At 45.8% G+C, this 72,089-nt stretch overlaps 3 protein-coding genes across 6 annotated transcripts in view; 1 reads left to right on the plus strand and 2 right to left on the minus strand.

Moving 5' to 3' along the window:
• The window catches only part of USP5 (ubiquitin specific peptidase 5), a 26,706-nt gene extending 18,868 nt beyond the window's left edge, over positions 1–7,838 (minus strand). For all 4 annotated transcript variants that reach the window (XM_066601259.1, XM_066601257.1, XM_066601258.1 and 1 more), the window contains exons 1-6: positions 7,684–7,838; positions 5,688–5,813; positions 5,219–5,285; positions 3,675–3,808; positions 3,377–3,522; positions 983–1,167 (exon numbers count right to left, since the gene is read on the minus strand). In XM_066601259.1, the coding sequence (XP_066457356.1) occupies positions 983–1,167; positions 3,377–3,522; positions 3,675–3,808; positions 5,219–5,285; positions 5,688–5,813; positions 7,684–7,791 (766 nt within the window). In that variant the 5' untranslated portion in view covers positions 7,792–7,838. The remainder of the gene's footprint in view (positions 1–982; positions 1,168–3,376; positions 3,523–3,674; positions 3,809–5,218; positions 5,286–5,687; positions 5,814–7,683) is intronic.
• Positions 7,839–18,152: 10,314 nt separating this feature from the next.
• On the plus strand, positions 18,153–23,325 carry CDCA3 (cell division cycle associated 3). Its single transcript, XM_066601260.1, has 6 exons — positions 18,153–18,233; positions 20,233–20,386; positions 20,472–20,601; positions 20,779–21,039; positions 21,140–21,258; positions 23,076–23,325. Exons 2-6 carry the CDS (start codon positions 20,264–20,266, stop codon positions 23,193–23,195), a joined length of 753 nt encoding a protein of 250 aa, XP_066457357.1. The 5' UTR covers positions 18,153–18,233; positions 20,233–20,263; the 3' UTR covers positions 23,196–23,325.
• Positions 23,326–24,042: 717 nt separating this feature from the next.
• GNB3 (G protein subunit beta 3) lies at positions 24,043–56,548 on the minus strand. The gene is made up of 10 exons (XM_066601261.1): positions 56,087–56,548; positions 37,043–37,109; positions 35,939–35,977; positions 35,750–35,856; positions 35,252–35,315; positions 32,452–32,614; positions 30,790–30,856; positions 29,979–30,180; positions 29,658–29,874; positions 24,043–24,739 (listed from the first exon to the last, which is right to left on the minus strand). The coding sequence occupies exons 2-10, from the start codon at positions 37,097–37,099 to the stop codon at positions 24,633–24,635; spliced, it is 1,023 nt and encodes a 340-aa protein (XP_066457358.1). The 5' UTR covers positions 37,100–37,109; positions 56,087–56,548; the 3' UTR covers positions 24,043–24,632.
• Positions 56,549–72,089: the final 15,541 nt, after the last annotated feature.

Consider the following 72,089-nt stretch of genomic DNA (forward strand, 5'->3'; position numbering starts at 1 on the left):
TGAAATGAATGGAGCACTGATTGTGCATGTGCTGTCAGAGATCCATTAATAGTCATGTCCCTGTGGGAGGAGAATAGACCCCCAGAGACAGGAGTGTGCAACACAGGAGCCCCATTTTTCGAGATCGGTGGGGGCTCTCAGCAGTGAAAACCCCACTCAGCAAGTTATAGATCAACAAAATATCAATGTTGTAATTTTAGGTATATTCATATTTTGTCTGAAAGGATATGAATACATTTGCAATCTATATTTCTTTTAATTGCTCCAATGCATATAAAATAAAAATGAAGCAACTTTGCAAAATAGGTCTTAATTGCAGCCATGATGGGGGAAGCAATACATGACTACAGGATCAGACTTCACACAGGGCTTGTTTGTAGTCTGTAACCAAGGAGAAACAAGTAGGAGATACTTAAAGAGTTCTTCCAGAACTTCAGGATAGGTCATCAATACCGATGGGTGGAGTCCTCTGTTCGGGGCTCCCGAGATCAGCTGTTTGAAGAGACTGCAGCACTCCAGTGAACACTGTGGCTTCTTCCTATGCCAGTGACATTACGCTCATTGGTCACATGGCTAAAAAGCAGTTCAGTCCCATTCAAGTGAATAGTACCGAGCTGCTATACCAGGCAGAGCCAATATGAAATGTACGACACTGGCATGCACTGAAGAGGACATGGTGCTCACCCAAGTACCGCAGCTCCTCAAACAGCTTATCGGCAAATGTCTCGAGCGGTGATCCTCCAGAGACTGAATATTGGGGACATGCCCCGAGGACAAGTCATCAATTATTACGTTCCAGAAAACCCCCTAAATAACGGCTTCATTTTTAAGGCCGCCCCACTCCCATTTCAGGAGATCTAGGTCATGCTCAGGATGTTTATGTGATGACCTGGGACATCCCTCATGAAAAGCTGTACCAAAACAACATTGTGAGAGCCTGGCCAAAGTCCTGTGATTGGAAGACCAAGAGGAAGAGACTCACCGGCTCCATCTGGAGTGATTGTACCCAGCTTGACGGCCAGCGGGTAGCCGGTCTCCCTGTAATGCTGCACAGCGTGGTTGTTCCCTCCACTGCCATCAAAGTATCGTCTTCCGCAAAAGATGGCTCCATCGGTCATATTGAGCCACAGATTCTCCCGCAGATCGCACACGCTGCACTTCCACCCGCTGGAGGAGACAAGGAAACAAGGAAAGGGAGATGAAATGTAAATCAGAAATACCAAGATGGATAATATCCAAAAGGGACTAAAATAGTTAAAAAACGATGCCCATCATCTTGGCGCTCATTCGCGACGGGTCATGTGACGCATCGTCACGACATGTAAAATAGGTCCTGTTCCACTGAACTGCGGAGAGGCGAGCAGACCACCAGGAAGGAAGAAGAATTGGTACTCTTGGAGTCAATGAATGGCCGAGCGCTGTGACCAATCACAGGCAGTGCTCAGCTGTCATTCATTGAATGGCTGAGCGCTGCCTGTGATTGGCTGAGGGCTCAGCCAATCAGATACAGCTCTTTCAGCAGGTGAGGATTTTAAATCTCCGCCTGATGAAAGAACATCAGAGCAGTGCAGGGAGAAGACACAGCTACACGCGGCTGAGCCCCGACAGCGACAGAGAAGTGAGTATATATTTTTTACTACAGCTAAGGATGATTTTTCAGGGTAGGGCTTATTTTTAAAGCCCTTCCCCGAAAAAAATCACTGCAGGGGTGCCGGCATCCTATTGCCTTCAATGGGCTGCCGGCAGCAGCAGCCCCATTGAAATCAATAGAAGAACTGCATGATCCTCTGCCACAGCTGTGACAGGGGATTCTTTACTCCGTGCGGGGAGTCCCCTTGTCACTGAACACTGAAAGTGCTACCACAGTGTTCACTGATGAGGGGACTCCCCACGTGGAATGCGGAGCAGGATTATAACCAGAGTTTTTGCTCTTAAACCTGATAACATCCTCCCTGACCTACTGAATGCAATCCTTGCCAGCCACCATCAACTGCCCCTGCAGTCATACCGATTCTGCCGTCACATGGCTGAATGTCTGACCATTGTCTATGTGTATAACATCGCTCTCTTTCCCCCAAAAATACCGTGCACATCCCCAGCCCCTTTACCTTCTGTATTACCCCATTACTTGTAGTATGTAAGCTCGTTGGAGCATGACCCTCACCCCTACTGTTTCCATCAACTGATTACTATGTAACCGTGGTTCTGTAATTTTTGTACTTTTGTCTCTGCATCCCGTCTTTGTAAGCGCTGCGGAATATGTTGGCGCTATACAAATAAAGATTATTATATGGCACTTTACTGGCACCACTGAAAAATACAACTCGTTCCGCAAAAAACAAGCCCTCATACAGCGACGTCAATGAATAAAGGAGTTATGATTTTTTTTAAAAGGGGGGGGAGGAAAACACGAAAGGGAGGGAGGGGTCCACGTTATTAGGGGTTAAATGATGTACTAACTTCCTTCTCTGGGTCATTACGAATGCAGGGATACCACATGAGTAATTTTGTTTTTAATGTTTTATTTTTTACAAAGTAAAGGGAGAATTTTTTAAAATTAAAATAAAAACCTAACTTTTTTTTTTTTTACTTTTTTAAAATTTTTGTCCCTTTAGGGGACTTCCACAGAGACCTATCAGGACCCCCTAATCACATTCTGGGGGTCCGATAGTAACAGCCCTTTACATGCTGCAGTCGAAAGGCCGCAGCATGTAAAGGGTTAACAGCAGAGATCTGAGGTTTTCTCCATTCTCTGCTGTGTAAGAGCCAATCACTAGCTCTCCCTGCCACAGGGACCATGGGCTGGCTCAGTGCAGGAGTTTAAAAGAAGAAGCGAGAAGTTGCCAGCAGATTGGTTTTATCTTCCTGCTTCTTTTTTTAAAGTCCTGCACTGCTCTGTGTGGGACTGTGCAGGCAGAGCACACTGCCACAGCTTATGGCCTGGAAATCTTAAGTGCTATATTACTATGGGCAGTGGAGCTCATCCTGGAAAATTTCCGGGCGTGCCACTGAAGGGGTTAAGGGGCACAGTTCTACTAAAAAGTTCTGGATCCAACTTTTCTAGTAGAACACATGTAAGAAAACACATTCTGAGCAACTTTCCCTAGATGGCTCACCTATGTGCAGGTCCACCCACTACCACATATAAAAGAGCACAGCTTCTACCTGACTGCTACCTCTCTGGGGGCTGCAGGAACACTGCGAGCAGGGCAGAATCAGCTAAAAAGTGTAAATCAACAAGTTGCATCCCTCCTCGATGGCTGGCTGTGTGTCAACATGATAGCCAAGTACTGAACTTCTCAGGTAAGTGACAAGCACATCGGTACGAGGTGATACAGCAGGACAAGCTATGAAGATGGTATTTTAAATCACTTACCAAGGAGGGATGCGGGGAGCACCCTCAAGCTGCTGCAGGTTGAATGCATGCTTAGAGACCTGTCTCACCTCCCCATCCCATGCCTGAACCTCCTGCTTGCGGGAAGCAGAGTCAGCAGCTAAGATGGCATCAATGGCAGAAGACACCTGAGGGATGCAGGAAAATGGAGTGAGATGCACAAGAAGGGGGGCAGCAAGGAAGAACAGAACACGACAACACCTTGCAACATCCCATTGTAAGTAGTAGAATACGTTCACAAGTATGTCCCCCCACCCCACACACACCTCAGATTACCCACCCGGTCCCTGACCATCTCTGGAAGTCCCAACAGTCCATCTCGCTGAATCTCCAGAAACTCGGGCAGAATGATCAACTTCACCTCTTCCTCGTACTCGCACTGCTCGTCGCACATGTCAAATCCACCTTCCATCCCTAGAAGAAGAGGGAGCGAGACAGAGGGTGAGAGAACAGAGGCGGCGATCGGGACACAGTCGTCTGATCTAGTCTGTGTTGTATACACAGGAACCTATGTTGCTTGGAGCTCAGGTCAGGATTTTTTTTGTGAGTTATGACTCTGCGACCGCACGCGCAAATTCATGCATTGAATGGCTGTGATTGGTTCATCGTGCACTGACTCACTGAGCCCTGTCGCTCATAAACCAATCACAGCCAGCCCTTCCTGGAGGCAGGGGTTTTGATCCTCCAATCCAGGAAGGGGTGGCAGAAGACTGAAGAGGAGTGCCAGACATGAAGAGACCTGCGCGGGAGCCAGACAGCGCCTCTTAGGGGATGTATTATTTTTTACTGCAGCTAGGGCTTTTACAGTAGGACCTCCTACTGTAAAAGTTGCATCGCATCACATAAAAATTGCGTTTTTTCGTGCGATGCAACAAAAAGGAAGGCTTAATAGGGAAACACGGGCTTAAAAAGAAAAGAAAAATCGCGGCTGTATAGGGCATGCTGCGATTTTGTAGCCTCGTAATGTCACAGGCTACAAATCATCGCTTGCGTGAAAGAACCCATAGGAAAGTATGGGCTCTACATACATGCGATTTGTAGCACTGTCGCACTGCGAGAGAATCGCCCGTGTGGATGCGGCCTAAATCATGAAACCTAACTTCAGTACCTTTTTTTCCGACCCGCACCACCGCTGCTTTCCAACCAGCTCCAGATTTCCACAGTGTTATTTAAAATGGCCACCGGGGAGTGCAAAAACTACATTTCCCACAATGCCCCACTGCCAGTACACACTTGTGACTGTACAGGCTGTATCGTCATTACATTATGTGAAGGCACTGAGCATGCCTGACCAGTAAAACAGCGGAGCCTACAGGACGTAACCATTGGATACCAGTGGAGAACTGAGCGAGAGGGGGAATCACAGTTAAACAATATCTCTGCAGCTCAGTTCTAGCATTATATTGTAAAGCTACAGGTCATCGCCATATGAAGAATCTAACTTTTACTGCGAATCACCGGAACACTCCTTTAACCCTTTCCAATCCAATTTTGGATTCAGGGTTTCCTAAAAGGCTCTCTCTTTTTGCTATTATACAACAGTGCCATCTGCTGGCTAAAGCCAGTGTGTGTGCGTCAGAGAGGGTCTACGACAGCGGAGTGGTTTGCAATAGACGGTAAGAATACCCTGTGGGACGTCCTCTGACATTGGCGCCGTACAAGCTTCAATCGGAATGTAGGACGACGTAAGAGAGTGGATTGGAAAGGGTTAATTTCTCAGTAAAGTGCAAAGGACCTGCATCATCAGCAGTGTTCTTAGCCGCATCGCTACACGGGCCCAATGCAGTCGTGATGGGCGGAGTCATTAACCTGAGTGTTTCTTACCTATAGCGAGACGGGTGGGCTTCTTCCGTGGGGGGTCTCCTGTATTAGAGCTGGAGTCATCGGTTTTCTGTGGAGTACAAATATACTACGTGGTCAGATGAGAAGTCCAGGAGCCTCTAGTATAAAGCGTAGTGCGAGAAAAGGCGGAGCCGCTGCCGACACCAACCAGACGTACGGGGTGTATAGAATGACTAAAGGCTGGAGCGGGCATGAGAGTCCTATGTGCAGCCAGATTGGTAATGCAGGCGCAGCTCCCACTTAATTGAGTGCAATACCACCCTGCGCCGCTTCCAGGTCTGTCTGCCGTAACATCGGACCCTGTAAACAGCTGATTGGTGGGGACTACGAGTAGCAGACCCCCTTCTGATTGGCTACTGTTGACTTATCCTGAGGATAGGCCATCAGTAGTGCAGTCCCAGAAAACTCCCTGCACCCAGCCCCCCCCCCCTCCACCCAAGCAGCTCCATACCGGTTTGGGGGTCCTCTTCAGGTGCAGGAATGCTCTCTGGCCAGTCTTGTTGTAGTGCTTTTCTACATACGGTCTACCAAACCCCAGGAAGGTGTTCATGCAGATAAATAATCCGCCATCAGACTCCTGAAACACAAGATCCAGTCAGTTAATGATGATTACGGGGGCTCCTGTGTCGTTACATGGGATAGCCATCGGTAAATCTCCACTGTATTTAAAGGGGCTGTCCCAGTTCTAGCTGATTTGCTGTAGGAAGCAGACAGCTCCGTACATAGTGCAGTGGACCGGATTAGTACAGCAGGCTGAATCCCATCCACTTCAATAGGACACAGCCTGCAATATGTGTGGGATACGTTTTCATACGCTTTGAACCGTTTTTCACTATAAGGTTTTTTTTTGTTAAAGAGACCGCACCTACTTTTGTCATTATGAGCTGAGCTTATGGGCTGAAAGTCGGTGACCCGCTGAGTCTGGGGATGTAAGTGTTATACTTACCTTTCCCGTCGTTCCTCCGATGTCAGCCGACACAACTGCAGGGCATTGAGCGGCGCTGCTATGTAGTCCTTCCACTATAAAATCAGTACAAGTGGCCTACATAGCAGCGCCGGTGAATGCTCTGCAGCAGCTATGTCGGCTTCCAGCGCTCACACCGAGGGAGGCAAGTACAATGGCCCCTTTACACGGGCCAACAGTCAGGTAAACGACTGCACGAGCGCTGACGGCACCGCTCAGGGTCGCCCACTTTCAGCCCCGAGCTACAAGTAGGTGACACTCCCTTTAAGAGTCCGGAGCCGTACAGCCGGGCGCGCTCCACTGACTGGGACGTCAAAAAATAAAAAGTATAAAAAAGTTTCCATTTCTTGTGGGACAGAAAAGTGTAACGGAGCGAAAAACCCGGAAACTGAACCGTCCGGCGCTAAACAGTCAGACGTGTGCGCTGAGCGACTGCATGTAACGCCCTGCAGCCTGTTGGTACGGTAAACGCTACGCCTTCATACGATGACCGGCGGACGAGCCCCAAGTGGGAGGGCAGAATGTCCAGAACAGGCGGGAACCAATCAGCGCTGGTGGGAGGCGCTCGGCTCCCCGCGGTTATTGGCCGGCTGTTGCGATTACCTGCTGATAGTTACTCAGAGACTATTTTTAGGGGAGCCAAAATGAAGCAAATCGGGAACAAATTCTCACTCGTCACCCAGTTGTGGCCGCAATTCCGTGGAGCGGCCGGCGCGCCCGTCTACAGAGCGGCTCCTCGGATGATAGTTGTTGCGTGTAAACACCATTACATACATGTGAAGTTTAGAAAAGCGCAATGCGTTTTTTTAACTATGGAGCAACATGCTATTTTTTTTTCACGTACCGGAAAAACACGCCTGAAACTCGCGCGGCCGTGCTCACAAAAATGTGCTTTTTTTGCAAGCGCGATATTTGGGTTTCTCACACGGATGTCGCGATCACCGCGTAAGCGCCGTCACGTTGGGTAGTTTACCTCCACCCGTAGAGCAGGGCAACTGAAAAAACGGAAGTGGCAGATGACCCCCACTAGTTATAAAGCAGTCCGTTCTGCGTCGGGAACGCCCTCCCTGCGCCATTTTTTCATCATTCCGCACCTGATGTGAATATAGCGTAACATTTCACAGCATCGCCCGTAATAGCGCCATTACGTTATACGAAGGCGGTGACATGACGCTTGCCGCGCTCGCGGTACATACGGTGTAGTAGCTGGTGGCACTTTTTATGCAAACAAGTCTACAAGAAGAATCGAAACATCACCATTATCCCCTCCTCAAGCGGCGGCGGCCTCTCGTCGCACTGGGCGGGTCCTGGCAGACTCATTTGCATATATGGTGGATAATACCTGGGTTTGGGCGACATTTAAAGACTCATCTGCCGACTTTAATAGAAGCATCTGTCTGGGGATGGGGCCCTTTAAGAGGTGTCAGTGGACAATAATTCCAGCAGTGCTAGAGGGCTAATGACAGGGATGACAATATAATACCGGCGTGTGGAAGGAGAAGGCACACTCGTCCTTGTGTACTCGGTCCCCGGCCCTGGGTAGCCGGATAGTCGGCAGCACAGACAGCAGAGCCTCCTTAACGTCCACCATGACTCCGGTTCCTGGAGGAGAGTGACACAGCTCCGTTTCCGCTTCCGGCGACGGTTTGTCCTTAGCTTCGCAGTCTCACTGGTGAGGGGACGTCAGGGAGGATAAAACACGCATGCGCGGTGGCCAATGACTGAGCAGCAGGGCTCCGGCTGAGTAATGCGCATGCGCCGCCATTCTGCGACAAGTTCTCACGTGACGTTAACTCGGCGGCCATGGTTGATAAGGGCAAAAAGAAAATAGAGAAAGGAGACTGTTGATAGCTCCTTCACTAAATCATTGCTGGAGAAGAGGTTTATGTATAAAATCAGAAACACAGGGGTAGATTGATGAAAGTAGCTAAAAGGCCAATATGTCGTTGTTGCCCATAGCAACCAATCACAATGCAGGTTTAAAGGAAGTCTGTCACTTATTTTTTGTGTTAGAAATGGAATGTCCTGTACAATGTGCGATGTTAAGTGGAATCCATAGATCCCTTTATTTATTACTCCACCGTACAGATATTAGTCTTTCTGTAATAGAGGGCTTCTATTCATCCGTCTTCAGCTGCCAGGGAGAGCCAACAAGGAACGATGCCAATTGGAGGGTCACAGTTCTTAAGTGAGCATTTCCGCCCCTTCATTTCAGCGACCAGTGGGGATCTCAGCACTCGGATCCAACTGATCAAAACTTTTCTCATTGCTCTGACATGTCAAAAGATTTTTTTTTTTTTTTTTTTAGAAAAGCAGTAACTCTTTAACCCCTTAAGGACCAAGGACTGTAAATTTATGGCACTTGGTCCTGGGCTTTAATCTTGAGCAACAGTAAAAGAAAAAATACAGCGCAGGAATAAAGCTCTTGCAATGTAGCAGCAGCAGGTCAGGTCCTCAGATGTCAGACACAGCCAAGGACCCAGAGGAGAAGGCAGAAGCGGTTTTTAACTGCTTCTGTCTTCTCTCTTGCAGGCTACATAGCTCTCAATTACTATGTAATGAATGGAAAAAGTGGATGCGCTATTTCCACTATTTGACCCAGCAATCATGTGACCGCCGGGTGTTCCCTGCCACAGCAGAGCTGCAGGATCCTAGCAGACCATGATCAGCTCTATTAGTGACTATTGTCACTAGAGGGGGATGTTTTGGGACTCCTATGGATGCTTCAGCTACAGTGGAAAAGTGTGAAATGAAAAAAAAAGACAATGTGAATGGCCCACAGAGGTCTTATATGATGTAAAAAAAATAGTAACCAAAATAAGTTAAAAAACTACAGAAGCAAATAAAATTATATATCAAAAACAAAAAGGAACCAAAGCCAACGCCAACTTAAGCTGCCTGTCCACGGGCGTTTTTGCATTGCATTTCTCGCGGCGATAATCCGGATAAGGATATATAAAAAATAGAGATGAGCGAGCATACTCGCTAAGGACAATTACTCGAGCGAGCATTGTCCTTAGCGAGTACCTGCCCACTCGGAAGAAAAGATTCGGGTGCCGGCGAGGGGTGGGGAGCTGCGGGGGAGAACGGAGGGGAGATCTCTCTCTCTCTCCCTCTCTCCCCCCTGCTCACTCCCGCAACTCACCTCTCACCCGCGCCGGCACCCGAATCTTTTCTTCCGAGCGGGCAGGTACTCGCTAAGGGCAATGCTCGCTCGAGTAATTGTCCTTAGCGAGTATGCTCGCTCATCTCTAATAAAAAACATAGCCCTATATGTAACGGGAAAAAGCACAGCAAAAAAATTTTTGGTAGCTGAAGAAAAACAAAAATAGACCGTAAAACAGCCACATGGAAAAAATCCCTAAAAAGTGTCTGGTCCTTTTGCACTAAAACACCCTGGTCCGTAAGAGGTTAAAGGAAATGTGCCAGTAGTACTCTTTTCCTCATAAACCCATGACTCTTAGATCGGGGTTATGAATACAAGTGTAATCATGCATATTTTTCAATTCACAGTGCTGCCTGGACCCCCGAAACAACAGTTTTATGGCACGCAAATGATGTGTGAGCCGTTCAATGGGAGGTTCACATGCTAGGACTGGTCCAGCCTCTTGCCCCCTTGTCTGACCCAATTCCCACCTCTTGCCTAGTGACTGACACCTCTAATTCCCCTGGAATGCATGGAACATTTAGCTGAAGGGACCCGGAGATGTCGATCACCAGGCAAGGGACAGAGTTTGGGCCGAATGAATACCACTATGGGTTGAAAACATAATGCAATGAATAGTGTACTATACAGGAAACCAGGCCCTCAGTGTACCCAAAGAATTGGGACCCCCTAACGTGAATATTTCTACATATTCCTGCCAGTATTACTAATGGAGTATACATATATACAGTAGTGCCTTGGCATACGAGTGTAATTTGTTCCGTGATTGAGCTCTTAACCCACAACACTCGTAAGTCCAATCACTTTCCCCGTTGGAATGCCATAAATGCGTTCCAAATTAATGATGTTTCAATTCATTTCAATGGGGAAACTAACTACACTTCATGTAAAAAAAAACAAACATCAATACTCACCTATTGCCGGCGTTCCGGTCCTCACAATGGTCTGCGGCACTGCCTTAGGCTGCCGCGTCCTCCTCCATGAAAACAGAGTATTTCTTCCTGGAAGCAGAACTTAAATACCCCGCCTCCAGCAAGCTAATGTTCCGATTGGTTAATCTATTGCAGCATCAGCCAATGAAAGCCAGCGCTGGGTTAACCAATCACAGCCATTTAATGACATCAACCAATGGAGCGAAGCACACTGAGGAGGAGTTTGTTGTCAACAGAGTCAAATGCTGCAGAGAGGTCGAGGAGGATCAGTAAGGAGTAGTTGGCCCTCGATTTGGCCGTCAGGAGACTATTTGACACTTTAGTCAAGGCGGTTTCTGTCGAGTGTAGGGGGCGGAAGCCGGACTGAAGGGGGTCAAGAAGAGAGTTTTCTGAGAGATAACGTATAAGGTGAGAGTAAACCAGGCGTTTGGAGATGGAGGAGAGATTTGAGATCAATTTGTAGTTGGCAGCATCGATCAAGTCAAGAGTTGGCTTCTTTAGCAGTGGGGATATGATGGCGTGTTTGAATGAGGAGGGGAAGATGCCAGAAAGAGGTTGAATATAGTGGTGAGGTGGGAGATAACCACCCGGGAGAGGGACCGGAGGAGGTGTGAGGGGAGAGGGTCGCTAGCGCAGGTGGTGGGGCGAGCAGAGGAAAGCAATTTGAAGGCTTCTTTCTTCAGTCGTTGGTCTGAGTACAGAGAGTGAGCAGAAGCTAGATGCAGTACTGATGAGACTAGGGTCATAACCTAAAGAGAGGAGGTCATGGTCCAAGAGCGGGAGAGGGGAGTTAGTGAAGTTGGAAGCAGAGACGGAGGAAGACCAGATCCAGAGTATTGCCATCCCTGTGAGTGGGAGAGGCTGTGAGTTGTTAGAGACCAAGGGAGAAGGTGAGTGATAGAAGCTGAGAGGCAGATGGGGTCATTAGTGGGGATGTTAAAGTCCACTAGAATGAGGGTTGGGATTTCACAGGAGAGGAAGTGGGGGAGCCAGTCGGCAAAGTGGTCCAGAAACAGGTGAGGAGCACCTGGGGGGCGGTAGATAACTGCTACTCGCATGGACAGTGGGCGGAAAAGTTGTAGGGCATGTATCTCGAATGAGTGGAAAGTTAGTGAGGGTACCGGGGGGTATGACCTGGAAGGTGCACTGTGGATTGAGAAGAGCACCCACTCCTCCCTCTTGCCTGTCTTCCGGTCTTGGGGTATGGGAGAACTGCAGGCCATTGTTTATGGTGTTCATTAGCCCTTTAGTCTACTTAGACCCATTAATGCCTCAACAACAAAAGACGTTTATCTTAGATTCTATTGACTTAATTTTATGTAATAATTATTTTAGATTTAATAAACACTATGCAGATTAGAGGAGCGGCCACGGGGACTAAATTTGCCTCCAGTTACGCTAATTTATTCATGGGAGTTTTTGAGGAGTCTGTGACCCTCTGGTAATATTCTACAAGCCATTTATTGACAATATTCTAATAATCTGGGATGGCAATATGACTGAACTTGATCCCTACATGAATCCCTACGTGATAATAAATGGTGTCTAGAAGACTATGACTCAAAACAATTCACTTTTTTTAGATTTGGAACTCTATGTCATGGATGGCAGAGTACAGACCAGAACATCCTTCAAACCAGTAGATCAAATAGTTACCTGGACTTTTCCAGTAGTCAGACAAAGCATTGGAAGACCAACATTCCCCATGGGCAGTTCAATCATATTAGGACAAATCGCTCCTCAACCAGAGTTTTCCAAAGATCAGTCTAAAGTATAAAAAAAACACATTTTTTTTAGAGAAAGGTCACCCACCCCCTCCCCTTCCCGAAACTGGTTGAGTCCTCTTTTAAAAAAGCGCTGCAGGGTGATCATTTCACTACAAACATGAAAAATTCTAAAGAAACCCCGTCTATTAATACTTCCTTTATTACTCGCTTCCACTCTGAGCGCAGCTCCCTGAAGCCAACTCTACGAGGCATCGGAGGATCTTAGAAGATGACCCACTTCTCTGTAAAGAGATTTCGGAAAACCCTGAGGTCATTTATGATAGAAATAAGGATCTTAAAAACCTTCTAGCTCCATCTTGTCCTCGGCTTATGCCAACTATAAGACCCAGCATCCCATCAGACCATGAGGGATCCTTTATAGGTGATTTAAGAAGGTGTAAAGGTTAGAATATTACACAACACGAGGGAAGAGGAATATCTGCGGTCAATGAGATGGAGAAATGTAATCATTCCTTGAATTGTGGATCCTCCTATGTTGTCTATAGGATCGAATGTCCATGTGACCGTAGATACAGGGGAAGAACCTCACTATTTATACAGGCCATCACTCCAGGTATGTTCTGCGTGAAAAATGGTGTTTTAACCCAAGAAACACGTTGCATGCTACCCTCATCTATGTGTGTATGCAAACCACGTGTAATAAAGGACCTTCTGTGAAATTGGTTTTCTACTTCTGGCTTCGGCACTGCGGAGGGGGGGGGGGGGGTCTGTGTTTCCATCAGATCCCTCCTTCAAGTAAGTGTCTCCTTAATGTTCAGCTGAAGCTACATTTATTTGATAGACCTGAGAGCAGGAGTTTTATTTATCCTATTGCTTCTTCCAATAATAACAGCGTTACCAGAAGTGGCCCCAATAGTAACAGTACCCCCAGTAGTAATAGTGGCCCCAGAAGTGGCCCCAATAGTAATAGTGCCCCGAGAAGTGGCACCAATAGTAACAGTACTGCCAGTGGTAATAGTGCCCCCACAAGTGGCCCGATAGTAACAGTAACCCAAAAATGGCCCCCATAGCAACAGTGCCTCCAGTAGTAATAGTGCCCCCAGAAGTTGCCTCAAAAGTAACAGTAGCCCCAGTAGTAATAGTGCCCCCAGAAGTGGCTCTAATATTAACAGTACCCCCAGTAGTGGCCCTGATAGTAACAGTGCCCCCAGTACCCATAGTGCCCCCAGAAGTGTCACTAATAGTAACAGTACCCCCAGTAATGGCCCCAATAGCAACAGTGCCTCCAGTAGTAATAGTGCCCCCACTAGTAGCCCCAATAGTAATAGTACCCCCAGTAGTGGCCCTGATAGCAACACTGCCGCCAGTAGTAATAGTGTCCCTAGGAGTGTCCCCAATAGTAACAGTACCCCCATAATGCCCCAATAGTAACAGTACCCCCAGTAGTAATAGCGCCCTCAGAAGTGGCCCCAATAGTAACAGAACCGCAATAATGCCCACCATAGCAACAGTGCCTCCAGCAGTAATAGTGCCCCCAGAAGTGGCCCCAATAGTAACAGTACCCCCAGTAGTAATAGTGCCCTGAAAAGTGGCCCCAATAGTAATAGTACCCCGAGAAGTGGTCCCAATAGTAATAGCACCCCCAGTAGTAATAGTGTCCCCAGAAGTGTCTCCAATAGTAATAGTACCCCCAGTAATGGCCCCAATTGTAACAGTACACCAAGTAATGGCCCCAATAGTAACAGTACCCCCAGTAGTAATAGTGCCCCTAGAAGTGGCCCCAATAGTAACAGTACCCCCAGTAGTAGTCCTGATAGTAACAGTGCCCCCAGTATCAATAGTGCCCCCAGAAGTGGCCCCAATAGTAACAGTACCCCCAGTAATGGCCCTAATAGCAACAGTGCCTCCAGTAGTAATAGTGCCCCCACTAGTAGTCCCAATAGTAACAGTACCCCCAGTAGTGAGAGTGCCCCCAGAAGTGGCCCCAATATTAACAGTACCCCCATTAGTAATAGTGCCCTCAGAAGTGGCCCCAATAGTAACAGTACCCCCAGTAATGGCCCTGATAGTAACAGTACCCTTCTGACGTGATTACCGACCAGGTGGCAGCACTAGGTGTGACCATTTTTTGACTTCAAAAGAGCATTACTTCTTCTAGGTACACTTGCACACAATTTTTGAAGGCACTGGGTAGGGAGGTTGTTCCAGACATCTTGGAGAACTGAGTACAGATCTTCCCTCCTTCAAGTAAGTGTCTCCTTAATGTTCAGCTGAAGCTACATTTATTTGAGAGACCTGAGAGCAGGAGTTTTATTTATCCTATTGCTTCCAATAATAACAGTGTTACTAGAAGTGGCCCCAATAGTAACAGTACCCCGAGAAGTGGCCCCAATAGTAACAGTACCCCCAGAAGTGGCTCCAATAGTAACAGTACCCCCAGTAGTAATAGTGCCCCCAGAAGTGGCCCCAATAGTAACAGTACCCCCAGTAATGGCCCTGATAGTAACAGTACCCCCAGTAGTAATAGTGCCCCAATAATGGCCTTCATAGCAACAGTGCCTCCAGTAGTAATCGTGCTCCCAGAAGTGGCCCCAATAGTAACAGTTCCCCCAGCAGTAACAGTACCGAAATAATGGCCCCAATAGCAACAGTGCCTCCAGTAGTAATAGTGACCCCAGTATTATCCCCAAGAGTAATAGTATCACCAGAGTGACCCCAGTAGTAACAGTACTCCCAGTAGTGACCCTAACACATACTACTGGAAATACTGAGAGGGGTTAATATTACTACTGGGGCAGCTAAGAGGGGTTAATATTACTACTGGGCTACTGTGGGGAATAATATTATTACTGAGGGGGTTAATATTACTGGGGCTACTGAGAGGGGGTAATATTACTACTGGGGCTACTGAGAGGGGGTAATATTACTACTGGGGCTACTGTGTGGGGTTAATATTACTACTGGGGCTGCTAAAGGGGTTAATATTACTACTGGGGCTGCTGAAGGGGTTAATATTACTACTGCAGCTACTGTGGGGAATATTACTACTGGGGCTACTGTGTGGGGTTAATATTACTACTGGGGCTACTGTGTGGGGTTAATATTACTACTGGGGCTGCTAAAGGGGTTAATATTACTACTGGGGCTGCTGAAGGGGTTAATATTACTACTGGGCAGATTAATATTATTACTGGGGCTGCTAAGGCGGTTCCTATTACTAAGGAGGCCACTATGGGGGTCACTGTTACTACTGAGGCCACTGTGTGGGACATTATTACTACTGGGAGTGATCTAGGGGACAGTATTACTACTGAGCTCTCTGTGGGGTTCACTATTACTACTGGAGCTACTATATGGGACACTATTACTGCTGGGGCCACTGTTACTACTGACACCACTATGTGGGACACTATTTGTATTGGGACTCATATAGGGGACACTATTACTACTGAGGCCACTGTGGGGGTCACTATTACTAATGGGATCATTGTGGAGGATCACTATTACTACTGAGACTGCTGTGGGGGTCACTATTACTACTGGAGCTATTATATGGGACACTATTAATACTGGGGCATTGTTACTACTGAGGCCACTATTTCTATTGGGACTGATATAGGGGACACTGTTACTACTGTGGGGGTCACTATTACTACGGAGGCTACTATGGGGATCACTATTACTACTGAGACCACTGTGGGGGACAGTATTTCTACTGAGGTTAATCTGCACATGGCAGCGTACTTCAGGCTGACTTAGGGTATGTTTACACATGGCGGAATATCCACAGCGGAAATTTTTGTGGCAATTTCTGCATTAAAAAAACTGTCAAAATCCGCACCATTGCTATGGACTCTGACAAGAAATCATTTGAGCACCCGCAGCTGATGTCATACTATGCGGCGCTCCCCCTCACCTCCTCCAAGGGCTTCCGGTTCCCAGCGGCCTGGTCAGGTGATGCTGGTCAGGTGAGGCCACTACAGGCCGTGGGAACCGGAAGCCATGGAGCGCTGACAGCGGGAAGCCTACGCAGCAGGTGAGGGGGAGCGCCACATAGTATGACATCAGCTGAAGATACGCAACTGATTTCCAGTCAAAATCTGCACCAGGGGTACTCCAGGGCTCCAGGTGGGAAAAGCATGCGGTGTTCCTCCCTATTTTGAAACGGCCCTGTCCTTTTTATATGGACGGATGTAAAAATCATACGTTGCGATAAGCCCCGCCCCCTGACGCGTTGGCACTTTACTATAAATAAGTGGGTTTCGGTGGCAGTTTGGGCACTCGGTCTCTTAAAGGTTCGCCATCACTGCTACAGGCAAAAGTTTCTCCGTTAACCCCTTAACACCACAGGATGTAAGTTTACGTCCTGGGCGCATGATATTTAACACAACGGGACGTAAACTCACTTTTGAGCCTCCGAATTGCGTTCCGGGAGCCAGTTGTGGCTGATAGCTGGCCTTCTGCTGTAACAGCGTGGATCGATGAGAACACCGATCCCCACTCTTAACCCCTTACATACCGTGATCAATGTACATCACAGCATGTAAGGCTTCATGTCCACGGGGTTAAAATCCACAGCGTTTCTCCCGCACGCGGATCCGCGCCCCATAGGGATGCATTGGACACCCGCAGGTAGTTAAATACCTGCAGATGTCATTTTTCCCTTCAGGCGCGGATCCACGTGCGGGGAAAAAAATGGACATGCTCCATTTTCGTGTGGGTGGCCCGCAGGCTTCTATTGAAGCCTATGGAAGCCGTCCGAATCCGCGGGAAACCTGTACCAGGAGTAAACTCACCTGTCCTGGACGCTGCGGATCTTCCTTCCTTCGCGGCCGGATCTTCTGTCTTCGGCCCGGCGGATGTGCCCGGCGCATTCGCACGGCACGCGAGCACATCCGCCGGGCCGAAGAAAGAAGATCCGGTCGCGAAGGAAGGAAGATCCGCAGCGTCCGGAGCAGGTCAGTTTATTCTGATTTTTGAGCCTCATGTCTGTGGGAAAGGAGGGACCCGCTGCGGATTCTACATGAAGAATCCACGGCGGGCCTGATTTTCCCCGTGGACATGAGGCCTAAAGGGTTCAGAGAGGGAACGTGTTCCCTCATGACATCATCGCATTCCGCTCAGTGATTGCGATGGGCCGATGGGTAGCCATGGCAACTGGACGCCATACATAGTGTGTGGGCCTGCCATGGCCTGTGATCGCTATTGTGAGCGATAAGGTTATGCAGTACAGAAGTATAGCAATGCATTATTATAGCGATTAGAGATTTTATGGTTCAAATCCCCTGCAGGAATATAAAAATGTAAAAAAAAAAATAGTGTGAAAAAAGAAAAAAAATCTAAAAAAATTTTTTTTTGTGTGCACTTTCCCGTTTGTATAAAAACCCCTTTTTTTTTATAACACACATATTTGGTATCCATAACAACACATACATTTCACTATTTATCCTCCATGGCAAAAAAAAAACCAATAAAAAATTGATGCGTTTTCTTTTCCTGCCATTCCCCCAAAAATTACCCCAAAATTGTACCAATAAAAACTACAGTTCGCCACGTATAAAACAAGCCCTCATACCGCCATTCCGATGGAAAAATAAAAAAGTTATGGCTTTTGAAATGTGGGGATGAAAAGCCTCAAAAATCATTGCATCCTTATGGCAAAAATAAGCCATGTCCTTAAGGGGTTAAACCTGTCCCCCAGGCTCTTTGTTCAGTCCTGCATGCTTCTCCCCTCTACACCCCATCCCCACAATAAACAACACCCTCCTTTCCTGGTCGCCATCAGCACATTTAGCCTACTAAATTACATTGTCCGCATATCAGCCGCCATTTTGTTGACTATCGTCTTAAAACTCCCTTAATTTTAGTATCTACCAAAATGGCGACGACAGGGCAGCAGCACGCTCTACAGAAACGCCGCAACGATCCAGCTGTGAGGAGGCGGGATTTTGCCTGAATTGACCAATCATACGTCGGAGCTATTACTTTGGCATCCCAAGCAGCCAATCATCGACCTAATGTTGATAAAATCTTTAGATTGCTATTGGTGGAAGTAAAAAGGCGTTGCGCTTTGCAGCCAATCGGCGCTGGCGGCGTTTGTGATTGGCTGCGGCGCTCAGTTTGAATGTTGCGGGTAGGAAGTTGGTTCAGTAGATGTTGTTGCTGCAGCTGCTGCACGGAGCCGGGGAGGACTAGTGGACGCTGCGCGGTAAGTGCGGGGTGGCGGCGGCGGCTCTTCTATATGGCAGCTGCTGCTCATCGTGGGGGCGGCCGGGGATGATGACACCACGCTTGTGTATGAAGGAGGTTTAAAGGGGTTTTACATTGGAGACTACAATGGTGGTCTAGGGGTCTGATGGGCGGGGCTGCAGCTGCTGGGACCCCACAATCCTGAGAATGGTGCACATGGAATATGGCAGCATGCTGTATCTTATTGCCCGGAAGAGCGCCATCGTCCTGTGCCGCTGTGCCAACGGGTTAACTGAGGGGTTAACCGCGGGTGTGGGGGTTATATTATCCTGCGGCGTGGGGGGTGGTGGGGTGTTATATTATCTGGGGCCGGACTCTCTTCCTGGGGTCTCTTCATCCTTTCACAAAGGCGGCGGTAGCGCGACTCCTAACATACTATGTGCTGCTCGTGTTGGAATAATGAAGAGGGGTGTGAGGAAGGGCGGCACCAGCTGTAGTAGGGCGCCCCGCTCCACCCTGGTCAGGGGGTCTGTGGGGTCACCATAACTCTGGGAGATGGAAGAGTTCCTGGCAGCCCCCGGGGGCCACTGATGACTCCTCCGGCCCGTTGGCCCCTGGATTCAGCGCCGCTCTCTTGAACATAAAGGCCTCATGTCCACGGGGGAAAGAAGATTTTAAATCCGCAGCGGATCACCCGCACTCGGATCCGCACCCCATAGGGATGCACTGACCACCCGCGGGTAGATAAATACCCGCGGGTGGTCAATAAAAGTGAATTTAAAAAATCCTGGAGTATCAAAAAAAGGACATGCTCCATTTAGGTGCGGGTCTCCCGCAGGGACGGCTCCTGCAGGCTTCTATGGAAGCCGCCCGGATCCGCAGAAGACCCGTGCCTGAATTAAACTCACCTGCTCCGGGCGATGCAGATCTTCCCTTCTTCGCGGCCGGATCTTTTTTCTTCGGCCTGGCGGATGTGCCCGGCGCATGCACGCGGCCGGCGTGCCGAGAACATCCGCCGGGCCAAAGAAAGAAGATCCGGCCGCGAAGAAGGGAAGACCTGCACGGTCCGCAGCAGGTGAGTTTATTCTTATTTTCAGCCCTCATGTCCGCGGGGCAGGAGGGACCCGCTGCGGATTCTCCATGGAGAATCTGTAGCGGGCCTGATTTTTTTTCCCCGTGGACATGAGGCCTAAAGGGGCTTCCCATGTTGGCTTGTCATAGCTGAGATGGGAAGCAGCTGCTCTGCTACTGGCCACCCGGCAGCTAACTGCGCAGACAGCTCTTGGCTGTTTCTGACAGGGCCAGGTTTTCCCATCTTGATCATGGAAAGCAAAGATGGGCACACCACTCTTTAACCCCGTAAGGAGGCGCACAGCAACCCGCAATCTCATTGTGGGGGGCTGTACAAGACCCCAGAACATCGGTCAGGGCATTTAAATAGCTTACAGCTCTGATGTGCGGCTGATCAAAGCTGTTGGGGGCTGTTAGAAAGAGTCGGCACCCGCATTGTATGGAGTGGGATCAAACCGTGATCCCCTGAACTGTAAATCCTGTCGTTAAGGGGTTAAACATTGCTGGTCTATCGGGTTGTCCAACCTATGGTCCCATTCGGCTGTTTGGGGGTCTGTACTGAAGCTCGTCTTCCCCCCCCCCCCCTCTCGATCTCCTAGTCTGGTCATAAGGCACACTAGATGACGGTCATCCGAAAACACTGGTTCTTCCAGGACTGGCGGGCTCTTGTATGTACAGGGGGCCCAAAAGGGGATCTTGTGAGGGGGAACCCTGAACTTCAGCACCCAATCCTACTGCCGCTTCCTCCGCTGTCCCCATGACCAACACATTGATGTCCGGTTCAGTGGTGCAGTCATGTGTATAGAGGGTCGGGGTATATAGCTGTTAACTGGATGAGCTATGGAAGGTGTACGGGCAGCTATCAGCTGAGCAGGGGGGTCGTGGAGTCCTGCCTAGACTAGGATGTTGGGGGTTGTACTCCGCTCAGTAACTATCTCTCTCCTCAGGTCAGAGATCCTGCATTGTGACCTTTACACCATGGGAGGAACGGATTCCAGAGTGGAGCAGGTGACCCCGTCTCGCCCTCTACTAAACCGCCACCTGGCACGGGTGGTTGACCCCCGCTCTCCGACAGTGGGCATTCCCAGGACGCCTATTGAGGTTGGTACGGCGAGTCCCATAAACATGGCGTCAGGTTATCTCTGTTCAACTTTTCCGGATCTCTAAAACACGTCCCTGTCTGCAGGTCGCCGGGTCTCCACAATGTTCCCCTGTAGTCGCACAAGAGGAAGAAATGACTGAGCCGGCAGGAGTGGATGACCCGCGCTCCCCCACACAGGGCATCGTGCGCACCCCGCTGCGCCCTTCGTTACACAGTGAGTGCAGCCCAAACACAAGGAAGGGGTTTCAGCCTTGGAAAGCTGGCTTGTCGGCAGCCATATTGGTTGTCACCCAGCTTTGCCGGAAGCCGATCACTAAGACGCGGCTGAGCTGACAAGATCTTGTATTTTGAGGCCGTAAGCCTCTATTGACCCTCTAATTGTCTTTTCCAGCTTCCTTGAACCTTCTGGTTAAGCAGCTCAGCGATGTGTTTGTCACCGAGGATTCTGGGATTGCGGACGGCTCCGACCCCAATAAAGAAGCTCCAGTTGAGACCCCCGAAGAGCAGACGGCGAGCGACGCAGTCATTGCACCTGCCGAGGAAGAAGAGAAGGAGGTGGAGTTTGCAGAAGAAGCTCTAACTTCCCTAGCAGAGCCAACTCCACCCTCCGTGCAACCGCAGAGACCCCGGTGCAAATCCCCGCGTGCAGCAGGTGACGCACTGAGCAAAGCTTTATTTATAATGTCCACGTGGACGTTGTGTAGGTGTGTTGCACAAACTGCAGTCGTTGAGCGATGTCCTCACTCTTGTAGGTGCAAAGAATATTCGCCAGCGACCCAGGAAAGCGTTGGTCTCCTCTGCCCATGGCCGGTCTCCACTCAAGATTCTGCAGGAAGACAACTCGCCCAACACAGCTATGCAGAACAGACAGGTAAGACTGCGCCCGAGAAAGTTGTATGTAACTTATGGGGGCGCTCACACAGCGGGGGTCCTTATTGCCACTGGCATCTAAAGCTGACAGTTCTCTGTTAAGAGGGGAAACTGCATTTTGATTGTGGGGGTTGAGATTTGGCATCCTGGTTGATTGGCGGAGGTCCGACCCCCAATGATCGCCTATCTGGTGCAGTCAAGTGGTGGTAGAGAACTCCTGTATTGATGATCTATCCCCAGGATGGTTAACTGGTGGGGATCCTGAGCGTCGGACCTCACCAATCAGTGGATCCTCCGGCGCGACAGTGGGTCAGACGCCCACATTTCTGGTCAGGTCCAGAAGTGTAATACATGGTTTCACTCCCAAGAAGTGATGCCTTTTTATTACACTCCCAGCTCCTCGTTGTGGTCTGAGCTGGAAGCGTAGTAGAAGGCACCACTCCCATTGTTTTCAGTGGGAGCAAAGCCTTCTACTACACTTCTGTCTCTGACTACTAATACGGACATCAGATTTCGCTGCACTGATGGCGGGCGGGAGGATGAGCTGACTGGCAAAGCTTTGTTGCTTGGGATCCCTGCCCATCAACTGTTACTGACTATCCTTAGGATAGTATCAGCCTGTAGTATCCCTCTAATGACCTATGATGGATACATCTGACATGGGTTGTGAGGGGAGGTATGAAGCTGGCTCGAGCGGTGCTCTCTTCATACCCGGCGACTATCAGCTGTTAGGGACAGTTACCAGCTAACTCCCATTGCAGCCATTGAGCTATTTAGATGCCATTATCCATGGTGACCGCTGCATTTAAGCAGCTGGTTGGAGGGCAGCCCACCCGCATCCTTTCTGATGTGTTACCACAGCATCTTGGGGTTTTGGGAAGATTTCCAGGCCTGTCAAGGATCAGAGCCTATTAAGTCTGTCTGGCAGGGCTTAATAGACTGCTAGTGAAAATACAGTATACTGCAATGCTGAAGTACTGCAGTATATTGTACGAGCAATCGTATGACTGCAAGCTCAAGTCCCTTATGAGGTGACGACTGGTGGAAAGGAGGTGGTGGTGGGGGGAAGCGATTAAAAAAAAAAAAAAACCCACTCTTATAGATCACCATCTGCAGGTCAGTATGATTACAGCAATACTTATGTTTTTTACTGTTTTTAGAAAACATTAAACTTTTTCTAGAAATGTTAAATTTTTTTTTTCTAAAAGTTGTACCACCGTAAGCGTGCTGACCTGCAGAATAAGATTACCCTGTCGTTGCTGAAAGAGCCAGGACCCCCACCTTCCCAAAAAATGACCTAATTGCTTTCCTGCTTGCCCTACTTAGACATTTGTAACAATTACAAGCCTTCATACAGCTGCATCGAGGGGGAAAAGTTTTTTTGAAGTAGGGATGAATCACAGAATAGAAAAGTGACTGGCTCTCAAGGGGTTAAAGAGTAAATTGCTTAAAGAAGGGTGAGGGTGCTTTCACATGGGGTGTAATGTTCTGCTGTGAAGCAAAATCTGTATGTCGAACGAGCGAAATTCTAGCAAAATTCCGCCTCAAACTCTGCTTAGACTTTTGGATTACTCGGCGTCCTGCGCCATGCCCTGTGGCGTCCTGCGCCATGCCCTGTGGCGTCCTGCGCCATGCCCTGTGGCGTCCTGCGCCATGCCCTGTGGCGTCCTGCGCCATGCCCTGTGGCGTCCTGCGCCATGCCCTGTGGCGTCCTGCGCCATGCCCTGTGGCGTCCTGCGCCATGCCCTGTGGCGTCCTGCGCCATGCCCTGGGCTTCTACCATTTGGGATGATGTTGAATCCTTTCTCCTGTTTGTAGGTGAAGATCCCCTTCCAGTCTGAGCAGCCGGCGTCCCTCAGGAACATGAAGATGTCTCACTGCAGCTGGGAGATATCCCAGAATAAGGAGAACGCACAATACACCCAGAGCGACGGCTGACCCCCGCCCCATAGGGGTGTATATATATATATCTGTGCTGCTGCCTCTACTTCTACACTACTTGTGTAAATATTTCTTTGTGAATTTCAATGTTGGACCAAAATAAATATGATTTTATAGATGTTTAAAACTGTTGTGTGCATAAAGCTGGTCTGGTGGGACCCGTCCCCGTGTTCAGGAGCGCCGCGCCGGCAGATGTGAGGAAACGCTCAGCGTTTGACTTCTCCACAGAAAGCAAATAACCCAACTGAATACACAGAGTGCGGCTGAATAACCCCGGATTGTCATCAGTAGTGACTAGAGTACCTCTCCTCCTCAACATCAGTAAGGGGCGCGGGGCGGCCCTGGTGGCGGCGGCGCTCCCCCGGCTGGGCGCGGGGCGGCCCTGGTGGCGGCGGCGCTCCCCCGGCTGGGCGCGGGGCGGCCCTGGTGGCGGCGGCGCTCCCCCGGCTGGGCGCGGGGCGGCCCTGGTGGCGGCGGCGCTCCCCCGGCTGGGCGCGGGGCGGCCCTGGTGGCGGCGGCGCTCCCCCGGCTGGGCGCGGGGCGGCCCTGGTGGCGGCGGCGCTCCCCCGGCTGGGCGCGGGGCGGCCCTGGTGGCGGCGGCGCTCCCCCGGCTGGGCGCGGGGCGGCCCTGGTGGCGGCGGCGCTCCCCCGGCTGGGCGCGGGGCGGCCCTGGTGGCGGCGGCGCTCCCCCGGCTGGGCGCGGGGCGGCCCTGGTGGCGGCGGCGCTCCCCCGGCTGGGCGCGGGGCGGCCCTGGTGGCGGCGGCGCTCTCTGACTACAATCTAATACCCCACCTCGCCAACGTACCGCTGGTCCTACGAAGAGATCTCTACAAACAGTCAAAAGCGGCTGCAAACCTGAGATTTAATACAACCAGTAAGGTAACATGTCATTCTGAAAGATGCCAATATTTTGGCTGCCTTGACCTAAAATAGATTTTATTTCCTCTTTCTATAAAACACAAACCTGTTTGAAAAAAGTGACAGAAAAATGGGGAGGAGGCGTCAGCAAAATAAATTAAATAGATTTGCACACAGATGTCAACAGTTGTTTGCAGCAGGAGTAGAGAAGAAGTGGGGGAGGGGTTCGAACAGGAAGCATACATTCGGGAAGGAGGGGTAGTGCCTATGGACCGGTTCCAATGATCAGGGGTGATCGTCAGCACTGATATCTGGGCGCAGTGTGTACAGCAGCCACTAGGTGGCAGTGTTAGGCTTTGTATTCTTGCACATGGAGTTTCTTCTGCGGTTCTGCCAAAGCTAACAAGTGTCACACAGCAAATCCAAGCAGGTGCCTGGCATGAGGGGGCGCTGGTGCAGCTCTGCATTGGTGGGGTAAGACACTAACTGGGGTATATTCAGGGGCATTGATAAATGGATGGTGGGGGGAGGTGAGGGGCCCCTGTCTCTGCTGCATGACGCATCTTGCAAAAAATTCAGTTCCAGATTTTGAGGAAACTATCCCACGATCCTGTGGCGACCGCCATCCCGTCCGAGGTGACGCCGAGGCAGCTGACACGGTTGTCGTGCCCAGAAAGAACACCTGCAAGATGAGAGAAGAATGATAAAATGCTGCAGATTTACAGTTTGCTTAAAGTGACCTTTTTGGTTTTGGAACAGAATACTATTGAGGGTGAGGGGGTGAGGGGGGGGGGGGGGGTGTTTTACCTGCAGTTGTACTTCTGCTGGTTTCGGGGCCTGTTGTTGGCTAGCCAAGATGGCCATAGTAATTTTCTGACTACCTGATGTGAACTGCTCTCTGATTGGCCAGTGTGGATCATGTGAGCAGCTCTGGCCAATCAGGCAGGTGTAATGCATTAGTGGTCTAACACTTGGGTAGTCTGAAGATTGCATTGGCCATATTTGACAGCCGAAAATGGAATCGGTGGATTGAAGGATGGCAGAGAAAATCAGTTGCAGGTATTATTTCCCCCCCCCTCCCTCCCTCCCCTCCAGTCCTGGGGCAGAATTTTGTCTAGAAACCCAATGGTTAGTTAATTCCATGCAGCTATTTCTTAGCTATATCTGGGACTGCTGGGTGACATCCAACATGGCTGCCATGTCAGCACCCTATGATTAATGGCACTTCTTGTGTCGCTGTTAAAAGTATTCAGCAACCTCTTAGGAGAGTTAGGTGCTGACCGCCATGATGGCTTCTCCTGCAGCAAGGACTCGCTGACAAGAGGCTCAGGCACTTTTTAAAAATTCCATTCAGTGGTTTCTTAGTTATTTCTGCTTTTGGAAAACCTTGGGTGATGGCCATCGTGGTTTGGCTGGAGCTACAAGGCAACTTTGGTTGCGCAACACTAACACTGCAGTGTAGTATTGTGACATTGTATCTAATGATTCTTAATGAGATGTTGCTGACAGCTACAACCTCACGCAGCCGGTAAATCTAAAACTAGAATGTTTGGTCGCAAGTTGCACACGACTTTGCCATATCATAGACTGCAACACAAGTCGAAGCCGCAACTTACCGGTGATCCGTCAGTGATTTGGCCCGCAACTGGAGGGGAACTGCCTGCACTTGTTGTTCTCTACCATCCATCCAATTTTACGGGTCTCCTTTTTGACTGTCCAAGATGGTGGTGCCATCCTTAGAGTAATCCCTGTAGTGTTAGGTCCACATCACGCAAGCGTATGCTCATTTGCATGTGCCTCAACGCAACTTTCTTGCGCACTGAACAAAGCTTTTTTGCATGTGACTGAGACTACCAATGCGCTATACCTTTTCTCCAATTGTGAACCGCTGCTCACATGATCAGCATAGGCCAATCCGAGAGCAGTTCCCAGTGTTTATTAGCTAGATCGAAGTTTTCGGTGGCCATCTTGAATGGGTGGGAACTGCCCGATCGCAAGGACAACAGTGAAGAAAAGTGCATTAAACATGACATGGCTGGCGTACAATATCTTTTACTGTCCTGGTGAAAACAAGGGGCGATAGGTTCTGAGGAATTCGAAAAGATAAGAGATTAATGGTTGTCACCCAACATTTCCCGAAATAGGATATAACTAAAGGTGGTCTTCACTGGAGAACGATCGGCGGTCTCCATATTAACAATTGCTCCATATTCTTCTATGGGGCAATGGAGACCACGGCTCCCTCCTCATGGAGGACTTGGGCCACGCAACTTGGCATCCCTGGGTTGGAGTAGGGTATAAATGCCATAGCGGGAACCCCCCCTTTAATGACCGCCAATATAAACGCGTCTTTAGGGACGGCTGAATGGAACGGGTGTGACAACATCTTGCTGCCAGCCTCTTAAGAACAAAGAAACCTCGTCACGACTTGCTGATGAACACGATCCATTAATCACCAGTTGAGAAACCGGTTTATGAAGGAATAGGAGACTTTGGCGTCTTTGGACGTTCCTGTTGACCACAATGGAGCGAGGATAAAGTACAAGACGTGCTTCATATCAAAGCTGGCTGACAGAGAACGCGTCCGTGTTGTCCCCAGCAACCTCCAAGCGCTTTTTGAAAATGAAAGCTGGTCTTTGATTGGTTGTCACGGGCAAGAAGAACGTATCAGTTTTATCCCATTCTTGACATCTAGCATGTATGGTTCGGGTGTCATTACATACAGTGTGCTCTGGAGTTGAGCTCGCTCCATACATGGCGGGTGTGGGCTGTCTAACAACTGAAATATGTCCACAGCTGCCAGAATTAGCAATAAAGGCGGCGTGACACGGGTGTATTTGCGTGCGCAATACGCAGTAAACACAACCCATTGATGTCAATGGGATCGTACACATTACTGTGTTTTGCACGCGCCAAAAAAAAGCAGCATGCCTTACTTTTGTGCGCAAATGGGATGGGGGGAGCAAATGCGTGCGCAAGGTGTAACTGGATGTGCAAAACTGTGGGGAAAAGAACACATCTGGGTGCATAAAAAAGTACCGTAAAATACGCCAATATGCGTGCAAAAGCACCTCGTTCACGGTGCAAATGCATTGTGCTGAGGTGCGTGCAAAAACGCATACGCCTGTATAAAGCCGCTCTTAGGCCGATTTCACACAGCTGAGAAAACTGTACAAGAATAAGAACCCCATTCTTTTTCATCACGATGCGGAAAAGAAATTACGGCATGCGCTATCTTTGGGCATGCCCTCACTTCGCATCGCCAATTGTTTTCAATGTGGCTGGGAAAACGTCGCACCACATGCTAGGTGCATGCGAGCGTGATGTGAGGTTTCTGTTGAAAACCATAGGAAAAACGCTGCAATTCTCCGTCGTAGCTTAAAGGATCGCTACTTCCCCAAAGTGATGCGAGGGGGGTTTTAACAAAAAAATGCCTTGTATCCACAGAGAAATCACATGTTGGCGAGCGTGATATCGCACTCACCTGTGTGAAATTAAACCAAGTTTCATTCTAAAGGAAGCAGCGGAGGTAATTGCTGGACCAGAGAACAGGAGAAGTCCCAGAAGATTGGATAAGGGCAAATGTTATCCCTTTCTTCAAAGAAAGGAAGAAGGTGGATCCAGGAAAGTACAGACCTGTGAGCCTGACTTTTATACCGGGAAAGATCTTTGAACAAATTATTACACAGCATGTATGCAAGTACTTGGATAAAAATTGAGTAATTAACCAGAGCCAGCATGGGTTTGTAACAAATAAGTCATGCCAGATGAATCTAATTTCCTTCTATGACAGAATCACCGACTGGGTTGATCAGGTATATACGTTATATATAGTATATCTTGACTTTAGTAAAGCATTTGACAAAGTATCTCATACCATACTTATTGAAAAAATGACCAAATATGAGATTGACAAGGCAACTGTTAGGTGGATTCAGAACTGGCTGACTGATCATACTCAAAGAGTGGTCATAAATGGCTGCACATCCAAGTGGAAGAATGTATCAAGTGGGGTACCACAAGGCTCTGTCCTAGGCCCAGCGTTCAACATTTTTATAAATGATCTGGAGGAGGAAATTAATGGGAAAATGATCAAATTTGCAGACGACACAAAACGAGGAGGGATAGCTAACGCTAGGGAAGAAAGAGAGAGTATTCAAAAAGATCTAGAAAAGCTTGCACAGTGGGCAGTGACTAACAGAATGGTATTTAACAAGGAGCAATGCAAAGTCCTACATCTGGGCGAGAAAAATGAAAAAAGCACATACAGAATGGGAGGAATTGGGCTAAGCAGCAGCACATGTGAAAAAGACTTGGGTATACTAATCGATCATAGACTGAACATGAGTCAACAGTGTGATGCAGCAGCCAAAAAGGCAAACACAGTTCTGGGATGTATTAAGAGAAGCATAGAGTCTAGATCACGTGAGGTAATTATCCCCCACTACTCTTCCTTAGTCAGGCTTCATCAGGAATACTGTGTCCAGTTCTGGGCACCCCACTTTAAAAAAGACCTAGAGAAATTGGAGCAAGTTCAGAGAAGAGTTACCAAGATGGTGAGCGGTCTGCAAATCATGTCCTATAAAGAACGGTTAAAGGATCTAGAAATGTTTAGCTTCCAAAAAAGAAGTCTGAGAGGAGACTTAATAGCTGTCTACAAATATCTGAGGGGCTGTCACAGTGCAGAGGGATCAGCCCTATTCTCATTTTCACAGGGAAAGAGTAGAAGCAATGGGATGAAACTGAAAGGGAGGAAACACAAATTAGATAATAGACATTGAGGGGGATCAATGAGTGGAACAGGTTGCCACCGGAGGTGGTGAGTTCTCCTTCAATGGAAGTGTTCAAACAGAGGCTGGACAGACATCTGTCTGGGATGATTTAATGAATCCTGCCCTGAGCAGGGGGTTGGACCCGATGACCCTGGAGGTCTCTTCCAACTCTACCATTCTAAGATTCTTAACAGATGATCACAGTTTAAGTGAACCTGGATCAACAGTATGGTTGGTGTAGCTTGCCCAAAGATGGGAGAAGTCATCTCACCTCAATGGTCATGGTGGTAAGTAAATAGTGGTAACGAAGATCAGCAGCTGCCAGATACAGCTAGCTTCACTCAGCTCTGCAGACACAAACCCGTTTGGTTCATTTTTACCCTGGCAAAAGGTTGGTCAGTCCAGGGAGGGCAGATGTCTCACCGTCCCTCAGTGCCTCTATGACACTTATTGGCATGTATGACCGATGTGATGCCAGACGATTAGGTTTGTTGTCCACTGGGCATCCCAAAACAGCGATTCCAGGATTCCAATCGTCCGGCACCAGATGGCCTATTACCCCTGGTCTAGTGCATCTCCATGTGTCCATTGATTCCCAACCAGAGCACACTGGTGTGCCATGAGAAGCTCCTATTGGTGTCGTGGGAAGGAAAGAGAGGACAGAGGAGAGAGATTTTTTTTCTTTTTGCATGGGTGCCACAAGAGAAAATTTTTTTGGGACCCCAAAACGTTTGGGAAGCACCGATAGAGGGGCGTACTGGGCCATTGGAAGTTTTGGACTACTAACAATCAACTGACATTGTATAGTCAAGAAAAGAGACCACTTACCAACTCTTTCACATTTTAGCGAATCCCATATGTTACAGTTGAAGTCATCGTAACCAGCCAGGAGGAGGCGGCCGCTGCGGGAGAACGCCACTGAGGTGATGCCGCAGATAATGCTGTCCTGAGAGTAGACGCTGAGCTCCTGATCAGCACGTAGGTCGAACAAGCGACACGTAGCGTCATCAGAACCCGTGCATATGGCCTGCCCGCTGGGGAAGAACTGTGTAAAGGATGGGGTTAGACCAGTATGGTTTTTACACTCGCACCATTTTTTTTACATGAGCCCTTGTGACTCCCCATTCTGCTGCCCACCCTCATACTCACACAGATGGCATTGATGTCTGACTCGTGCCCAGTAAATGTCTGTCTGCATTCGCCCTCTCGCACATCCCACAGCTTGGCGGTTGCATCACAGGCCCCAGAAATGAAGTAGTTAAAGTCGGGAGACACGGCCAGGCTCATGCAGTCTCCTGTGTGGCCAATGAACACCGTCTTCTGCTGCCCAGTTTCGATGTCCCACAAAGCACTGAAGTAAGGCGAGAATAGTGAGATAAATAATGTTGAGGCTTGGAGGTGCGGCTGTCTCTATTAATGGGGCACTAGGGTTCATTTTCAATTGGGAGCCTCATAGCTGACTATCGCATGGGGGCACCAAGGCTATCACTATTTTGATTGCCTTCTAGCTGTCGCTGTTATGGGGGTACTCATTGCTGTGGAAATACGTAGCAGTCAATGTTTAATGGCATTACAGCTGCACAAAGCTGAAAGCAGATAGCACTGTCCATACTGCAATGGCCTGGATTGGTATTACAGGTATGGTTCCCATTGAATTCAATGGGAGTTGTTCCTGCATTACCAGCCCAGGCCGCTGAAATGTGGATGGAGCACAGACAACCCATTGATGTGAATGGGTAATATGTAATGCTTACCTTGGCCTGTGGGAGTGCTATAGAGAAATGAAACACTTACTGCTAGTTATCCCCACAGATCACAGGTGATCTATGGAGGTCCCAGCGAGAGAACACTTTATGATTAGCTTATTGTCAGGGATCCTTCTAGCAAGTTGGGTTTTTCCAAAGTGGAGAACCCCCTTTCCCAGTTTTCCAACTTCAGCAGATCTGCCGACCCCACTTACCAGGTGGTGTCTCCTGAGCTGGTTACAATCTGGTTATCATCCAAGAATCTACAGCAGGAAAGATAACCTGCCAATTATAGAGAGAAAACAAGAAATATGGAGATTAAATCCTAAAGTCCACCAAAAACAACAAAAAACAATCAAATCTGACTGCAGTTCGCTTCAGTATCCTGATCACAGACCGAAAATGGCACGGTAACAGGATGCTGAGATATGAGCTGCTGTTTGCAGGGTCCTCCTCCAAGCATATGCTATAAAACTTCAGATGCAAAGCTTTCTTTTTATAAAATTACACAAATCCTGTTAAGCCCTTCTTCATTTTTTGCTCCCCACTTTCAAAAAAATCATAATTTTTTTATTTATCCATCGACCTAGATGTCTACGAGTTGTTTTTTGCGCAACACGTTGTATTTTTTAATGGTACTATTAAATATAATGTATTGAAAAACATAAAAAAAATTCTGAGTGAAGTGAAATGGAAAGAAAACGCAATTCCACCATCTTCGAGGGGGTCTTGTTTCTATGACCTACACACTGTAGCAAAAAGGACATGATACGTTAATTCCGCGCGTCAGTACGATTACTACGTTACCAAATTTATATAATTTTTCTGCTGTACTACATTTAAAAAATAATATATCTTAGTGCGCATTCAGACGACCGTATATCGGCCAGGTTTTCACGCCCAGCCAATATACGGCGTCTCTCTCTCTCTGCAGGGGGAGGAGGCTGGAAGAGCCGGGAGCAGTGCTCTGAGCTCCCGCCCCCTCTCTGCCTCTTCTCCACCCCCCTGCACTATTTTCAATGAGAAGAGGCGGAATGGGGGCGGAGCTAATTCCCAAAACGTAGCCCCGCACCCGTTTCGCCTCCTCTAATTGCAAATAGTGCAGAGGGGCGGAGAGGAGGCAGAGAGGGGGTGGGAGCTCAGAGCACTGCTCCTGACTCTTCCAGCCTCCTCCCCCTGCAGAGAGAGACGCCGTATATCATCTGGCGTGAAAACCCAGCCAATATACGGTCGTCTGAATGCACCCTTAGAAACATTTTTCTTGGAGACGGAGTGACCAAAAAAAAAAGCGCAATTCTGATGTGTATTATTTTTCTGATGATGTTCACTGTGCGGGACAAATAATGCGTTACGTTGATAGATTGGACTTTTACGGGTGCACAAATACCAAATGTGTTTTCTTTCTTTTATTATGATTATAGGAAGAGGTTAAACTTTTAATATCTTTTATTTTTTTTTAGCAATTAATAAAAATTTTTAAAACCGATTATTACGTTTTTTTTAGTCCCCATAGGAGACTTGAACTTGTGATGGTTTGATCGCTCCTACAGTATGACATAATACCATAATATTACCTTATAATGGGATCTGACATGATCTGGGATATTTTTATGCCCTAATAGGACATATGGAAAAGGATCATCCCCTTTAAGACAACCCCTTTAAGGGGGTCTCAAGGCCTGGAATATTAATGGCCTATCGTTAGAATAGGCTATCTCTTGCATCATGAGTGTTTGACCCTCGCTAATTAGCAGAATGATGGAAAACACATATCAGATCTTGGTGGCCTAACCTAAAGATAGACTATCAATTACTGCATGTATCTCCAGACTTATATATTGCCATCCATGTCATGTCCATAGTGGGTGGAAACTGACCTGTGTGGGCCGCCAGCTCCCTGCTAACTCTGACATTTCCCTCGCGTGTCTTCAAATTGTAGATAGAGCACATGTTGTCCAAACCACCGCATGCAACAAAGTTACCAGAGGGTGCATAGGAGCAGGTCATCACCCAAGAAGATCTGAGAGGGATAGCGTGAACCTAGAATATGGAAATCATGATGACAGAGTCAATGTCAATACTACAATTCAATAGAGGTTAAATCAAAAAGATCATCGCATTACCTAAAATACCATTTTTTTTGCTAAAAACAAATCTCTTTAAAGTGCTATTCATTAGGGGTTTCCCTACCTTTTAAATAGCTGACCACTGGCTGTTGTTATGTGAAGTTTGTCTCTAGTAACAAAGATACTATAAAGGATTACAGAAAGTGTGTGGGGGAGAGGTGTCTCATGCTGCCCATAGAAGTCTATGGAAAGGAAAGTGGCAGGAGGGAGCTGCTGGAGGTAAAGAGAACCATAGAGACACACAGAGGTGCTGCAGCTAACAGTAAGTGATTTACTGTGTCACAGCTATTGAAGGGTCAGAAACGCTCTTTTCTCCTTAGGGAGAGCAACTATATACTATAAATAAGTGAGGAGACTCAAATGGCCACGCACGCTCCTCTGGGTAATATGCAAATAAGGGAGATGGAATAAATCCTCCACAGTGCCACCTACTGAAAGGCAGCATTCCTTCGAGTCAAAGTGGGACTTTTTATACAAGTCTTGCTACAATGACTGGGAATCAAGAGGATTTATTCCATCTCCCTTATTTGCATATTACCCAGAGGAGCGTGCGTGGCCATTTGAGTCTCCTCACTTATTTATAGTATATAGTTGCTCTCCCTAAGGAGAAAAGAGCGTTTCTGACCCCTGTCCCTGGCCTCTCACTAGCAAAAGCCAGACTCCTACTGTACACTGATGATGGGCAATAACCCGGAAACAGCTGTATGTACATGGGGTCTGGCTTTGCTTTTGATTCCCAGTCATTGTAGCAAGACTTGTATAAAAAGTCCCACTTTGACTCGAAGGAATGCTGCCTTTCAGTAGGTGGCACTGTGGAGGATTTATTCCATCTCCCTTATATACAGCTATTGAAATAACATCTGGACTGCTCAGAACTCCATCCTGCTGTTACTTAAGAGGGTGTTTTATAGAGTAGAAGAGATCCTGCTCCCCTATGTGTGCAGTGTATGGAGACATCACAGTAGCAGTCTACACCCACCAGCTCAGAGATAGAGAACAAGGAATGCTGCTCTCCTATGTGTGCAGTGTATGGAGACATCACAGTAGCAGTCTACACCCACCAGCTCAGAGATAGAGAACAAGGAATGCTGCTCTCCTATGTGTGCAGTGTATAGAGACATCATAGTAGCAAGTCTACACCCACCAGCTCAGAGATAGAGAACAAGAAATCCTGCTCTCCTATGTGTGCAGTGTATAGAGACATCATAGTAGCTAGTCTACACCCACCAGCTCAGTGAGAGAGAGAGCAAGGAATCCTGCTCCCCTATGTGTGCAGTGTATGGAGACATCACAGTAGCAGTCTACACCCACCAGCTCAGAGATAGAGAACGAGGAATCCTGCTCCCCTATGTGTGCAGTGTATGGAGATATCATAGCAGCAGTCTACACCCACCAGCTCAGAGATAGAGAACGAGGAATCCTGCTCCCCTATGTGTGCAGTGTATGGAGACATCACAGTAGCAGTCTACACCCACCAGCTCAGAGACATAGAGAAGAGATCCTGCTCCCCTATGTGTGCAGTGTATGGAGATATCATAGCAGCAGTCTACACCCACCAGCTTAGAGATAGAGAACAAGGAATGCTGCTCTCCTATGTGTGCTGTGTATGGAGACATCATAGTAGCTAGTCTATACCTACCAGTTCAGATATATAGAAAAGAAGAGATCCTGCTTTCTTATATGTGCAGTATATGGAGACATCACAGTAGCAGTCTACACCCACCAGCTCAGAGACATAGAGAAGAGATCCTGCTCCCCTATGTGTGCAGTGTATTGAGATATCATAGCAGCAGTCTACACCCACCAGCTCAGAGACATAGAGAACAAGGAATCCTGCTCTCCTATGTGTGCAGTGTATGGAGACTTCATAGTAGCTAGTCTATACCTACCAGTTCAGATATATAGAACAGAAGAGATCCTGCTTTCTTATATGTGCAGTATATGGAGACATCACAGTAGCAGACTACACCCACCAGCTCAAAGATATAGAGAAGAAAAGATCCTACTCCTCGGTGTGTAGTGTATGGAGACATCACAGCAGCCCTCTACACCCACCAACTCAGAGATAGAGAACTAGACATCCTACTCCTGACTCTCCCTAGACAGTAGATGTGATGGGAAAAAAGGATTGGGCATGCTGGATTTCAGTATGCCTAATCCTTTGTTTCCACAGGAAATAAAGCTGCCACTAGAGGAGTCTAGCAACAGCATGTACCCTTTTTCCTATTCAAAGCACATGTGTGCCTAGCCAACTAAAGTATACAGGGGAGCCTATGTGTGCTGTGTATAGAGACGTTATGGTAGCAGTCTCCGCCCACCAGCTCAGAGATAGAGAAGAGATCCTGCTCTGTTCTGTGTGCAGTGTATGTAGTCATCATAGTAGTAATCTAAACCCACCAGCTCAGAGATATAAAGAAGAAGAGTTCCTGTTCCCCTATGTGTGCAATCTATGGAGAAAGTATAGCAGCAGTCTAAACCAACCAACTCAGAGACAACCGAAAATCAGATTTAATTATAGTGGATTATAGATTGCAGGTGATCTCAGACTCACCTTATTTGTTGTGTATGTGTCCCAAACGATAAGTTTTCCATCTTGAGAGGCGCTAACCAGGAGCCTGTATGAGGTAATAGACAATATAGTCACTTATTTGTGGGGAACGCACGCTATACAAGAGGAGTTTCATCACCCAACTATATTGAAATAGCATATATTTTGGTTTAAAACACGCAGGTGACCTTGTAGAGGTACAGCAAGTAGGTATTTAAAGTTGCAAATCCTTATATGACCCGACTACTGTACATGACCACTGTATTATACTCTATATACAAAGCACTCCAACCTCCAACATGACTGGACATGACATAATACAGCTGTATTATACTCTACACATACCGTGTTTCCCCCCAAAATAAGACAGGGTTTTATATTAATTTTTGCTCCAAAATATTTCTTTTTTACATGTATATCTGCTTGGACACCATTTAAAAGTCATGCTAGGGCTTATTTTCAGGGTAGGTCTTATTTTTGGGGAAACGGGGTAGTTGGTACCTTGAGTCAGTTGACCAATGCATTGCATAGATTTTAGCCAAGTGCCCACGCAGCGTTCTTCTAGTGCGCAACTGTATACGTCCAACCACCTCCATCCCAGCTGTGATCTGAAGCGAAAAGCTGTAAATTGTCAGTACTTTATACTAGGCGAGCACTACGCAAATGGAGAATCATAAGAAAGCTGCTCACCTGTTCCAAAGTCGTGTCTGCACATTGTTTTCTGGCATCCTGAAAGTAAATAATTAAGATCTATGAGGAGAGCGGAAACAGACACCTTACTACACGAAGATGGTCTACAGGTACTATTCCCAGTAGTGGAAGGCTTTTGTCACTGGCCATCTATATGATATAATAGTAGGCCCAGGCCTTGTATAGTGAACAAGACTCTCCATCAGAATATCTAAAAAGTGTTCTAGTTAGTGAAAGCCTGTAGAGTTGACAGGGGGACATCTGAAGAGCCAATAGTGTCTTCCTACTGGAAGTTTACTTTACATTTTCAAGATATGGCCAAAGTTGGAACTATATAGGATATTAAATTGTTGGGAAGGGAGTTACCGACCAGTCATAATGGGGCATAAGTCATAGGAAAAGTGGCATAGCATCTTTGAAGAGTCAAACTTCAACTTTAGCCAAGTTCGACCCATCATTTTTAGGTTTTTGAATCCAGAAGAAGCCAGAACAAAACTGTTGTGAGATGTTTGGACTTAAAGGGATATTCCCATCTTAGACTTTTATGGCATGTTCACAGAATATGGCATTAAGGCATGACAGATGTGGGTCCTACCTCTGGCATTAGCACCTATCTCAAGTTCTGGCCTACAGCCTGTTCTGGCCTCCTTGGCCTGGCTGAATGTGGTGGCTGGGGTGTGAGTTATGGAAAGACAGCTTGTTCAGCTGTTTCTGTAACTTACGACCACCCCGGCAGCCTCATGCAGAGGGGTATTCCTATTGCACCCATGATTGGTGCCCGTACACATTAGATAAAAGTTGGTGTCAGCGAGACTGGATGACTATCTAACATGTGTGGAAGTGTCCTGAGTCTCCTGACCCTCCCCAGGCAGTAGATGTGATGCGATACAAAGGATTGGGCATGTTGGATTTCAGTATGCCTGATCCTTTGTTTCCACAGGAGAAAGGCTGCCGTCAGAAGAGTCTGACAGCAGCTTATTCCTCTTTTCCTAGTCAAAGCACATGCTTGCCTAGCCAACCCAAGTATATGGGGATGCCGAAAAGAATAGCTGTTGGCCAAATAAGTGTCTATAGATCTAGGGTCATACGCGACAGGTGATTTACCGCAATCTGCTTCTTCAGAGCTTCTGCTTCTTGACGCAGCTCGTCAAGCTCCCCCATCTTGACAACTCTATGGAGACAAAAAGGGAAGGAGAATGTGAAAATACTTGCCACCTTAAGAAAGTTGAGTAAATCTATCTCTGATCAGGCAGATAATGCAGCCACAGTATTATTTTTGGATACTTGACTCTCTTGACGTTTACATGAACCACGTAGAAGACAGAATCTTTTTTGTAAGACTAGGGGCTCCCATCCACTGGCGATATTTTCTCCACTGCGATGCGATTCTAAAGTTAAAGTCTGAATGAATAGCTAAGAGCTATGTGTGATTGGCTGAGCGCTCAGCCAATAGCTAAGCAGTAGCTGCTATTGGCTGAGCCCTCAGCCAATCTGCACAGCCCTTTCAGGAGGCGGGGATTTTTAAATCCCCGACTGCTGAAAGAGCTTCATAGCAGTGCCGGGGAGCCAGCAGGAGGATGCGGCTGAGCGCAGGAGAGGTGAGTATGATTTTTAAAAAATTTTTTACACACTTATTGATGATTATCGGGGAAGGGCTTATATTTCAAGCCCTTCCCCGATAATCATTCCGCATGGCTTGGCTGAAACCATTGCTTTCAATGGGATCGGCAGCAGTGCTGATCCCATTGAAAGCAATAGAATAGAATAGAATGCCACGGACTTCTGCCACAGCTGTGACAGCTGTGGCAGAGGATTCCTTTATCCCCGCGGTCCCCACAGAAATCCGCGGCATTCTTCCTATGCTTTCAATGGGGCTAGCACTGCTGTTGCTAGCCCCATTGAAAACACTTGCGATATGCCGGTTCTATACCGGCCTCTTTCTTGCGCTGCGATGGGAGAGTTTTCTTGTGCTCTAGCAGCGCAAGAAAGAAAATATCGCCAGTGGGTGGGAGCCCTAACTTCCTGATTTTTCAAGTAACAACTTCTTTTATAGGTTTGTTTTAGAAATATGCTCATTTTGTGAGTTGCTGAAACTATATTAGCTTAAAAGAATTTGGGACTATCTGGTTGGCCAAGAAGAAGATATGGTGCCCTGATCTGAAGGAGCCAATAGCTTCCTAATAGAACTGTCATTGGTGTACCAATAGGCCTAGTGTTTTGTTTTCTGTAGTCTCTGTTATGGTTTATGCCCCTGTTCCTGGTGTCCCTTGGTTTAGTGCCCTTTCCTAGTCTATCCAATTCACCCAGTGTCAATGCATTGGACCACATGAAGAGAACAAGACCTTAACTCAACAAGAACAAGACTTAGTCTTAAAAGAGTCACCATTCTAGTTGGGAATGTTGACACCTAGAAGAGATGGCCAACCACTGGCATGGAATCTATGACTAACATTGGCATTGATGTATGAACAATTTGATTGAGGTTACCGTTGCAAAAGAATTTATCATGCTGGGTGATGTAAAAGTTCCTCTAATTTCTGCAATGGTCCGTCTAGCTAGTAAGCCATCTATGATCAGCTTTACAGAGGTATGAGTGGTTTCTGACTTTGGAATCACCTTCTGTAGGGGGTTTGCCAAGAATATATGTTGATGACCTATTCTAGGCCATCGCTGTGAGGGACCAGGTCATTTTCTGTCTTCGTCAACTTTATTTATGGACTAATGACCTTGGTCCATCCCTGGATTAATCTCAGTAAAAACAAGTGAAATAAGCTGAAGAGGACCGCATGCAACGGTAGGTTACTTCGTTAATACTATGCATGTTGTGCACTTTAAGAGTCTACGGATTTGCCTAGTTTACCTATTTAATGAGCAGAGGGTGCAGGAGACATTACTTTTGGTTCCCGCAGAGATGGATGCTACAAGGAACATTCCAGTCCAACTGACTGCAAGGATGTATCTATGGACCAACCTGTGGCTTCTGTGGGGCCTCTGGTGAGAGGGAGCCCAGGGTGGTCCTGCTTCCTTTGGCATGGGTGGCATCAGCATATCTCCCAACTTTTAAATAATGAAATGAGGGACAATTCTATTACAGTAGACCATACCCCTTTTATGCTAAGCCAAACGCTTTGTGTCCCCTCACAGTAATAGTGCTTCTTAGTGTCCTTCTCACAGTAACAGTGCTCCATTATAATCCCTTTATCGTATTAGTGCCCCTTAGTGAACTCATCACAGTAATAGTGCCCCTCAGTATACCTCTCACGGCTAGAGTGCTCCCACATGCCTACCCTCAGTAATAATGCCTCTGCTAATAATAATAGGTCCATATGTACCCCCCCCTCCTCCCAGTAATAGTGCCTCAGAAACCCCCCTCATTAACCCTTTCCAATCCAATTTGTATCCTGGTTTTCCTAGGGGGCTTACTCTTTTTCTGCCGTTATACAATGGCGCTATATGCTGGCTAAAGCCAGTACTGCATGAGGTGACATATTGGATAGGCTCCGACAGCAGAGAGGCTGGCAATATACAGTAAGAGAACCCCGACGGATATCTTCCAACATCGGAGCTGTACAGCCTTAAATCATAATGTCTTCAGAGGTCAGACAGTGGATTGGAAAGGGTTAATAATGCCCCCTCTCAATAATAATGTCTTGCTCAATAATGCCTGCACATGCCCCCCTCAGTAATAACACCCTCATGCCCCCCTCAGTCATAATGCCCCTACATGGCCCCCTAAGCCATAATACCACCGCATTACCCCATCAGTTATAATGCCCTTGCACTTTCCCACTGAACATGGGTTGGTTAGGAGACATGGGAATGTACCTACATCGTCCTGATAAGGGAGTAGGATACTGGTCAATGGTCAAATTCCCCTCTGTTCCATTCAGACCAACAGGGTGCAAGGGTTGGAAACTGTTGTCATTATTTATGACCTTCCTCACAATGACTTGCCATAACATTATGATTGGTGAGGATCTTCCCTCTAGGATCTCTGCGGTTCTGGCATTTCTATATTTATGGATTGGTAAGCTCATAGAGACATGTTGGCACGTGCCAACAATATGCCATCACTTATAATAGTGGAAAAACCCTTAAGGGTACGAATACTTCTGCAACTATTTTTTTGCTCTAATGCATGTAAACAAAACAATTAAGCAATTTTGTGAATAGTCTTAATTATAAATTCCCGTATTGTGTATACAGCAACTGTGAGAGTCCATGTCCCTGACGCATTGGGGCACACTAACATTATGTTCACATGTAGTAGAAAATAGCACAGATCTTCATATTCGCAGCACACAAATCTCACACAGTTTTCTCGACCGCGTGAAAGCAGCCTTGGAGACCTTTCACACGGGACGGAATTGGTCCGTACGGACATTTCTGCGTCACAACGTTACCCCTATGGGGCTGGAATTCCACGTCTGTTAAAATCTGCAGTGTTTTTTCGTGTTTCTGTGATTTTTCCGTACAATTTTCATTGGTTTTGCATCCTATTTTTACGCATCTAAAAAGCGCACGATGGGCCAAATAATGTAATTAAAGGTTCTGCCCACTTTTTTATGATTACCACGATTCCATGCGATAAAAAACATCGCAATCGCATCAAACCAATGCAATACATTTTTTTAATTGCACCCGTAGACTTCAATGAGTGATTTTCTTTCTGAAAATCACAACAAAATGGGATATGGTTTTTAAAAAATTGCGCATGTCAATAAAATCATTTAAAATAATTAGAGATGAGCGAGCATACTCGCTAAGGACAATTACTCGATCGAGCATTGCCCTTAACGAGTACCTGCCCGCTCGGAAGAAAAGGTTCGGCTGCCGGCGCGGGTGAGAGATGAGTTGCGGCAGTGACAGGGGGGAGCAGGGGGGGGGGGGGAGAGAGGGAGACAGAGATCTCCCCTCCGTTCCTCCCCGCTCTTCCCCGCCGCTCCCCACCTGCGGCTGGCAGCCGAACCTTTTCTCTCGAGCGGGCAGGTACTCGTTAAGGGCAATGCTCGATCGAGTAATTGCCCTTAGTGAGTATGCTCGCTCATCTCTAAAAATAATGCTTTATTTCTGTCCAATTGAAAGGTATATTGACACGGGCGTCTTTTTTTTCAGTCTTGAAACATCTGACCGATTTTTCGTTAGATTTTCATGCAATTGTTTTGTGATTCTGTGATTTTTCCACGCATAACAATTACGTACGATGGGTCAAATGATGGAATCAAAGGTTCTGCACATTTTTTATGGTTCCCATTGTTACATGTGATTAAAACAGACCACAAATGCAGCAAACTAGTGCAATCCGCTTTTTAAATTGCAACCATAGACTACAATAGATGATCCTCGTCTGAATATCACACCAAGATAGGACATGGTGCAAATTTTTTTACTCAGACTATTCAAGTAAAGAAAAGCCTATGTGAATTCACCCAATCAAATCAATGTACTCCATTTCCAACCAATTTTGGACCAATTTTTTCACTACAACGTCTTGGGAATATACCCTAATGCAGCATAAAATGCCAAAATGTTTGGTGCTTAAATGTTGGGTCATTCTGCATATAAGTAAATAGTATGTACTAAGGGCTGGTTCCAGAGGTGTGTAGGGCCTTGGGCAACTGTCACAGTGGCTGCCCCACCCTCAGCTTGTATAGCATAGAGCAATTTTACCCAGTTCGAGCCTTGGCATTTACCCAGGTTTGCCTGGCATTGACCCATGGCATGAGTAACTCACCAAACACCATATGGCTTTGCAATATCGATGGCGTATCCTTAGGATGGGTGATGTATGCAGGGTCATTACAAATGATTTGCCCAATTAGAACCCCTTGTAACGTTTGTCTGATGGCAATCCGATACATAAATTTGATATCAATGAAAACAAAATCAAAAAGTTTCATTTAACGAAACTGTAGGACAGTAAGACCATGATTGTTACCCATTGGGGATGTGAGACAAAATGGCCACCAACGAAGACAGGAGAGCATTTTCTGTCCTTGATTTTCAAGTCTTCCAGTCTGTTATTAGTGGACAACATCATTTTCGAACAAAGTTTGGTTAATATTCTTCCAGTGGGCGCGCAATTCGTAAGCGGTACTCCAATTTTAAGGGAAAATGTTGCATCTGTAAGCGAAAATCATCTGTCTGTCCCCCAGCAAGCGTGAAAACAGCGGAGTGTCTATGCAAATTCTCAGAAATTCACCGTCAGAGCAAGCAGAGGATTGGACATCCCGACGCCGACTATTCTGCACAAACATTTGCGATGTTATCCCTACCAACTGCAATGGTTACGGGCCCTGAAACCAGACGGCCAAGCTGGGTGACGTTCTTTCTGGGACAGTATGCAAACGCTAATGGAAAGCGATGATGTCATAGAATCTGTAGTGTTTGGTGATGAAATCATTTTTCAGGAAACAACATAATTAATATCAGAATTTTCACAATTACGTCAGAAGTGAGCTTTGACTACCAAACACATGGATTGGCCTCCACGTTCCCTGGACCTTACACCCTGTGATGTTTTCTCTGGAGGGTTTCAGAGTCTACATGCCCCCCTTACTGCCCACCATGGTCTGCGGCATCCCTGAAGTTATTGCATCAATCCATCTTGATCCACTACAACGTGTATGTCAAGAACCTGACTACTGGCTCCATGTGTGTCCAGGAGCAAAGGGGGCCACAACAATTACCTCTGATGTGTAAAACATTTTGAATGTTGTTCAACAAAACTTTTCGAGTTTCTTTTCACATTGATATCAAATTTCTGTATCTAAGTGTCATTAAACGGGAGTTATGAGGGTTTCACATTGGGAAAATCATTTATAATAGCCCGGTATATATTACTAATCCTAAGGTGTAATATCGATACACCATCGATATTACAAACCTGGAAAGCCCTTGGCTATCATACCTATGGTGTTTGGTAGGTAGGGAGTTGCATCTGTACTGCAGCTCCTGATTGGTGGGAACACTGGGAGTTTGACCTCCATTGATCTGATATTGATATCCTACCCAGGCTATCCCCTTCCTTCATATCAAACTCACAAGGGTTCAGGAAGTTGAGATGTGAGGTGCTGTTTTTAGGGGTCCTCACACTATACAGCTGCTTTAACTGCCCCTGCTCTGTTTTTGACTCTTTTACCTCTGACTGCACTGCGCAGAATGCAAATCTACAAAGCAAGTTCTGTAGAGACACTGAGCAAGTAGGTAGCCTGAAGAATTGCGAGTGCAGCTCTGGAGTATAATATGAGCTGGAGCTCAAGATCAGTACAGGTTAAGCAGGGGCGTTGCTATAGAAGGTGCAGAGATAACAACTGCACATGGACCCTGGTGCTCAATGTAGCATAAAAGTCTTTCTGCCACGTAAGGAGACACCAGTATTATAAATGGTACATGGTAGGGGTCCTTACCTCCTAATGTTCAAAAAATGGAAAATGACAAATTTTTACATTAGTTCTACACAGATAGTGCCCCTAAAAATAATAGTAACCAATAGATAGTGAACTCTTAGTGACCAGCACAGTAATAGTGCTCCCCTTGAGCTCCACAGGGTGCCTCAGTTATGCCTCACACAGTAATAGCGTCCACACAGTGATGATTCCCCTTTGTGCCCCCTACACAGCAATGATGTCTCCTTAGTAACATACATAGTAATAACGCTCACCCAGTGATGATTTCCCTTTGTGCCCCCTCATAGTAATGATGCCTCTTTAATGCCCCCTTCACAGTAATGATGTCCCTTAGTGCTCTGCTCCCAGTAATTATTTCCCCTTTCAGTAATTCTCCTGAGTGTCTCCCGCACTGTAATGATGCTCTCTTCTAGTAATAATGCCCTTAGTAGCCCCCTCACAGTAATGATGCCCTTAGTAGCCCCTCTCACGTATTGATGCCCTTGCTCTGTAATGACACCCATTAGTGGCCCCCTAAACAGTACAGATGCCCCCCTTTCATGCGAATTGTTGCAGTGATCTGCTGGTGGAACTCCGGTCTTTAGCAGCTCTGTTCCTTACAAGACTCCTTCTCCTCTTAGCCTGAGCCATCCCAGGTCTTCTCCCCTTCGCTCCATCCTGTATATTCCTGCCCAGTGACCTTAACTATTCCTGCCCCTGGAGAAGACCTGCCGACTTCCTTGTCATTCTTAGAACTACATATAAGAGGTTGGTAAGTGGACATTTCTCCTCCGTGATCTGCTGATGATTGGGTCACAAAGTCAGTGGAAGGTCAGGGAGCTGACAACTTCCTGCTCCACCATTGTACTTAACTGTTATCTGCGTCCTAAGGATGCAGATACAGCTGTAGTAGGGATATACAGAAGGCTTCCCAATACCATGGGATAGCACCTAAAATCTTGGACTGTCCAATTCGGGATGGTTGGGATGTGTGCAAGAGCTTCAAGTTACGCCTCTGAAGATAAGTAATTTCATACTCTTTCTCATAATTTACGTGTAGCATTCTGGCCAACAGCTTTCTAACCTCTTTAACCAGAACAGGAATTGCTTGAAGAACTTTTGAAAATGGAGCCTCCATCTATTCTCTATGTAAGTGACAATTCACATAGTGGACAAGAGAGTATATACTGTATGTTCTTGCCATGAAGCCTTTTATTAACCCATTCACTGCCCTAGACCACCATGGATCTTCAGATTAGCAAACTGACTGCCACTACATTAACCTCCTCACTGCCCTAAACCACCAGGGATCTTCAGATAAACCATCTAACTGCCATTGTATCAACTCTTTTACTGACCTAAACCTCCATGGCTACTCGAATTAGCCCTATCACTGCCCTAGATTAACAGGTATACAGACACTAACATCTTCCCTGCTTTGAGCCACTAGGAATTGTGATATTACCACATCTTAGATCACTAAGAATCTTTACATTAAAAAGGGTTTTATGTCTATAAATAATTTTCCAGCAATTGGGCTCATTTTTAAAATAAAAAATAGATCATACTTACCTCTCATTGAGATGAGCAGCCCTTTAATACCCAGACCACCAGGGAATCTAACATGAAATCCCTTCACTGCCCTAGACCACTAAGGATCCGTACAATAACGCCTTTACTAACCTATATCACCAAATATACAGATATATCCCTCTAAGTGCCATAGGCCACCAGAAATCTTTACATTAACCCCTTCATGCCTCAAGACCTCTAGGGATTCTGAAATTAAACCTTTCTTTGCTCTATATCATTAGGAATGCTGATACTAACACTTTCACTGCCCTAAACAACCAGGGAATTTGGTATTAATTCCCTTATTGCCCTAGACCTTTAGGGATTTTGATAGCAACCCTTTCACTTCCTAAGACCACCAGGAATTCTGACTTTAACCTCTTCACTGTTCTGGACCACCAATGATCCTTGCATTAATTCCTTTACTGCCCTAGATCACCAAATATACAGATATTATTCCCCCCTGAGAGCAGTAGACCACCAGGAATTCTCACATTAACACTGTCACTACCCTAGACCACCAGGGATGCAGACATCAGCACCTTAACTGCTAAAGACGACCTGGCAAACAAACATTAAGACAACTATGTTAGTGGCTCTGTCAATCTGGTTGCTTTATAGCTAATTATTATGATGCTGTATGTTAATATTTATTTGAAGTTCTGTATTGCCCAATGTAAAGGGAATATTGACCAGGTCCCTAACTGCCCTGCTCACCATATTCCCTTCTTCAAGGACAGCAGAGAGTGGAAGTGGAGTAACACATGACTACAGAATCAGACTACACAGTTTGTTTGTCGTCTGTTACCATGGAGACACCTAGGTCTGCATTACAACTGTATAGTAAAATACGCACACAAAAAAAGCATAGTTCATTTCACGAATACACAGCGCTCAGGCGTACGCAAATACGCATACGCTCGTGTGAAGGGGGCCTTACTCCTGCGCTGGTGCCACATCTCACAGGTAAGGCGCAAGAAGGGAATTTAAGGCAAATGATCGTATTGATCATCGTGAAGGGGAGTGGTAACAGCAGGGTAGCATGACAGGCACAGTGGTCTCATTAACATACATGATGGGAAAAAAGTTCATCAGGATTTCTGGCTAACGGAAAGGCACGAAAGCATAAAAAACGCATTCTCAGTATGCCCTAACCATATATAGTACGGCGATAATGGTGGTTTAGGTGCCCAAAATCTGGTGCCAGGTTCCCTTTAAGACTTTCACTTGCGGTTACGATCTTTCTGTATAGACTAAAGTTTGCTTCTCCTTTTATTTGAGATGCATTGGAGCAACACAACAAATCTACCTAAAATACCATAAAAATCATATTCTAGGCTCTGGATAGTCGTTGTCCTGTAAGCATCCACCTCGGTGTCCTGCTGGTCCTCCTTCGGCCCGTGCTGCGCTCGCCTCTCTAGTAAACACAACCACTTTAGTCTTTTGTTTCTGAGCCTCTTAATTTTCTCTTCTTAATTTTTCCTGGAAGTGGCCGATCGGGTGGGATCCGTCGCTCTCGGATAATGGCGTAAATCCTGTATTAATTACCAAATCCCCCTCCTGTCAATCACCCGTGTTTTCAGCGAACGCTTCTGTTGCTGCCCCTGCTTTCATCCCGCGTCGCCGCTTTTCACCATTTGGCTGCAGCTTATTTTACAGAAAAAACAAAACAGGTTTTTCCAATGTCTGCCGCTGTATGAACTTTCACTATGGCGCTCTCAAGACTCGACAGATGGCGGCCTCTCTGCCTCTTTAAGCAGATAAATGAATTTCGCAATTTCCTAAAGCTGCAAATGCAGGGACTGGTGTGATATGAAGATGTGTATCCGATGCCAGACGTCATGTAACAGTGAGACAAAGACTAATCTGCGGCGGAGGAAGAGGGTACAAAGAGGATCAGGGGCAGAGAGGGATGTGGCAGAGATCAATTTGTCACTTAATTCTCTGGAGCTGCATAAGGTTAATGCCACAGGTGTACCCGCGGTCCTATATAAAACCTCAAATTTAACATTGTAATATCGCCATGACAAACTTAGCTCTGCTGCGTCTAAACCCAGGAGCACAACTAGATATATGAGTTAATTTTTTGTGTATGCCTTTGGGACTGTGGGGCAAGATTTCTTAAAAAGTGATAGTCTATACCAGCATACCCGGACCAAAATAGCTCAAGAAATAAATACTGTACCAGAACTAAGGTTATAAGGTACCAACCTCAGTACATAGATACAATACCAGGATGATGCTAGTGATATAAATACAGCACCAAAACCAAGCTCAAAACCTAAATACTATACCAGAACCAAGCTCATAACATAAATACAGCACCAGAACCAAGCTCATAACATTAATACAACATGAACCAACCTCAGTACATAGATACAATACCAGGATGATGCTAGTGATAAATACAGCACCAAAACCAAGCTCAAAACCTAAATACTGTACCAGAACCAAGCTCATAACATTAATACAACATTAATCAACCTCAGTAGATAGATACAATACCAGAACGATGCTAGTAATATAAATACAGCACCAAAACCAAGCTCAAAACCTAAATACTACACCAGAACCAAGCTCATAACATTAATACAACATGAATCAACCTCAGTACATAGATACAATACCAGAATGATGCTAGTAATATAAATACAGCACCAAAACCAAGCTCAAAACCTAAATACTGTACCAGAACAAAGCTCATAACATAAATACAGCATAAACCAACCTCAGTAGATATATACAATGCCAGAATAAAGCTCATAACATAAATACAGCACCAGATCGAAGCTCGTAACATATAAACAGCACCAAAACCTACATACCGTACCATAACCAAGCTTATAACCTAAATAATGTACCAAAACCAAGCTCATAACATAAATACAGCATACACTAATCTCAGCACATAGATACAATACCAGAACAAAGCTCATAATATACATACAGCACCAGAATCAAGCTTATAACATAAATACAACACTAGATCCAAACTCATAAATACAGCGCCAGAATGAAGCTCATAACATAAAAACAGCACCAAAACCTAAATACTGTACCATAACCAAGCTCATAACCTAAATACTGTACCAGAACCAAGCTCATAACATAAATACAACATACACCATAGATACAATACCAGAACAAAGCTCATAACATAAATGCAGCACTAGACCCAAACTCATAACATAAATACTGTACAGGAACCAAGCTCATAATATAAATACAGTGGCAACATTAACCTCAGTACATTACTACAGCACTAGAAGCAAGTTCATAAGATAGATAAAGCACCAGAACCAATCTTTAACAGAAAAGCAGCACCAAAACCAAGCTCATAACATAAATACAGAATCAAAACCAAGCTCAGTGTATAAATACAGCCCCAGAGCCAAACGTATAATGTAAATGCAGCGCCAGAACTAAACGCGAATACAACATCAGAAGCAAGCTCATTAGATTAAAACATTAAATACTGTACCTGAACCAAGCTCATAACCAAAATGCTGTACTAGAACTAAACTCATTGCATACATATAGCACAAACAAACCTTAGTATATAAAGGAAAACATAGAATCCAGCAGCAGGAGAGGTACATCGAAAACAGGCATTTATTCCATCAGCTTAAAAACCAGCAAACAGTTCACATGGAGACAAATTCAATGGACACGTTATTTAGTCATAACATGCTCAGTACATGGATACAATACTAGAACCAAGCTCATAACATAAATACAGCACTAGAGCCAAGCTTTTCACATAAACACAGCACCAGAACCAAGCTCATAACATAAACACAGCACCAGAACCAAGCTTTTCACATAAGTACAGCACCAGAACCAAGCTCATAACATAAACACAGTACCAGAACCAAGCTCATAACATAAATGCAGCTCCAGAACAAGGCTGATAAAATAAATACAGCCCCCGAACCAAGCTCATGACATAAATACAGATTCAAAACCAGACTAATAGCATTAAATACAGCCCCAGAGCTATGCTCTGTACTTAACTACAGCATAAACCAACCTCAGTACTCGGATGCAATACCAGAATCAAGTACATAAAATAAATATAGTAGCAGAACTAAGCGATTGTGTTGCAGGGCACTGATGGGCTGACAGTGGCACCTTGGCACATCAGAGAGGAGGAGACAAAGCCATGAGGAGGAGGATTCATATACAGCACAGCATAAAGGAAGATCATCTGGCTAGGTGGACCTATGGCGGGTAATTTCCTCCACCTACATCTGCCTGGTGCCCCCTGAAGCTATTGGCTGGTGCTCTGTATGACCGCACAAGTTGCATGTAGCTAAGGCTATGCATAAAATCCCGGCAGTTTGCAGAGTAAGCGGGTGGAAAAAGGCAGGGCAAAATTAGCACCCTAAATGGGAAGGAGCGAGTTGGGTGATGGTAATACCGCCTGGCATAAATTAATATTCAGAGGTTCAGTGCTTATTTTGAGGGGTCATCCTGGACAACCCAAGATGGCTTCACCTCTTCTCTGACTGCCTGATGCACACTGCATTGGTAGTCTAAGACACTACACACTACTTTGATAGACCAGCATCGGTCATGTGAACAGCACTGGCCAATCAAAGCAGCATGTAGTATCTTAGACTACCTATGCACAGTGTGCATCATGTAGTCAGAGCTGCGGGGTGGCCATCTTGGTTTGTCCAAGACTGGGTGATCACTTTTAATGAATCAGTGAATGGCTGTGATTGGTTCATTAAGCGCTGACTCTGATTGGTTGAGTCATGGCGCTCGTGAACCAATCACAGCAGCCCTTCCTGGAGGCGGGGATTTTGATCTTCCTATCCAGGAAGGGCTGTCAGAGGATTTCAAGCAAGTGCGGGGGAGCTTCAGGAAAGAACACGCGCCGGAGATGACAGCGCCTCTTAGGTGATGTTTTGGGGATTTTTTTTTGTATTTTTTCTACAGCTAGGGCTTAGTTTAGGGCATTTACAGTAGGATTGCCTACTGTTGCAGGTTTTCGTACGATGCAACAGAAAGGAAGGCTTCATAGAGAAGCATGGGCTGCAAAAAATCCCAAATCGCGCCGTATAGAGCATGCCATGATTTTGCAGTCTAGCGGTGTCACAGGCTACAAAACATGTGGAAGAACCCATAGGAAAGCATGGGTGGAAGCGGCCTTATGTTCAAGAGTCTAACATGTTCCTTGTGGAATTTTTTCCAAGTGGGTCATCTTCAAACCCCTATTGTGGAATAGAAGTTCCAGGGATTGATTAGTCTCCCAGCAGTGAGAACCCGACCGATTTGGCTTTTATTACCTATCCGGTGGATACGTGATAAAAGTCAATTCTGGGAATAGTCCTTTAAAGTGACCACCCAGTTCTGGACAAACCAAGATGGCCGCCCCACAGCTCTCACTGCGGCCTAAAGAAATCTATTGAATTTTCAGGCCTCTTTCACACAGGCTACAAACCATCTCATGTGAAAGATCCCATTGGAAACCACGGGCTTCACATACATGCGTTTTGTAGCAATGATTTTGTAGCCCGTGTGAAAGAGGCCTTAAAGTGAGCACATTGGCACCAGGTGGCCATAAGGACATCTTACAAAGTGTATAATCATGTGGAAGGCCTCCTCATAAATTCCATTTTTTCTTCATTCTTGTACTGATGGTTTTTATTTTATTTTGGGTTTTTAGTGCATATCAATTTTTAATTTAAAAAAAATTATATTCCTTTGAAATTGGTACAATTACCTTAACCCTTCCCAATCCACTGTCTGACATCTGAAGACATTCTGATTGAAGGCTGTACAGCTCCGATGTCGGAAGACGTCCGGCAGGGTATTCTTACTGTATATTACTGGCCGCTCTGTTGTCGGGGGGGCCTCACCAGCATGTCCCATACCGCAGTGCTGGCTCTAGCCAGCAGATGGTGCCATTGTATAATGGCAGAAAGAGAAAGCACCCTAGGAAACCCTGAATCCAAAATTGGATTGTAAAGGGTTTTAATTTCTATAAATTTCTTATATATAATATTATAGATGTATTTATTCACAATGCTGCTCTTACTTCAACATGTGACCGCTATAATGTTGCACAGTCATTTTTTGAGAAAGGAAACCACTAGAGATGAGCGAGTATACTCGCTAAGGCACATTACTCGAGCGAGTAGTGCCTTAGCTGAGTATCTCCCCCCTCCTCTCTAAAGATTCGGGGGGGGGGGGGGGAGAGTAGGGAGGAACGGAGGGGAGATCTCTCTCTCCCTCTCTCCCCCCCGCTCCCCGCCACAACTCACCTGTCACCCGTGCCGGACCCCGAATCTTTAGAGACGAGCGGGGAGATACTCGGCTAAGGCACTACTCGCTCGAGTAATGTGCCTTAGCGAGTATACTTGCTTATCTCTAGAAACCACTAATGCTTATTTATTGTTTTAGATTAATAAGGCACATGTGTCAAACTCAAGGTTCACCACTCATTTTATGTGGCCCGTGACGGGGTCGGGACACAGCCAGCACTTGGCTGAGGGGCCGGTGCCATCTTGGACTCTGCGCTCCGGCGCACCTCCACGCCGCTCTGTCCAGCACCTCACAGGCGGTGGCCTGGCTTTGCCAGCCCTACCCGGCACCCTAGCCACCCGCCAAGGTAGAATGGGAGAAACCCCATCCTAGTGCAGAGAGCGCCATAGCCATGTTAGGGGGTAGTTACATTTACGGGCGGATGCAGTTTCAGTCCGTGAAATGTGCAAGTTTTTCATGTGTGCAAAAAAACCCAAGAAGGTCCCATAAATGCCCACCTCCATGCGTAAATACACATATATCATATATATTTACTGCGTATTTACACAATCCCATTGGCTTTAGGGCTTAAACACTTGGGCGTGTATTTGTCCCGTTATGCGGCCATGATTGTCATTAGCGGGACTCTCGTTAATACTACGTGCAGGAAGGATCTTCCCGCTGTTTCTTTCAAACTCTTGCACTATGGCGCAGAGTTTGAGCGGCCGAGAAGGAAAAAAGAAAACCCGTTCATGCACAACTAACTAATTCTCATGTGGCCCTCGGGGAAAATGAGTTTGAAACCCCATGCATAATGGTTCCGGTCCCTTTAATGCGATGAGTATATTAACCATATAAATCCAGTGATAGTATCATCTGGCTCGCGTCACATGACTGAAATTGTGCGCGTTATGTAGGGTTGATTGTCATGTGACCTACATTGGTCAGCCTCCCTTGGTTGTCGTAAGGCGATCGCAGGTCCGCTCATGTGACTACTGGTGCGAGGGTCATGCGACTGTGTGGCCAATAATATGGCCTTAGGCATCATGGTGGCGCATGTGTAGATGTTCTTCCATGGGCCAGTTGTTATGACAACTTTACTATTCGATCGCAGTTTCGATCATGTGATCGCCGACGCCTCCGTTCATGTGGTCGTGTAACCTAACGTCTTGGTGGTGCCAGCGCGTTCAGATTGGAATGGCGGGAATGACGGGTGCCATGATGGATTCCCAGCATCGGATGACATAGTAAACTACCAATGAACAGTGACACAAGTATGGCTGTATATATATATCCACTTACAGTCATATGTGTGTCACTGTTCATTGACAATTTACTATGTCATCAACGCTGGGAATCCAACATGGCGTCCGCAGGCGTCAGCGATCACATGATCTAACTTGCGATCGCATGTAAGGTTGCTGACATGTATTTTGTGTTACCTATAGGGGGCAGTAACTCCCCGGAACGCGCTGCATTGATGGCCTTTTAGTTTGTGAAGTTGTCGTGTTTTATTAAATCCATTTTTAAGGAGATTCTGGATAGTGATCAGTTTATTGGACTAACCAGCGTGACAGAATAGGGAGGGGTTAAATTGGACCCCCCCCCCCCCCTCAAAAACATAAGTGGTCAGACTGCTTTTTCCCGTATCGGTCCACCACCTTGATATTGCGCCTTCCTCTGAGCGCTATTCTTTTTCCTTTCTGTAATATTGTGTTACCGAGACCCTTTTGGCCATCGGTTTGGTAGCGCCCTCCTTTGGTGGATGTCTGGATGTGGACGGTGAAATGCGCTTGTGACCCTTGCAGCATTGATTGATAGGCTTCCCTGGCATCTTAGTGTGGGGGTTCTCCTTTTTTGAGGGTCCACCCCCCACATCTAGTGAGTGGATTTTTATTTTTTCTGGTTGGAGCATTGGGGGCGCTGTTTTTCTGCTTTTTCTAACATTTTGAACTTAGTCCATGAGATTCTTTTTACATACAGTGCCGTCTTTAGGTTAAATAGCACCTTGTACAGAATTATTTTTGGCACCTCCTTTTCCCCTTCATAAGAAAAAAAGACTATATATATCGTACTGACAGGTGGACTGTCTGAATTCTGCTTGTGCAGACCAGAATCAAGCTTTTAACATATATACAGCCCCAGAACCAAGCTCATAGCTTACATGCAGCCCCTGAACCAAAATCATAGCTTACATACAGCTCCAGAACCAAGCTCATAACAGAAATACAGCACCAGGACCAAGCCTTGTATATAAATACAGCGCCAGAACCAAACTAAGTACAAATATACAATACCAGAACCAAGCTCATAAAGAATACAGTAGCAGTACTTGTGGGTGTGCTGATGGATTGACAGCGGGGTCTCGGAACATCAGAGAAAAGGAGAGGGATGATTCACGTAGCTCCATAGAACGGAGAAAGAAGATGATCTGGGCAGACCTAAGGGTAGCCTGCATCCGCCTCGTGGTCCCCTACAAGCTGGTGGCCACAGGTTAAACATACCTAAGGCCAGACATGGCTGAAAGTGATGAATCCCTTTAAATGTGATTCCAATAAAGTGGGTGGGGCTCTCACCAGCTCCTGAGGGTGACATCCAACATGGCCTCCTTTACAAAGATTGCCACATTGCCTTATGGGAATCCTGAATGGCCTTAATCTTCTTACGCTTGAGCAGAACAGGAGAGGACAGTCAGGACTTCATGAAAGCTCAGTGGCAGCCTTTAGTGGATAGTCATAGTGGCCATAATGGTTGTCACCCGACTTTTTCTAGAACTTTAACAGACGGGAGAAACTGATGTGAAACGCGTGATATTTGCAAGTCATTGGATTCAGAATTCGTCTGGTTTCCCTGTTACCAGAGAGCAGTGCATTGTGGGAGCTGATTGGTCACATGTCTGACAGATAGGGTGGAGCTAAACTGGTCTCTTTTTTCAGGACTTACCAATAGGAAAATTTAAAAAGCTCTGAAATAATGTAAAATCTGGGCGAAAACAGTAAAACATTTACAAAATGACTCCGTATAACATATAGATAAAAACGGGAGGGATTGTAAAAAAGTGGAGTTCCCCTTTAAGTGTCTGAAAAAAAAGTATATAGTGTACATATAGGGCGAAGGTTAAGAGACACTTGGCAGCTCTTAAGGGTAACTGCAGTCACTTTGGAGGATGTTGTAGTTTCCATGAGACTGTCAACTCTGGAGGGCAGGGATCACCGGCAAATATTTGCGCTTCTGCTTGTGTTTGCCTTCAGAGCTCTATCAACACAAGCAGCGGCAATATTTACGCATGTTGTCTTGGGCTGTATGCCGCTGACATCACTGCTACAGGTGTACAAATCGGCCATTGTGCTGCATACCGTATGGTCTATAGGTGCGCTAATATCCTATATGACTTCTATAAGATATACAAAATACATCGCAGGCAAAAGGTAAACAGCCCCGCCATGACATGTTGGCCATGCAAATCAGAGGCCGGTGGGGGCAGGGATAATCCCCGTGACCAGCGCATAGGAAGATGACACAAGCAGGAGCTCATCCCATTGAGGTTTTACATGAGTCGGTTACAGATAAACAGGATGCACATATGTATATAGCGCCAACATACTCCACAGCGCTGTATGCCAGTCACATAGTGGGACGTATGTACAAGCAAGAATAAACAGCCAATCAGAATGCAGCTTGTTGAGGCCCAAAATATCTATGTTAGGCCATGTCCAGTGGTGCAATATTACTATGGTCATGTCTACTGGTCAGTCATGCTGGGGGTTGTAGTATTCTATCCATAGCTTATAGAGTATAGTAGGATTGTATTATGATCACATCCAGTGATCGGATCATGATGTGGGTTGTAGTGCTCTATGTATAGAGTATAATATAATATTATGGTTATGTCTATTGGTCAGTCATGCTGGGGGTTGTAGTATTCTATCCATAGCCTATAGAGTATAGTAGGATTGTATTATGATCATGTTGGGGGTTGTACCGTAGTGTACTATGTATAGAGTATAATAGAAGTGTATTATGACATGGCCAGCGGTCGGTCATATTGCAGGTTGTAGTGTTCTATATATTAGATATGCTAGAATTGCATTATGGTCATTTCTGGAGTTGTAGTATTATATGCATAGCTTAGAATTCTACATATAATACTCTGTTGTAGAGTATAACAGAATAGTGGTATGATCGCATCCAGCGATCGGATCATGCTGGGGGTTGTAGTGCTCTATGTATAGAGTATGATATAATCTTATTATGATCACATCCACTGATCGGATCATGCTGGGGGTTGTAGTGCTCTATGTATATAGTGTAATACAATCTTATTATGCTTAGGTCCACTGGTCGGTCATGCTGGGGGTTGTAGTGTTTTATGTACAGAGTATAATTGAAGTGTATTATGGTCATGTTTGGAAGTTGCAGTGATGTATATACAGAGTATAATGTATTATATCATGCCCCGTCGTTTATGTTGAGGGTTGTAATGCTCTATAGAATATAATAGCGTTGTATGGTGGTGCTGCTGGGGGTTGTAGTGCTCTATGTATTAATTATAATAAAATTGTATGCTGATCATGTTTGGGTTGAAGTTCTCTATGTATAGAGTATAATAGAATTGTACAATAATCATGCTGGAGGTTGTAGTGCTCTGTGTATAGATTATAATAGAATTGTATAATGATCATGCTGGGGGTTGTAGTGCTCTATGTATATAGTATAATAGAATTGTACAATAATCATGCTGGGGGTTGTAGTGCTCTGTGTATAGATTATAATAGAATTGTATAACGATCATGCTGGGGGTTGTAGTGCTCTATGTATATAGTATAATAGTATCATAGTCATCTCCTGTCCCATTCGTATATGTCGTCCATATCTATTCCCTCTATAAGCAGCTCACAGTGATGTACCTGTACTGTCCGCCTTCAGGACATCTTACCTGCCGGTGACCGATCCCTCTTCTCTCGTCGGCTATGACTCTGCCCCTCTCTTCTACTCTTCTGTCATGAAACTTTTGGGTTGGTCCTCCTTGCAGGTTGTTCTCCCAGTGTGGTCCTTCCTCTAGGTCTCTGCTGCTTTCCTCTCAGTGGTCTTCTTCCACTTCTTGACTTTCTCCTCTTTCCCCCTTCTTCACTCCCTCCTTGGACCTTCGCTCTCTTCTCCTTACCCCTGGCTTCCTTCCCTTTCTCCTGGTAAGCTGGTGCTCCCACCTGCCCTGTGTGTACTGAGCAGTGTGGAGGTATGAGAGAGCACTCTGCGGAGGGGGGACAGGCGGGAGGGGGCCGGAGGAGGAGAAGGAATGAGGCTAAAAGCCGATTTGGAGTTAAATGCTTAAATGCAAAGCAGTTTGCAAATGGGAGAACAGGAGCCAGGAAATCAAAGGCTGAGAGTGTGTGTGTGTGTGCGTGTGTGTGTGTGCGTGTGCGTGTGTGTGTATATATACTACTGAGCTCAGCTTTGTATGTCAATTAACTCTATCACTATTATTTATGTCACCGACATAGTCTGTAGCGCAGCATGAGTGCCCTTACAGTTAGATGAGTGGAAGAATTCAGATTCTTCATGTGTCAGTATCACAAAAAGACCGGTATGTGACTGCGCTGTAAGTGGCCAGTGATCCGCTACATCACACAGATTTACATGATAGGAATTTTTATCAATCACACAAATCTACATATTTATATAAGATGAAAATCCTTTAATCCGGCATGAAATAATACAGAGCGTTGGTTGATCCGGCTCTTGTTTCCAGCACAGAACTGTATGGAGGGTAGAGATGGGACAAGAAACAATATCTATTTACCTCATATCTATCTATCTATCTATCTATCTATCTATCTATCTATCTATCTCATATCTATCTATCTATCTATCTATCTATCTCATATCTATCTATCTATCTATCTATCTATCTATCTTATCTTCTATCTCATATCTATATATCTATCTATCTCATATCTATTTATCTATCTATCTATCCCATATCTATCTATCTATCTATCTATCTATCTATCTATCTATCTATCTATCTATCTATCTATCTATCTATCTATCTATCTATCTCATATCTATCTATCTATCTCATATCTCCTATCTATCTATCTTATATCTATCCTATATTGACAGTATCTATCTATCTATCTATCTATCTATCTATCTATCTATCTATCTATCTATCTTCTATCTCATATCTATCTATCTATCTATCTATCTATCTATCTATCTATCTATCTATCTATCTATCTCATATCTATCTATCTATCTATCTCATATCTATCTATCTATCTATCTCATATCTTTCTCATATCTATCTATCTATCTATCTATCTATCTATCTATCTATCTATCTATCTATCTATCTCATATCTATCTATCTAATCTCTCATATCTATCTATCTATCTATCTATCTATCTCATATCTATCTATCTATCTATCTATCTATCTATCTATCTATCTATCTATCTATCTCATATCTATCTCTCTATCTATCTATCTAATCTCTCATATCTATCTATCTATCTATCTCATATCTATCTATCTATCTATCTCATATCTATCTATCCATCCATCTATCTATCTATCTATCTATCTATCCATCTCATATCTATCTATCTATGTATCTATCTATCTATCTATCTCATATCTTTATATGTTCTATTTATCTTACATCTATCGTATATTGACAGTATGTATCGCATCTCTATCTATTAATCTCATATCTATCTTATCTTTATGGCCGCTTGCAGACGGGCAGGTCGGATCCGGCTGCGAGGATTCTCGCCGCGGGACCCGACCCGAGCGCCTCCAGAGAGCGGCGCGTACACACCCACGCCCGCAGCTCCGGCTGTTTGATGTGCCGGCGCATGCACAGACCAGAGTCGGCGGCCGGGCAGTGACGTTTCTGTGTGGGGGAGCATGCCGCGATTTGTCGCGTGAGATTTCGCGCGGCCTTCTGCATAGGATTGCGTTTGTTAATGCAATCCTATGCAGGCTTCCAGCGGCGAAAATCCGGCGGGAAATCCTTAATCTTATATCTATCCTATATCGACAGTATGTATTGCATCTCTATCTATCTTATATTTATCTATCTTTTTCATATCTATCTATGTATCTCATATCTATCTATCTATCTATCTATCGATCTCATATCTATCCTTTATCGACATTATATATTGCATTTCTTTCTATTTATCTCATATCTATCTATCTATGTATCTCATATCTATCTATCTATCTATCTATCTATCTATCTATCTATCTATTTATCTATCTCATATCTATCTATCTCATATCTATCTATTTATCTATCTCATATCTATTTATCTTCTATTTATCTCCTATTTATGTCTCTATCTATCTATACATCTATCTCATATCTATCTATCTATCTATCTCATATCTATCTATCTATCTATCTATCTATCGATCTATCGATCTCATATCTATCCTTTATCGACATTATATATTGCATTTCTTTCTATTTATCTCATATCTATCTATATATCTCATATCTATCTATCTTCTATCTATTTATCTCTCTATCTATCTATCTATCTATCTCATATCTATCTATCTTCTATCTATTTATCTCTCTATCTATCGATCTCATATCTATCCTTTATCGACATTATATATTGCATTGCTTTCTATTTATCTCATATCTATCCTATAGCGGCAGTATGTATCGCATATCTATCTATCTATCTCATATCTTTATATGTTCTATCTATCTTATATCTATCCTATATTGACAGTATCTATCTATCTATCTATCTATCTCATATCTATCTATCTATCTATCTATCTATCCCATATCTATCTATCTATCTATCTATCTATCTATCTATCTATCTATCTATCTATCTATCTATCTCATATCTATCTATCTCATGTCTATCTATCTATCTCATATCTATCTATTTATCTATCTCATATCTATCTATTTATCTCATATCTATCTATCTCATATCTATCTATCTATCTATCTATCTCATATCTATCTATCTATCTATTTCATATCTATCTATCTCATATCTATCTATTTATCTATCTATCTATCTCCTATCTATCTATCTATCTATCTCCTATCTATCTATCTATCTATCTATCTATCTATCTATCTATCTATCTATCTATCTATCTATCTTTTTCCTATCTATTTTTCTCCTATCTATCTCATATCTATCTATCTATCTATCTCATATCTATCTATCTATCTCATATCTATCTATCTATCTATCTATCTATCTATCTATCTATTTATCTATCTATCTATCGATCTCATATCATGTGGACGTTCCCACTACGGTGTACATTTACTGTATCATGGAGGCACATAGGTCTGCACAAGAGCTGCATGCAGAAAATGCTAGCATATAAACTACTTTTACAGTGAAAACTGATTCATATCATGGCCTACATTATCTCTTTGCATGGCCCGATGTCATGTGGGTTTATAGGTCATCACCGGTCTGCAAGCAATCAGACGCTTGTACAGAAATAACCTAGCAGAAAATAGACAATGAAATGCTCCATTAATAGTAAATTAATTTTGGGGATTATATTCCGGAGCCCTGCTGCACATATTTCCCGTGCCGCCCACCTGTCAATCTGCTTGACATATTTGTGATGGAATTATGGAGACAATGGTCCTAGGACCAGGATCAGCGATCGGGATCAATCAGGGCTGATTATTAGGTGACATGGATGAGACTGTGGATCTGGGTCTGAACCAGGATATGACAGAAGACATGACGATTACTGTTTGTAGAACAGGTCTGCGCGCTGCGATTTCTGCTTTCTGATTTTAGCTTCTGGTAAATCCTCTTGAGCTGCATCTGTTGAACCTGCTGTTATCCTGAGCAAAGCAGATAATACTCCATAACCCCAGGATTGCCTGCCCTGTCCTACCTCTCCTCTACAAGCTTCCTGGCCCGACATCGCCAATAATAGCACTGCCCTGTCCTACATCTCCACCAACACTGTACCATCCTCTACAAGTGCATCTAAGCATCACATCACCGATAGTAGCACTGCCCTGTCCCACATCTCCACCAACACTGCACCATCCTCTACAAGTGCATCCTGGCATCACATCACCGATAGTATCACTGCCCTGTCCCACATCTCCACCAACACTGCACCATCCTCTACAAGTGCATCCTGGCATCACATCACCGATAGTAGCAATGCCCTGTCCCACATCTCCACCAACACTGCGCCATCCTCTACAAGTGCATCCTGGCATCACATCACCAATAGTAGCAATGCCACGTCCCACATCTCCACCAACACTGCGCCATCCTCTACAAGTGCATCCTGGCATCACATCACCAATAGTAGCAATGCCACGTCCCACATCTCCACCAACACTGCACCATCCTCTACAAGTGCATCCTGGCATCACATCACCGATAGTAGCAATGCCCCGTCCCACATCTCCACCAACACTGTGCCATCCTCTACAAGTGCATCTAAGCATCAGATCACCGATAGTAGCAATGCCCTGTCCCACATCTCCACCAACACTGCACCATCCTCTACAAGTGCATCCTGGCATCACATCACCGATAGTAGCAATGCCCCGTCCCACATCTCCACCAACACTGCGCCATCCTCTACAAGTGCATCCTGGCATCACATCACCAATAGTAGCACTACCCTATCCTACATCTGCACCAACAATGTGCCATCCTCTACAACTGCATCCTGGCATCACACCCGCTGCCTGTAACCCTAATATTTTAAGGAGGAAATAAAGATAAAGTGTCTTATATTTTAGCGATTCTGCTGCTGATCTTCCTAATCCTCTACAAGTGCATCCTGGCATCACATCACTGATAGTATCACTGCCCTGTCCTACATCTCCACTAACACTGTACCATCCTCTACAAGTGCATCCTGGCATCACATCACTGATAGTACCACTGCCCTGTCCTACATCTCCACCAACACTGTGCCATCCTCTACAAGTGCATCCTCGCATCACATAACCGATAGTAGCAATGCCCTGTTCCACATTTCCAACAACACTGCACCATCCTCTACAAGTGCATCCTGGCATCACATCACCGATAGTAGCACTACCCTATCCTACATCTCCACCAACACTGTACCATCCCCATACAAGTGCATCCTGCCATCACATCACCAATAGTAGCCCTACCCTATCCTACATCTTCGCCAACACTTTACCATCCTCTACAAGTGCATCCTGGCATCACATCACCGTTAGCAGCACTGCCCTGTCCTACATCTTCACCAACACTGTGCCATCCTCTATAAGTGCATTCTGATATCACATCACCGATAGTAGCACTGCCCTGTCCTACATCTTCACCAACACTATACTATCCTCTACAAGTTCATCCTGGCATCACATAACTGATAGTAGCACTGCTCTGTCCTACATCTCCACCAACACTATACTATCCTCTAGAAGGGCATCCTGGCATCACATCTTCGATAGCAGCACTACCCGCTCCTACATCTCCTCCAACACTGTGCCATCCTCTACAACTGCATCCTGATATCAGATCACAGATAGTAGCACTACCCTATCCTACATCTCCACCAACACTATACCATCCTCTACAAGTGCATCCTGGCATCACATCTCCGATAGCAGCACTATCCACTCCTACATCTCCACCAACACTGTGCCATCCTCTACAAGTACATCCTGCCATCACATCACCGCTAGTAGCACTGCCCAGTCCTACATCTCCACCAACTCTGTGCCATCCTCTACAAGTGCATCCTGCCATCACATTACCGTTAGTAACACTGCCCTGTCCTACATCTCCACCAACACTGTGTCATCTTCCAAAAGCTTATTCTGACACATCATCTCAAATACTAGCACTATCCTGTCCTACATCTTAACCAATATTGTGCCATGCTCTATAAGAGCAGCCTGGCCTACAACGCCAAATTGCTTCTCCTTCCTAAATCTCCTCCAATATTTTGCCATCCTCTACACAATCTTCCTGGGACCACATCACCAATAATAGCAGTACCCTGGCCTACATCTCCACCAACACTGTGCCATCCTCTACAAGTGCATCCTGGCATCACATCACCGATAGTAGCACTGCCCTATCCTACATCTATACCAACACCATGCCATCCTCTACAAGTGCATCTAAACATAACATCACCGATAGTAGCAATGCCCTGTCCTATATCTCCATCAATAGTGTGGCATCATCTACAAGTGCATCCTGCCATCACATCACTGATAGTAGCACTGCCCTGTCCTACATCTTCACCAACACTATACCATCCTCTACAAGTGCATCCTGCCATCACATAACTGATAGTAGCACTGCTCTGTCCTACATCTCCACCAACACTATACCATCCTCTACAAGTGCATCCTGGCATCACATCTCTGATAGCAGCACTACCCGCTCGTACATCTCCACCAACACTGTGCCATCCTCTACAAGTGCATCCTCGTATCAGATCATAGATAGTAGCACTACCCTATCCTACATCTCCACCAACACTGTGCCATCCTCTACAAGTACATCCTGGCATCACATCACCGTTAGTAGCACTGCCTTGTCCTACATCTCCACCAACTCTGTGCCATCCTCTTCAAGTGCATCCTGGCATCACATCACCGTTAGTAGCACTGCCCAGTTCTACATCTCCACCAACACTGTGCCATCCTCGAAAAGCTTATTCTGACACATTATCTCAAATACTAGCACTATCCTGTCCTACATCTTAACCAATATTGTGCCATGCTCTATAAGAGCAGCCTGGCCCTATGTCGCCAAATTGCTTCCCCTTTCTAAATCTCCTCCAATATTTTGCCATCCTCTACACATCACCAATAATAGCAGTACCCTGGCCTACATCTCCACCGCCACTGTACCATCCTCTACAAGAGTTTCCTGGCATCAAATCTCTAATATCCGCACTGCCCTGTCCTAAATCTCTACTAACACTGTGCCATCCTCTAGAAGCATTCTGGCATCACTGCCTATGGAGGGGCCCCGTTAACTCTGGGACACTACACCAGGGCACCAGGTCTGATTCCGCTGCGAGATCTCACAATTGGAATCTGACCCGGCCGTGTGCATTCGGCCTTAGACAGTATTATACACCAGTTTTAGGGATACTGGAAAAGTGTTGGTTCAGTGTGAACTAATTTGGGCCGAATCAAACTTTATACTAAAATTCGGTGAACCAGCAGAATCAACGATTTCAAAAGTTAGCTCATCAGTACAAATAATAATAATAATAAACAATACAAAGATCGATAATAAATCAATAGATTACTTAGCTTTGGCCAGCTCTTAAAGAGAACTATCTTTTCGCAGTCCTCACTGAGAGCACCATTAATGAGTACCTGTCACACCGATTACAGTAATATGTATGCTGTGTGGATCTGTGCAGTAGTTTTTGAGAAACTTGATTTTAACTACTAGCAGCCAGACACAGAATTAGTCCTACATAATAATAAACTGAAGGCTAGTCACACCCACCCCCCCTCCAACCAATGATTGGCAGCTCTTTCTGTATGCACAGTAATAGGCAGACAGCAGTCAATCATTGGCTAGAAGGTGAGGTGGGTGTAGCTTGCCTGCAGCTTATGAATATGCAGGACTACTTTAAGTAGTCCTTTATGCATGTGTTGCTGCTGATAAAATGCAAGTTTCTCCAAAACTACTGCACAAATCGATACAGCTACAATCAGAATGTCTGTCTCTACCTTGTCCTGCCCTCAGAGAGGGGTGAAAGAGATGGTGATAGAGTTTCTTTAAAGTTGCATGCAGAAATTACCCAGAAATTCAATAAGAATATTGTGGTGTCTAGATGTCTTCCAATCTGAGCTTTTATATGAAGGGGACTTGCTGCGCACATTCTCATTATGTCCAACAGAGGAAAAGACCACCACCTCTGCTGCAGAAAAGAAAATTAAGGCCACACACACTACATGCTTGGTAGTGTAGTGTCCCAGAACATCATTCTGGACCCCTCCATGATTGTCATACATGTCTGTCTTATGTGGATGCACTGTGAAAAACTGTAATGTCTATTTTCTGTATGTGTGTTACACAGCTGCAGTGTCTGAAGGGTTAACTCCCTTAAAATCATTGCCTGTGAGCTTTGCTGCATGTTGAAGGTATCTATCTTTTCTTGTCATGTGGTACAAGTGAGGCTATAAATGGGGGTGCATGAGGGCAGGAAGGAGGTTGATGATCTTCCATCTACCCATGCTGTTGGAGGACCCACAGTGATGCAGGAAAGCACCTTCAGCTTCCCTGTATCGAGAATGGAGAAGAAGGAGAGGCTCCATAGTAAGAGCTGAGGACCTTCCCTCTTCCCCGATCAGCTTGAGAAACTCCAGGGGCACAGAGGGACATCTCTTTTTTTTTGCACCTAATATGGAGGAGTCGGAGACACCACCTAACCGTATGTGAAGCCTATGGGAGTGAGCCTAAATGTCCCATCCCCAAAAGTCCTATCACAAGAGAGCCTTTTGTAAGTAACTACCTCGTCTAGTTACAATATGTTTTTGTACAACAAGATCAGTGCAGAAGTCTACCAAATCTTTGAAGATAATTCTAAGTCTGTTTTATGATTCCTATGCGGCCGCCTGAAGTCTGGATCACCGTATAGTGGTACACCCTTAAGTGACACCCACGTGTGTTGAAGTCTATGAGAGCGGGGTGATCATTACTGCCATTCTGTGGCCATTGACTTTCATGTCAAGTATTCCTGAATATTTACTAATTTGCCTGCACAGTAAACTCTGCCTTCTGAAGTTTGTTGTATCGAATTTGAAAAGTCACTAGTAAAGTTTTTACTGCCCCCCCCCCCTTCACCACCACCACCGTTCCGGAGGATCCGAGTTACTATACACTTGTCCAGTGTTATTGATCCGCCGTGTATGAATGCCGGTGTGTGGAACAGTGGCATCACAAACTGACAACTACTACCCCCCTCATCCTGAGGACTACAGGCCCTTTCCTTTGCTGCGGTAACTCCTTTTGGGAACAGGAGTTTGTAAGTGCCACCATGGCAGGTCCATGCACTACATCCTCCCAACTCCAGCCGTATGCTCGGGTAGCGAGTTATTTCCCTGCAGCATCCCAAGCAGGGGTGTTACATGTTGGCTTCACTAGCGGGCTACCACAACTATTTTGGCAGTCATGAACACTATATGTATATATATATTTTTTTACTTGTGCCCAACAGTAGGAAACATTGTGGCCGACACCACCCTTTATTTACAACAATTTCCTCGGGGACCTAACGCGAATTGTAGCACTGTGTTCCCATAGAGAAAACAGTCTAGGCCTCCATCTGCCAGTCAGCCGCCCTTTGGAGGGCCCTCAGCCTGCTGCCTGGCTCTGTGTGCCCATGTGTACACTGCCATCACCAGCTTTTTTGCCAGCTTAGTCTGGGCCGCCAAGAGCCCGTTGGACGGTTTGCATGCCCAACTTCCAACTGCCAGAGTAGCATTGCTTCTGGCACTGGAGAAGTCCACACGAAGTGGATGATCACAAGGCCTGAAACAGCACTGGCAGTCTCCGGTCAGTCACTGCCGGTGAGGCTGCTTCCCACAGCAGCAAAAGCCTTGTTTCTGGAGTGCTTCCGCAGATTACCCCTTCACTGCGGACTACACTCAGCAAGAAGTTATCAGTAAGAGTAGAGAGTGAGTGTAATGCAACGGGGATCTGCATGATAGGCTGCCCCTGAGCTTCAACCCTATCTCCCCTCTGGCCACATGCAATTTATTCTCATGCCACCTCACCCATTCCCTTCCTTTGCTAAAGGCCAATTTACATGCAATAATTATCGCTTGAAATTCGCTCAAAAGCCATTGTTTGAGCGATGATCGTTGTGTAAATGCTCTTCAGCTGAACGATGATTTTTAGGTGAGCAAAAAATCCATCGTTTAGCCACAGAGAAGATAACATGCTGTGTTTGCTGTCCATAGAGCTGTATTTTCCACCGGAGCACTGATTACATTGTATTCAGCTTGCAGCCCCATGGCAGAACAAAGGAGCTGAATGCAGAGAACAGACCACCTGCTGTTCTCTGCATACAGGTCCTGGAGGTTCATTTATATGCAAATGAAGGTGATAAGCTGCGAAGAGACATTATTGTCCATTAGCAGTTTCTGCAAAACAAACGCTCAAAATCTATCTTTTAAATGATTATCATTGCGTTTAAATGGGCCTTAACACTGACCACCATTGGAGGTAACATCACCTTACCTGGCTCCTCACCCTTTCTGAAAAACTGAGGGACCATTTGCACCCCACATGGTTTCTTCACCACTGCCTCAATGTCCTTGTGACTTCTTGTACCTTGGCTGATCATGTAATGGGAAGTTTGTATGGAACCAGGTAAGGCTAGCTGGGCAATGCTCTGATTCTACTAATGATCTTCTGCCTCACTCAAAGTGATGATTTTCTGTTTCACTAAACTCCCCCTACCTGTGACTCTACTTTTATGCGCCTATGCAGGGTCTGTCCTCCTTTTATAACTTACTACCTTTCCTCCTTGCCCCTTGGTCAGACCCCTCCCAGGCCCCATGTAGCTACACAAAGGGTTGTATGACTAGGCCCCGTCCCTCAGACTCCTAGCCTGTGCCATCTTGTTTATTCATATGTATACTTGTGTACAAAAAGTAGGTGACCAGTCCAGGGGGAAGGTAGCTTGCCTAAGCATGACTTTGCTTGCTTGTCTCCTCAGCCCAAGGCCTGCATAAACACCCCCACTTATGTCTTCTTGTACCTAGCTCCGCCCGTTCTTCATTGCACCCTCTTCTCTATAAGATACCTAAAAATGCCCCGATCATTCCCTATTAGTGATGAGCGAACATTGCCCTTAGCGAGTACCTGCCCGCTCGAGAGACAAGGTTCGGCTGCCGGCGGTGGCGGCGGAGAGCGGGGAGGAAGGGAGGGGAGATCTCTCTTTCCCTCTCTCCCCCCTGCTGACTGCCGCAACTCACCGCTCCCCCGCGCCGGCACCGGAACCTTGTCTCTCGAGCGGGCAGGTACTCGAGCAATTGCCCTTAGCGAGTATGCTCGCTCATCTCTATTCCCTATACATTTTTAGCTAAGCTTGCCTAAAACTGTAAAATATTAAGATAACAAACAGAGGGCTTTAAAAGACCGGTGACTGGGTATGTACGATTAACTAATCATGATTACGTTTGCATGATTGAACACTGGTGATCGAGTCTGCATGATTAAACAATAAGCATGCTTAAAGAAGGGCTTTTCCAGTTTGCATGATTAAACGATAAGAAATGGTGATTTGTGAACAATGACATTTGAACTCCCGTGAACTCAATGTTTGATAATAGTTATCCACTAATTGGAGCGTTGAAACCATGAAAAATTAATTCTTACTTAAGTGCTATTTAGACACAACGGTTATCGCTCAAAATTCTCTCAAAAGCAGTCTTTTGAGCGATAATCGTTTTGTCTAAACGCGCGGCCACCGTACAGTTTTCATTAACGAATCGCTCATCATTGTCTTTCAGCTAGCTGAAAGACAACGATGAGTCTTATCAGGACCACGCACTGAGTTCTCAGCGGGATACCGCTGATACTATTGTTTCAGCTAGTATTCTGCTCAGAGAACACAGCAGGAGTATGAAGAAGATAGCGATCCAGCTGTCTTCTGCATAACCCGCTCGGAGTGCTCAGCTAAACGCTCCATAAACACAGCAGCTGTATACAGAAGACAATGCTCCAGCTGTGTTCTGCATACTTCATTTGGATCGCCCAGCTGAGCGCTCCGTGAACACAGCAGGAGTATGCAGAAGACAGTGCTCCAGCTGTGTTCTGCATACCCCGCTCAGAGCGCTCAGCTGGTATCCCACTGAGCTCTGAGAACACAGCAGCTGTATACAGAAGACAGCGCTCCAGCTGTGTTCTCCATACTCCTGCTCGGAGTGCTCAGCGGGATACTTGCTGAGCGCTCCGAGAACATAGCAGTTGTATACAGAAGACAGTGCTCCCGCTGTCTTCTGTATACAGCGGGAGTCTTCATTTACACACTAATAAGCTCTTAAGTAGCTAATTAGCTACTTAAGAGCTTATGCAAAGTGAACGCTCAAAACTGTCACTCAAACTGCCGTTTGAGCGATCATCTTGCCGTGTTAATGCACACAACGATTATCACTCAAAATATTGCCTTTGAGCGAATTTTGACCGATAATCGTTGTGTCTAAATGGGCCTATACTTTCCGCCCCTGGTTTCAACCACTTCAATTAATTCTCACCAAAACCAGTTAATAGACATGCTACTAAACTATACGATTCCTTCTGCCTAGCCAATTGATTGAATTTCAATAAGCTCATGAATCTACAGGGTGATTCAAAAGTGAGGGCCACCCAGAATATCATTTGAACAAAAAGAGATACATGTCGAAAACCTTGTAGCAAACTTAGATGGATGGTGGCAGCCATCTTGGATTCAGCCCAAGAAACTACAATGGAAAGAGTGTCTTCAGATATTTGATTTAAGAGTAGAATTTAATAAGAAATTGATAGGTATTTAAGAAGGCTGAGTAGAGTCCTGCTTCCCTCTTAAGGATTACAGCAGTTCTGATGCCATGTACTGAGGCCCGGAGCATAACCCAGTAAACTGCCACAAGATAGGTTACAGAATTGTTACAGGCTGTGCCATACATATACCACCCACTTGCTTTCCTCTTGGAGTAGTCAGCAGGATGGTGCCAGCAGTGGCAAAAAGCAGTTGCGAACATTTCCCCAGGGACCGGGACTAGCAGTATAGCCAGGAGTTATGACGTGGCCCACTAGCTTCCATATTTTGGCCAAAATGTCAACAAATACCTGGCATTTATAGCATTAACATGTGCCACTAGAGTTTGCGTAATGGCTGCTGTTAATCAGTGGTTCTTTCACCTGGTGTTCCCTTTCTTTGGTAACGTTCGTGTGGGCAAGTGAGCATCGGGCCCACACGAACGTAACACAATGTTTCTGATCCTCGGGTGTCAGCAGCTGTATTGGTTCTGTTCATGAAAAATTCACAGAAAAGCACCAGAAGACTGGCATTGGAGCCTGCTGGGAATCACGTTCTCCAATCCTTGGTTTGTCCTAGATACTACCAGTTCCCCATAACTTCTGAATCAGTTTCCTGACTCACTGGCTGCCTAGCTGGGTGTTCTTGATTGAAAGCCTTGGCCATCTCAACTGAATTTCTGTTACTGACCATCAGGATAATCTCAATTCTTTGTTGGATTTTCTGGTACCTGAAAAGACATGTGATTAGGGTTTTCCATAGCAATAATTCAACATTACAACTTTATTAATACTCAACATGACATCATCCACAACTCAAAAATGGCTTCAGACATTGAAAAAACATGACAGCACCTATCAATTTCTTATGAAATTCTATCCTTAAATCAGGATACAATGTCACCCTTTCTTCTGAAATTTCTTGGGCTGAATCCAATATGGCTGCCAACAAGATGGCCAACAGGCACCACCATAATAACAAAATGTTTTCCCTACCCATTTACGTGATCTATGTAGTTTTCTACTTGTATCTCTTCTTGCTCAGAAGATATTCTGTGTGGCCCTGACTTTTGAATCACACTGTATAATGTCAAATCTAATACATAGTTCCCTACATTTTCATTTGCTACCAACAGAGAAACCACTTTGGTCAAAAACTGGACTTAAAAACAAAAAAATAAAAATTATGGTATATGTTGGTCTAACGGGTACAGGGGTATAAATGTCTGGGAATACAATTTTGCTTTTTGTAGAGGTTTTCTTTCTTTTGATCCTCTTAGACCCTAAACCTACAGGGTCTCTGGTGCAGGGAAGTAAGGGGATGATTGTGCCTTCATCACCAATGGCCTATTACCAAGGTGACTTCACTACTTTCCTTGGTTGGTCAAAGAACAGACCGTAAGGAGGAATCTATCCCCGCCCTGTGAAAGTTAATGGTCTGTCTGAGTCTTTTACCCCTCCTTTCTCCATGTCAGTGGGTGAGAGGAGTTCATTCCTGGTCCTACATGTCCACCAACACTGCCCTGTCCTCTGCAGGCTCTTGCTGTCAACTGTGTACAGGTCTTTCTAGTTCTACAACCACTTGATTACACAGCCCTATCCTGCTTGCCCTCTCATTCTCCCTTATCAGTGTCCTCTCACAACATAGTGCCAACCTCTCCTCACCTCATCTGACCCTGCCTGGTCCTACCTCATCTTACAACACAATGCCACCCTCTCCTCACCCTGCCTGGTTCTACCTCATCTTACAACATAGTGCCACCCTCTCTGTATCTCTTCTGACCCTTTCTGGTCCAACCTAATCTCACAGCACATTGCCACCCTCTCCTCACCTTTTCTGATCCTGCCCGCTCCAACCTTTTTCTTTCTCCACACTGCCCAGACCTGTATGTCCTCTTCTACTGGTGGCCTGATGTTGATCTTCTGTAGATATTCCTTCTGGCATCTCCAGCCATTTCGAGTCCTATCACTCATGTATCAATTTTACATCAGCCGTCCTCTTAACTGTTGCATCCAACATGTCTATAATGTGCCACCTAAATATATAACTCAACCCAGTGGCATAGATATAATATAGTCTGTTCCTATATGGGCTGCTTTTTTGTTCTGAGCTTGGTTCTGTGGCTGTATTTATGTTATGAGCTTGGTTCTGATCTTGTATATATGTACTGAGCTTCGTTCTGGCAATGTATGTATGGTATGAGCTTTATTCTGCTGCTGTATCTATGTACCAATCTTGATTCTCGTGCTGTATTTATGTTATGAGCTTGGTTCTGGTGCTGCATTTACATTATGAGCTTGGTTCTGGCACTGTATTCATGTACTGATCTTGATTTAGATATCCTGTTTGAACCATTTACAGATGCTTGACTGAAGAACATTTGGTCTCACAGCGTCCATTATGTGTACCGCCTTTGACATCCACCGTCGCTTCTTTTTGCAGTGGTGTCGTTAACAACGAGACTAGACTGCTATTGAATGGAATCGGGTTCTCTTCAGACGTCCGTGTTAGTGTTTGGGGGTGAGCGCCTCAATCTTGCCTTTGTTGTGGAGCGGCACACTACCCCCTGCTGGTGTGATAGTCTGGAGGACCATCACATACGACAGTCGGTCACCCCAAGTAGTGGTTTGAGGGACAATGACAGCTCAGCGATGTGTTCAGGACATCCTGCAGCCACATGTGTACCTCTCATGGTGGCTGTCAGCAGGATAATGCTCATACACATGGGGGTCACAGGAATGTCCCCACGACATTGTCACACTTCCATGGTTACCCAGTCACCAGATTTATCACCAATAGAACATGTATGGGACCATCTGGGACGCCAACTTCAACAGCCTACGAGTTTGCACAATCTAGAGACTTAATTACAGCAAATGTGGAGTATTATGTTGCAGGGTACCATACAGAACCTGTATGACTCCATGCTGGTCTGTATCACATTTTGTATCCAAACTAGAGGTGGTACAACAGGTTACTAGAGCCTCTATGCGGGACCGGATCTTCTTTCCAAGCTTGAGGCAGCCCAACAGAGTATTAAAGCCTCCATGCCTGACTCTATCACATTATGTATCAAAGCTAGATACGGCCCAACAGGTTCTAGAGCCTCCATGCCCACCTGTATCACATCTTGTATCTAAGCTAGAGGTGGTACAACAGGGTACTAGAGCCTCCGTGCCCGCCCATATCACATCTTGTATCCAATCTAGAGGCGGTACAACAGGGTACTAGGGCCTCCATGCCCACCTGTATCACATCTTGTATCCAAGCTAGAGGCGGTACAACAGGGTACTAGAGCCTCCATGCCCTCCTGTATCACATCTTGTATCCAAGCTAGAGGCGGTACAACAGGGTACTAGGGCCTCCATGCCCACCTGTATCACATCTTGTATCCAAGCTAGAGGCGGTACAACAGGGT

This window comes from Eleutherodactylus coqui, chromosome 4 (genome assembly GCF_035609145.1).
Source record: "Eleutherodactylus coqui strain aEleCoq1 chromosome 4, aEleCoq1.hap1, whole genome shotgun sequence".
NCBI lineage: Eukaryota > Metazoa > Chordata > Amphibia > Anura > Eleutherodactylidae > Eleutherodactylus > Eleutherodactylus coqui.

Coding starts and splice junctions, on each gene's coding strand:
- GNB3 (XM_066601261.1), bottom strand. CDS start 37,099: ATGGGGGAGCTTGACGAGCTGCGTCAAGAAGCAGAAGCTCTGAAGAAG. Junction 35,857..35,938: donor CAGACACGACTTTGGAACAG/GTGAGCAGCTTT, acceptor TTTTCGCTTCAG/ATCACAGCTGGGATGGAGGT. Junction 35,316..35,749: donor CATTGGTCAACTGACTCAAG/GTACCAACTACC, acceptor TACCTCATACAG/GCTCCTGGTTAGCGCCTCTC.
- CDCA3 (XM_066601260.1), top strand. CDS start 20,264: ATGGGAGGAACGGATTCCAGAGTGGAGCAGGTGACCCCGTCTCGCCCT. Junction 20,602..20,778: donor GCTGCGCCCTTCGTTACACA/GTGAGTGCAGCC, acceptor TGTCTTTTCCAG/CTTCCTTGAACCTTCTGGTT. Junction 21,259..23,075: donor CAGCTATGCAGAACAGACAG/GTAAGACTGCGC, acceptor TCCTGTTTGTAG/GTGAAGATCCCCTTCCAGTC.